This window comes from Pararge aegeria, chromosome 6 (assembly GCF_905163445.1).
Source record: "Pararge aegeria chromosome 6, ilParAegt1.1, whole genome shotgun sequence".
Classification (NCBI taxonomy): Eukaryota; Metazoa; Arthropoda; class Insecta; order Lepidoptera; family Nymphalidae; genus Pararge; species Pararge aegeria.
This window is the reverse complement of record NC_053185.1, coordinates 15338958-15411046: the sequence shown is the minus strand read 5'-3', so window position 1 is coordinate 15411046 and position 72089 is coordinate 15338958. Positions and strand designations below refer to the sequence as shown.

The following is a 72089-nucleotide window of genomic DNA, read 5'->3' as shown; positions in this document are numbered from 1 at the left end:
AAAAATTCTCAATTGCAATTGGATTATTATGATTATGGTTACGCTTAGAATTACGATTATGATTTCGATAATGATCATGATTCCAATTCTGATAAGTGGCCGTTCAAATATTACGTGAACAGTTTTATTACAACTTATATACCTCCCCTCCCTCTGTTAGCAAAGCCCTCCTCCCCTGCTTACGTAACAATTGGTATATATCCATTATTCTTTTAGATTATGCTGGTATTTTTTTAAAGAATATACCCTCCAAAATGCATGTTTCTAGGGCCAGTAGTTTAGGCTTTTTGTTGATTTTTCAGTCATTTTCCATTCCTTATTAACTAATTTCTTTGGGGGTAGAATTTCTTCATTTTATTTTAAGAGCCAAAGTACTAATTTGAATTGATATGACTTGATAAATCACAGACTTTCATACAAACTTTTACCCCCAATTTAAAACACTGTTTCTGTAGGTAAAAATGTTTAATATTTTAAAGATTTCTTATCTTTACTTATTAGTAAATCTACTTTGGTATCAAAATTGACATCAGATACAGTAACGAAATTAACTATTTGTGCGGCAAATTAAGGATTATTTAGCAATTGTTATTTGAGTTGATTGATTTTGAATAAATTTGTGTACGTCAGCATCGCCATTAGACACTAAATTGGAAAATACTGCACCTGGGATAAATGATAATTGTTTCGTGCTACATATTCATATTCGCCAGAACCCATAAGAACATAACTAGTAGTATTCTTTTTTCGACGAATCATTTCATTTTTATTTTTATTTATTTTCCTAGTCGTAGATAAAATCTTGAATGCAACTGTGAGGTATTATTTTTATATATATTTTCTCGGCAAGCTAAATAAAACTAATAAGATAATGCACTCTAGTTAAAATTACTCTTTATACATAAAAATTGCATAAATAGATATTTCTTTTCACATTCCAATAATAGTATCCGAGAGTTCTAGCTTTTGCTTAGCATCTACTTAACTTATCTCGGCAGTGTTTTCTAAGTACGCCTTCCAGTCGCGTGCGCAGGTCACAACGGTATGAGATCATGGCCTCTGAGAGCAGATACCGCGCACGCGCACCTTTCTTCTTGGTTGTTTTACTTTAATGTTTCAACGTCGAACCGGTATTCTAATTGCTTTTGCAACGGATTTGGTTAAGAAGAACATCTCTACTTAAACATTAGAACCACTATCACGTAATCCATACACGTAGGGCGCATTATAAGTTTCTGCAACTGGCCAATTACGTAAATGATATTAGAAAAGTATCGTATTACTATTAATCGTTTTTAGATTGAGTCTTGTGTGGTATAGGTTGCGTATAATCTTTTCAGTATGATTTTCAACGATTTTAAGCGTATTTTAACAGCTCAGCAGAGGCTCGCCACGTAATGGTAACTATTATTAAAAAAAATTAAAGATCTAAATAACTATGAATGTGAGCTTATTACGATAACAAAGTAAGTATGGCTTTTTATCTGCCTTCCGAGTCATTTAAAACCTCAGACTTAACGTTTGACGACTGATCTTACCTAAGAGCTAACCCACTATGCTGCCCCATTACTGGGCAGAGGACTTTAACAACATTTTCAAAGTGTTTAGAGACCATCGTGCATCGGCTTCGTTCGTTATTAGTAAAATCAGATAAATACTTTCAGACTTTGGGACCGTAGCCCGGAGGCACGAGCTCTTTTTAAAGAATTATCGAAAAGGCTTTTCCAGTCTACCCGTGATCCTAGAGCGGGCAGTGACCGTGGCCAACGAATTAGTCTGGCCATCCAAAGGGGCAATGCTGCTAGCATCTTAGGAACTGTGCCTCGCTGCGGTGGTTTCGAAGACTTTTCAATTTTATTTAGTTTTAATTAGTTTATTTTAGGCTATATTCATAAAACAAATGTGAAAGCTATCTCGTTAAATAAGGTGTAATAATTTACATATTTTAAATTCAAAATTATTTACTTTCCAAAATTGCTTTAACGCAATTTTGACAAGCAAGACAAGACAAGACATGGCCGCTAATTATGGGCTTCATAAGAAGGCTCAGAGTCACTCAGCGGGCGATGGAGAGAGCTATGCTAGGAGTATCTCTACGTGTCAAATCAGAAATGAGGAGAACCGTAGAAGAGCTAGAGTTTCCGACATAGCTCAGCGAGTCGCGAAGCTGAAGTGGCAATGGGCAGTGCACATAGCTCGGAGAACCGATGGACGTTTGGGTCTTAAGGTGCTGGAATGGCGACCCCGTATCGGTAAACGCAGCGTAGGTCTGCCCCCAACGAGGTCGACAGATGACATCAGGCGAGTCGCTGGGAGCCGCTGGAGGCAAGCGGCCCAGGACCGTGTATTGTGGAACTCCCTACAAAAAACCTATGTCCAGCAGTGGACGTCGATTGGTTGACATGACGATGATGATGATTATTGACAAGTAAATTATATTGAATTTTTTGAATTTCTTATAATCTGGTGTTACTAATAACCCGTAATGGAGCTGTGTGGTGGGTCAGCTCTTAGGCTCTTTCTTACTTGAGAGAAGATGCCTGCGCCCAGCAATGGGACATAAATACGCTGAGCATGATAACAGACTAGGCTACCCCCACCATAAAAGCTTTCATACACAAATATTGTTGACGCGACACAGATTCTAAACGATGATGAGAATAAACGGAGAATTCAGTGAAACTAAACAGGTTTAGGTTATAAAAATCGCCTTATACACATAATGGGCAATGTTTTAAATAAAAACAAAAATAAAACACCCTCATTTGAATATGCACTCATTCAAACGAACATGACAATGGACACAATTTAAAATAAATAACGCACTTATCTTAATAATGTAAGTCACGTATAATGAATTAACATATAAATGCGGCCACAAGATGCAGTTAGGCACAAGCTGGAATGGCGTGTTCAGTGGTTCATAGTAAATCTACTTTTATTGCCCTATTGTTAGGAATACCATATTAAAACATTCACACGGACTAAACAAACTGGACTACACTCGAACACTGAAGGTTCTCTCTCACAGACAATCCTTCGCAGCGATCGAGTGCACAAAGAATTTTTACGACTTCCCTGGCGAAGCAGCGACTGTCCCAGGCTCGATTCTCGGCAGGAGCAAATTGGGAATTTATAATTTCTGAATTTTCTCTGGTCCGGTCTGGTGAGAGGCTTCGGCCGCGTTTGGCGTTCCAGTACGATGTCTTTGAGAAACCGATTAGTTGCATGGGTTTAAAAAAACTGGCATACCGTTATTACCTGGATGACTTGGAGGGCCCAGGTTCGATTCCCAGCAGGAGCAGTTTGGGAATTCATAATTTCTGAATTTTCTCTGGTATATTCTGGTGGGAGGCTTCGGCCGTTGCTGTTTACAACCCTACCGACAAAGACGAGACGCTACACGACTTAGCGTTCCGATACGATGTCTTTGAGAAACCGATTAGAGGGACGGGCTTAATATAACTGCCATACCATTATTACAGGTTTGCCCGTTACCATCTTAGACTGCATCATCACTTACCCAGGTGAGATTGCAGTCAAGGGCTAACCTGTAGTGGAATAAAAGAATGTAATCGAGCTCCCAAAAGGGATCCGAATTCGACCCCCTGCACGCTCATCTTACTATTCAGAGTTTTGTGCGTCTTTAATTTAAGCATGTAAAATATAAATTGCTTTAACGGTGAAGGAAAACATCGTGAGGCAACCTGCATGCCTAAAAGTACACCATTAGGCTGCCAGTCCACCGGAGCGAAGCGAGGCAGCGGAGCAGAGAAACGGAGAAATATTAACCAATAGGATTGCACAAAATCTCCGCTGCTCTTAAGTGAACCAGACACAGTACGCAACTGCGCTCCGCATTAGTCCGTTTCTCGGTTCCGCTGCCTCGCTCCGCTCCGGTGGACTGGCAACCTTAAGTCTGGGTGGACTACCGCCTAAGCTCTTCTCATTTTGAGAGGAGACCCGTGCCCTGTATTGGGCCGGTAATGAGTTGATAATGACTCAGTAGTGAAAGAAAAGAAAGAAAGAAAGAAAAATCGTATTTATTGTCACACATTTGTGTAAAATGTTACATTTGTGTCATAAAATTGTTAAAGTATAAAAATAAAAATAAACGTGTGACAAAGGAGCTGGCTCAGTATAGCTGCATACTAAAACGCGCAGCACTGGTTTTCAGCCAGCCCCATAAACTACTGCTTTTAATAATGGGACAGAATATTTCGAGAATTTAGAAAGAATTGGTCTTGTTTATTTTCCATTAATTAATTAAATATCGCTTCCATACCTCATAATTTCGTGTTCAATGGTAATAACAATTATAACAATGCTTAATAGTGTGTAAATCATATTTAGAATTTATTAAAGTAATATATAGGTGCTGGAATGGCAGCCCCGTACTGGTAAGCGCAGCGTTGGTCGACCCCCAACGAGGTGGACAGACGACATTAAGCGCGTCGCAGGTAGCCGTTGGATCCAAGCGGCTCAGAATCGTGGAACTTGGAACTCCCTACAAAAGACCTATGTCCAGCAGTGGACGTCTATCGGTTGATGTGATGATGATGATGAAAGTAATATAAGGCTGGAGAGTTTTTATTCAACGTGTAACCGAATTGCAACACACTGTTGAAGGGTGCATAAAATATGACATAAGGAATCACCATGCAAAAATATTAAATCAAAAGAAGCATTTTTATATTTCCATATAAACTAATTCAAAACGTTCTGAGTAAACTCATAATAACCAAATTAAAGATAAAAGACCGACACGCGCATAGCACCTACGCTACGCGACACGTACCACATGAAAAATTTTAAGTCACTTGATTTAAAATTTGCCAAATTAGGGCTGTTTCAGATTTCTTTCAGTAAAATCTATGGCAGTGGTTTACTCAAGAACTTTTCACAGATAAGACTCAGAGACAGTAAATAATGTACCTACTTCTAAAGCCTAAAAATTATTGATCCCAGGAAGAAGTTGTGACACATAATATAACTGTAAACTAAGCAGTTAGGAATATGGGTGATATATAAGTGGCATAGCCCGCTAGTACCATATACTGCATAATCATCTACCACCAGAAGAGATAGAAGTTTAAGTCTAATTTGGACGCCAAAATAAATTTGTGCATAATATAAATTAACGTGTTTTACTTAATAAGTACATAACAATCAATGTTTATATATCTTGTATTTCTCGTAACTTGGCAATATAGATGCGTGTACAGCAAAGGAAGGTATCAGAAGTTAACGTCGTAACATATTAAATCAATGGTCACGTCTAATTAAAATAAGTTGATGATTGGCTTACTTTTGGACTTTTTTACGCATGCGATTAAGTTTTTTATAACAAATTACCAGATGAAATCCTTGAGATGTCTCTCAATAAGTTTATATAAATAAATAAATAAATAAATATACTACGACACATCACCATCTAGCCCCAAAGTAAGCGTAGCTTGTGTTATGGGTACTAAGATAGCTGTTGAAAATTTTTATGAATATAATACATATAAATACTTATAATATACAGATAGACACCCAGACACTGAAAAACAATCATGTTCATCACATAAACATTTTCCAGTTGTGGGAATCGAACCCACGGCCTAGGACTCAGAAAGCAGGGTCGATGCCCACTGCGCCAGTCGGCCGTCATATAAAACGTAAGCGTATAGAAAAATCATATTATAATATTAGGGATTACATGTATGATAAAAAAGCTTAGGTATGAATTGCTCGAACTTCAAAACTCAACATTAACTAGACTGTGAAATGGTGATAACAAAAAAAACATTCTAAGTTTGTTGTGGGCTCTACTCAGACCAGGGCGCGTTTGGAACCCTACTAGCTTTAGTTTTAAGTTAACGAATGCAGTTACCACCATCACTAACATTACCGTAACATGTTAAATGTGTGAACGCTTCATAAATGCAATAAGGTAATGTAATAAGTTCTACATGAAATAACATTTTTGAATTTGAATTTGTTATTATAAAATAATAAATAAATAAATATACTACGACAACGCACTTCGCCAACTGGCTGTCATTGTTGTTGTTGTCACTGGCTGGCATGTCACTATATTCAGTAAGAATTGTTTATTTGGTGTTATAAATATTGTGGTAAAGTTTAATATAAGCATTAACGCTTTTATATCCATTGCTATTTATGTACTCTTCATCACATCATCACCCAGTGGCTTGCATACGGGGCATGCACAGGGTATGCAGATGATATAAAATAAAGAAAATCTCCAGTAAGAGTTATACAAAACATAAGGATAGGCATTGCAAGAGTTCCAAAAAGCCTACCCTTAAGTATTCATAACTCGTACTGGGGATTTCTTCATTTTATGTCATCTGCATACCCTGTGCATAACCTCTACGCACGCCACTGTCATCACCTCAACGGATTGACGTCCACTGCTTGACATAAGTCTTTTGTAAGGAGTTAAAAAATACACGGTCCTGGGCCGCTTGTTCCAGCGGCTTCCAGTCATTCCATATACGAAATTATTAATCTAATTTACAGTTATGTTAATTAGATCGATTTAGGCTCAAATTATGGCATTACTGTACCCACCCACGGAGTAATTCAATTCTTACCGGATTCTCACACCCACGTTAAGACCGATTTCACACAATGATGGACCGACGTTATTGGCGGAACCGGCAGGCAAACGTGCCGCGAACAATACTTCCGCAGCGTATTAACGTCCCACTACTGGAAACAGGCCTCTTCTCTTATAGGATAGACAGTTTTAGAGCATAATCTATTTATTTATACTCTTTATTTGTACACCACTAAGAAAAACGAGACAAAAAAAAGAACAAACACATGAAGAATGAAGCAGGATACAAAAAGCTGCCTTATCGCTAAGTAGCGATCTCTGCCGTGCCAGACAACCTTAGGATTAGGAAAACTAAAAAGAAAACAAATAGGTGGGGTACACTATTTAGTAAATACATACGAATATCTACAATCTACATACTAATACATAAACCAAACTACACAAATAAAAAAATACTATTGATAAATATAAAAAATAAATATACTAATACATACCTTAATATATGTTTTATACTTACATATGAGTTTGAGTAGATATATAAATAATAATAGTCGTCTTTAGTGAGCGAGATAATGAGCCTTAACAGCATTTTTAAATATGCCCAATGACTTCGACTGTCTTTTGTTCAATAATCCCACTCCGTTGCTCCAATGCGGATTGGTGGGTAATGATGGACCGACATGCAAACAGTATTCGCATTTTAATTTGACCGGACGAAAGTAATACAAAATGGAAATAGTCTCGGAAATCTAACTTTGGACCAGGCAGATAAATTGTTTGAATGCGAAGAAGAGAAGGTGTGGTGGTCTCCACGTTACGAAACTAGATGGCGCCACAAGATACTACTTCGTGCTTACGATTTTTTTTGAGATATATGTTACAAATTTCAAAAATTAATGTTGTTCCTCAAACACAGCCCCAACTCAAAGGAAAATATCGCTATTGCTACGATAAGCTTTTTTTTAAATTAGTTATCTCTTGCGCGCCACCAAACAAATTCTTCGCTTTCTTTCTGCAGCCCAGCTACCAGTCTAGAACTCGTCTTCTAACATGGCATGCCACTGCCACTTTAATTTGGGCTATTGTAGTCACCATAGTTGCACCACAGATTTCATCATTGTGGTTATCCCAAAGACAGACTTAACCCTCTAGATAGATAATGAATGAATGAATGAATCAATGAGTGAAGAATGAATGCTCTTTTATTGTACACCACAGAGATACAGATACAATAGAACAATAAGGTGGAGGCTACAATTTGGCGGCCTTATCGTTATATACCGATCTCCAGGCAACCAAAGGCATTCGAGTTGTCTTTGCTGGCAGGTGGACGTTAATACGCTGAGTAGGATATTCCACTAGCAAGAGATTTTTCTCCTGTGGATATATAAGTTTTTTATTTACTAAAGTTCCGATATTCCAGTTTCTCATTATTAACAAGGAATCGTTAAAGCTCTAATTGGAGCTGAGCGTAGAAACTTAGCTCTTAATCCCTTTGGGGTATGAAAGATACTTGTGCTCAGTGAAAAGAAGTTAGTAGGCTGGAAATAATGATCATCGATTTTTTGCTGGATATACTTCGGTGAGTGTCCTCACGAACTTCACGATCTTGTTCCTCCGCCACCATTCGACCTCACAACGAGATGTCGTCAGCACAGGCATCAATGTTACTAAGTGGCAACATCAGTGGCGTGCACATCATAAATGCACAAAAGCACTGCCTACACAAAGTTTTGCATAAAACTAGCTTGATGTAGGGATTTTTATAAATTTTACGCCATCCAAGAAATATGGCCTACCCTGTTCTCCTAGGCTACAAAACAACGAAATCTGTGCTCACGTATAACTTGAGTGTCTTCGAGGCAAAATTCAATAGCATTTTCTAGACAATCTCACTCAAACCCAGATCGCCGACAATCGCAAGCCCATCTAATAATTACATGGTGAAACGGTCTTCAACGTAAGTGACGCAATCTTTTCGTCTATCTCAAATAAAAATACGCAGATTCATTTATTTTAGTACAAAAACTAAACTACAATATTTTAATAGGATCGTTCTGGAAGTTGGTATCCTAAAGAAATTTATTCCAAGATGGTTTTTAAATCACGGAATTCTTAGTTGCTAACTACTAGTTGAAGCAAATAAAGTTATTATTTAATTTATAATTATATTTCTTTTATACCCACATTTACCACATGTTGATATGGGGGGTATTTAAAGATTTTTTAAGCCAGTTAATAAAAACGACGAATTCTTACGAATGGATCGAATTGAGAACCTCTTACATTTTTAAAGACGGTAATAAAAGTAATTACCGATGAATTATCGCTTTTCTGTAAGTACAGTAACCTACGGCAGCTTTCAATTACCACATCCTCATTCTCACGCGCTACAAAACGGTAGCAGTTTTTGCGCTGAATTAATTAGAGTAATGGTAAAAACTCGTTAAATTGATCACTGACGTATGAAAACCCGCTGTTTGGTAACACAGAACGGGTACTTTGGTAATGAGATTACAAAGAACCGTACCCATTTAGAACGAACTACTGATAAAAATTGATATCTGTGTATCTTCTGAGAAACGTTCAGAAATCCTTTGTAGGCTTTCTAGCTTTTATAAAGTGATACCGAAGATAAAATAAGTAATATTCATCTTTGCACAATGTATTAAAACACATTTTATTACTCGTGTAGCAATACAATACAATACGCTGTACGGAAGACCGAGGAGACCGAGTTCAATCCCCAACACTCGTCTCTAACGTTTAGGAATTTTGGGCGATTCAATTTAAGCAATTAAAATATCACTATCAACGTGAGTTATCAGTTGTCAAAGGCGTGTGAACATCCAAAGATCCACCGCCGGCCCACAACAGAGTACGGGTCTGCTGGCACAATGAGAAGTGTTTAGTTAACCACGCTGGCCAAGTGCGGATTGTTGAGATCGTTATTTTTATTTTATTTTTTCTTTAATTGGAAAACCAACAGTTGTAGATACTAAATAGTTAACAAATTGGTTGACTTAAAACTAATAACAGGTTTCCACAGATAAGTCTTATATAAACAAGGGTACCTGATAGAACCCAGCAATAACGCAGCAAACTATAACAAAGTGTTAAGTTTACCTAGCATGCAACAGTTTATCTACTAAGTTTCGGCGTACACTGTTCATATTACCATAAAATAAGTCAATTTCGGGGTCATTGTAAACAGAATTAAGAAGGCGAGAGACACGGATTATAAAGTAATTAAATATAATCTTAGTTTTAGTTAAGGGTACGTGCAGAATCTTTTTATGCCTAGGTAATCGCGAGGGTACAAATAAATCTCTAAGTTATGGAGAACTCTCGGCACCAGGTTTCCTCACAATGTTTTCCTTCACCGTTCAAAGCAAGTGGCTATTTAATCCTGATTTTAAACATGTGTGTACTTATGTACACGCGTCAGAAGTTATACTTCTTTGGGCGTAACAAAAAAAAAATATCTTTGGCCCTAATCTACTACTCTAGAAAAAACTACACTAACAATAGAAAAAAGCTATTTAATACATTGAAAGTTTTATTATAACGCATTATTTAGTTAAATAAAGTTTATATAAATATCACAAAAAAAAATTCTACATAATTAATGAAATGGACATAATATACAATATACATAGTTACATTTGGAATAGTAAAAGACTCATTATCGGACAGCCAAGTTTCACTCAACATTAAAATTTGAGATTTCTGTTTTTACAATTGATTCAATTAAATCACCGAAATGAGTCCGCAGACTTTGACAATTGAAAGTGTACACTGTCAAAATGTATATAGCTAGCTAACTTCAGGGTGTCTGTTTTTTGTGACGGTTTGAGCGCGCAGCGTAAAAATATACTCTCATAATTTTTCCCTAACGCGCCAAAAGAAGTGTAACTTCAAAAGTTATTGTAATAAAAAAGGGCTACAGAAATTCAGACAAATATACACCAAACCGACAATACATTCTAAATATCTTAAATCTAGATTCTAGATGTTTGTAAGGGAATGCGCATTCAGCTTCCAGTATTATTCAGCAACGAAATTACTGCGGCAAAGGACTGGATGCAGAATTTCTTGGAATCTACTAATAAATTACACGTCGACATAACAGAAGGGCTAGCCCATTCTGGTTTCAGTAATGCAGGCAGGTAACACATACCTATGTATCTAATAAATTGGATAAAGTTTGCTGAATTGCATTTGTAGGCGCTATTGTGCGGAATTTCTTGATAGGTATATTGTCAAAATTAAGCTTCATTTGCTATATACTCCGCGAAAATTAGGGGAATCTGTATCGTGTAATTTATGATTTCTTCAAAGTTTATACACCAAACAGATCATCGACAATGTACCCACTACGCACTTTTTGCTCCGAAACCGGAGCATCCTCAGGAAATATTGACTTTACAATTAATAATTGTTAAGTAGACTTATTTTGTATTATTTTAACCACCTATATAGATCTTACATAAAATAGGTTGACTGCTCCACGTTGGATGAAATAACTAGTACAAAATAATAGTACTTATTAAATTTTTACGACCTCCCTGGCGCAACGGTGAGTGCTGTGAATTGAAGTGGGAGGTCCTGGGTTCGATTCCCGGCAGGAGCAATTTGGGAATTTAGCATTTCTTAATTTTCTCCGGTCTGGTCTAGTACGAGTAGCCGTGGCTAGTTACCACCCAACCGACAAAGACGTGCCGTGCCGCAAAGCGATTTAGTGTTCCGGTGCGATATCGCGTAGTTACCGATTAGGGAGTATGACTACCGTACTCCCTAACAGGTTAGCCCGCTACCATCTTAGACTGCAGTCAACGGTTAACCTGTAAAAAAACAATAAAAGAGACGTTGGGGTCTTAAGGTGCTGGAATGGCGACCCCGCACCGGTGCGGGGTCGCCATTCCAGCACAGCAAGCGAAGCGTTGGTCGACGCCCAACGAGGTGGATAGATCATCAAGCGCGCCGCAGGGAGCCGCTGGACGCAAGCGGCACAAATCCGTGGAATTTAGAACTCCCTACAAAAGATCCATGTCCAGCAGTGGACGTGTATCGATTGATATGATGATGATCACTAATTTCTAAGTTTCCTAAGTTATTGTGCCCTTTTATTAAATTTTTCTTTTATATCTTTATTAGTTTTCTGTTCCTTTGAATTATTTTTGATTAGCACTAAGAGATTTTGCAATAAATTGCTATGAGAACAAATTTTATTTTTTCAAAAGGTAATTAAGGTGCATAAGATTATCTCTACTGCCCCTTACAATATTAATATTGTGCCTTTACACTATTTTTATATAGATTTAAGTGCTGTAGTGATAATATGTATTTGTTTGCTGTCCGAAATAAATAAAATAAAATAAATTTAAGCAGCATCAAAATCATATTTGTTTGTACCTCCAAATGTCTCGCTCGTCCGAAGGTTGGCTGGTAGAAAATGCTTTATCTATAAGTCGACCTCTTGTGAACTTTTCTTTTGGTTGTGCAGTAAAGTAAATAAAGACACCGTACCTGAACGTTTAATCGCTTAGAAGCACTTCTTTTACTGGGGTGGTAAGTAGCCACCGCTAAAGCCCACCAAAAAAAACAATGCTGCTTTGCTGAAATTAGTATGGAGGTACTACTTACCCGGACGAGCTCTGTCACACAAAGTTCTGCTACTGCTATAGAACATACAACATCACTTCAATGAAACACCACAGGTGAAATTAGTCGACTGCAAAGCTGTCGTCATTAAAAAAGCAAAAACATTAAGAATGCATCCCGGACGATATCAAGTAAAGCCTCGTATTAACTTGTACCTATACGAATCGAGACATTACCGCCGCCACACCTTCTTGTAACCGACAAAACATGATTTCCACGTTTTTAAGTTATTTTTTTATTTAAATTTTATAATGCTATTTTAAACTAATTAAATATAAATCTTATAAACTAAGCAAGGCAGCGTCTACCCAGTGATGACGTACAGTAAAGGTGATTGTGCGGTTGTGCCAATCAGGTTACTAAATGATGACGTGATCTGCTCACGCAATGGCGTGCATAGAGGGTGCACAAGGTTGCATACCTTGTTGTTATAAAATGAAGAAAATCTCCAATACGAGCTTTAATAAACTTAAGTAGAGGCTTTGTAAGAGTTATAAAAAGCCTACCATTTAGTATATATAACTGTTAGTACCCATAACACAAGCTACGCTTATTTTGGGGCTAGCTGGCGATGTGTGTAATGTAAAAAAAAAAAACCCCAAACTTCCTATGTAAATCGTTCGTATACACTGCGGAACGTCATACGTGTAAACGAATGCGTGGCTTAATGCACCACATCTGTTGAAATTTACTGTTCCATTGTTTGTTTAGGGGAGACCAACTAAAACACATGGTTAATATCATAATATTATTTCAGTAAGACTTGTCTGGGAACGGGATTTTTGTGTTCCCGGTAATGCAGCCAATCAATCACCAATTCATCTTTGTCATAGCTCCGCAGGCATACAGAAGCTTGGTGCCCATAATAATGCCCAAATTGAAGTAATTTGGCGTAATAGGTCGGCATCTCGAATAGCGTTGGTCTTTTCATGTTTATTTATAAATAGATATTCATACGTACATATGTATAATCACATCCTGGGGTAGCTAGAAGAAATATCTATAGAGATATGCTTTCTTTGTACAGATCATGTATCAAATGCTCACATTCACAATTTATATTACATAAATAATAAATAAATAAATAATATGATTATGAATAAAGGCATCTCAGATAGCGTTGGTCGTTTGATGTTTATTTATAAATAAGTAATTATTTTGATTCAGAGTTAAATGGGAAGCGGGGGCTTTTGTTATTTTAAATCGATGCTATTTTTATTTAATACATTATTATTCACACACTTTTTTTTTTATTGTATCTTTATTGTATATAATATGATGGTGAGTGGAACACGATCGCTTATACAACATAGCAAAACTTCGCAAGGCATAAAAGGGACACATTTGTGTTCATCATTCTGAGGCGTAAGTGTTAAACATCATGTGCATTTTATCTAAACCGGCATCCAGATCCCTTCAGACCGGAACACAGCTATGCTGCTTGGCATTAGTACTTTCCAAGATGAACTCTGTCACAAAAAACTCTACTACCTACTCCTAAACATAGCAAGCTTTTAACATTTTGTAAATCATATAAATACAATTTCTATCGATTTCAAATTACAACATACGCATGTCAAAACACAGGCCGGTCTTCCAAATAAAGTAACACGAGTGTTATAAGAACCCCAAAAGTCAAGGTGCACATGTAAACAGAATAAATAAAAGTAACAAAGAATATTTATCGCTCCCGTTGAATCGATTGCATCGTCACTCCTCTTAATTGGATCCTACCGATTAAGGAATGTATCCTTGTAAACGGCCATTAATAAATTACGCCGTCAGAATACAAGGTGTTAAAGCTGTAAATATGAGGCAGGTAGAGGTTGAACAAAACACATAACTAAACACATGACAGAGGGTTCTCAAATTTGCCTCGTCATGGAATCAAAGATGTTTGAGCCTATTTCTACATAGTTTCAAATAAGAAAACTACTTTTGTCGAACATAACGCAAATTTTCTTATCAGAAAATGGCGCCTAGCAGCCACCATGTTGTTTTTTTTTTTAATTTTGTACATTTAGAAGATATTATGGTGGAATAAACACCCACATATGTAGGTAAATGCAACTCCGAAACCATTACACTCCTTTTTCGGGTAGTTGTGTAATATTGACTACGAGATACTGTCTTTAAGCGTATTAAATAACAGTATTGCTAATAATCGTAGCGTTAAGTTGAATAGCCTATTTTTTTTAAATGAAAACACAAAAAACCTTTCTCAAAAATTTAACTATCAAAAACAAAAAAAGATATTTTAATAATCCTTGCCATTCCAGAGATAAGCGCTACGCTAAAAAACTAAGTCATCACCTTTTTTTCTAGTCTATAGATTAAAAATATAATCATTTGTTAAAGCAATATTTCGTTATATAGATTTAAAAGATTTTAACATAGGTATAGCAATTCTTGTTTTTAACTGGGTCTATTTATAACTAACGCAGCAGAAGCCACTAAGGTTGAAATAAAAAAAGCAATATAACATATAGTCAAAAGTCTTTCGAATTGGTCGAATAGCCTGAGACCGCCAGTGGCTTTGATCAGGCCGCCAATTAAAATGCCTTCCTGACCCCAGACCCCACCTATCCCCGGATTAGTGGGAGATCATTAGCTTGGAAATTCGCAGAGTAGGTCCTTTCTGAATCTTTAATAAATTAGCGAACCTTAAATGAGATTTACTTATATGTACCTACCTCGCTGGTCTAGTCGTAAGCGTTTTCAAATACAAATCGTGAGGATCTAGGTTCGAATTCCGTGTCAAGCCAAAAATTGTGAATTATTTAATTTTTCCGCCACGAAATTTTTAGTAGCAGGTTGAAGTTAGTGCCGCGAAAACACTAAGCTGTCGTTTGCCAGTAACCATTAGCATGTAATAATAATAATCATTAAATCCTTTAAATATTAAATATTGGACTTTCCGCCAACAAATTATCAGTATCAGGAGGTAGGAAATTGGAGACCAACTGGTCAGCTGGTCAACGCTTTAAGATTTCGGGTGCCACTTATTTATATTAGAAAGTGTTAATAGTCATTAGAGTCGGAGAAAATTGGGATTATTCCACATAAAAATTCTCAGTAACCGGCCGGACTTATGATATCGTCGTTGTCGCAAATAAACTCGTAACATGTATCCCAGACACTGACTGTTTTAAACGTTCTAGGGCATTCATAAGAATACAATTGGCTACTTATATACGGCTAAACCGAGCTAGATGAACTTTTATTTAAAAATAGCAATAGCTTTAACAAAAGGGTACAGCTATTTGCATGAATGTGAATGAAAAACTTTCTAGTACTTGAACTGAAAACGTTTACAGGCATGTTTTTTTCGACGGACCGAGCGGATGGTTCACCTACTCGCCTATATATAGTGCAAAACGTTTCTTACAAAGTGCCGCCCTGTATCCATTAACCGGATGCGTAGGAGTTAAGCTTCCTGTGTCCGTAATTAGACCGGCAACCACGCTCTTCAGACTCCTCACAGTAATGCAAGCTGCATTATTGTGAGGAGCATAAATAAGCAAAAATGGCGGTAGTACTTCCCCGAACGAGCTCTGCCAAAAAAAGCTCTAGTATACTACTGGTAGGGATTGGAATCCTACCGGTTGATTGACCGTCAACTGGTACGCTTTAACGAGGATTCAATCATTGATGTAAGCTTTTCTTTTTTCTAAAATCAGCTCCATTCGGTTCCTTTGACGAAATTCTCTGCCTTTCAGATTTCTTCAAACGTTGTACTGACCCTTCTCAAAATCGCACCCCGTGTACGAGCATTCCATTAATACAGCAGCACCCTAAACTTGAGTCTTCGCCAGTAATCCCGCTTCGTTACAGAGAATAAACTTTTTATACCCGAAAGTTCCGAGATTAAATTACGCTCAAAGTTGCTGTCTAACCCATTTATTACGTCATCAAATTTCGCGAGCTCCGTTTTTTTTTATAAGAAAGTGCTAAATAAGACCTTCGGTTAGGCATTGTAGAGTCACCAAGGGTTTTAATTTTAAGAGACCCTTATTTTTATACTCTTAAAAAGTGGTGATTCGAAATGTTCTCGGTATCGTGGACATGAGTATCCATGTCATTTTAAATATAAACCATAAGATACATTTGATACATATTTACCATTCATTATCAAAAATTGGTTAACCTTTTCTTAAAAAATAATTTAATTAAAAATCCGCATCTATCTAAAATATTATTAAACGAACTTAGCTGTAAGTGAAGTTCAATCCAAATTAAATGAGTACGTTTCATTTGAAGATCTTACGAAGTAACTCCCGTCCCAGAGTACATGTTCTTATAAACAGATTTTTTTTTTTTTTTTTATATAATACCTACTCTAAATAATGAGGAATAACGCAGCCGACGTAGCTTATAATCAGTGGAGATATCTTTTGAAATAAGTGCGGAGTAGCCAGTACAATAAAGGTAAACCATGTGTCTAAAAATTTTTCTGAAGAATAAAAATAAATAAATATATTACGACAACATATACATCGCCACCTAGCCCCAAAGTAAGAGTAACTTGTGTTATGGTACTAAGATGACTGATAAATATTTCTTGTGAATAATATACATAAATACATTATTGTTATCACACAAATATTTTCCAGTTGTGGGAATCGAACCTACGGCCTTGGACTCGGAAAGAAGGGTCGCTGCCCACTGAGCCAGTCAGCCGTCAGAAAATGAAACGTACGAACACTTATAATTACCCAGAAAAAAAAATACCAAATATTAATAGTCAGACCGTTCTTAGTAGTAGTCTTCGGCAACTGTTCTATATTGTGGTAGGGCCCGCTTCAGCGGATGTACTTTGACCTTGCAGGATCTTTTGTATTCGAAAACTTTTGTTCTCCGGCGACTGTTACTTACTAAAACAACTTTACATGGAAGTTTTAACCACTATTTTTTTATGTTTTATGTTTAAAGTCTGAGAAACTGAGTCGTAGCCGACAGACCTCTTTCTCTCTCTCTGGTCGTTCCTTCACCACTGAAGATCGTAGTCCTGATGAGATCTCAACTTCGAGGGGGTAAACTGTCTCCATCGGCTTCTTTTGGAGGCCATTTTGGCAATTTGATAAAAGCGGCACGAATATGACTCTTTCAACTGGTCAGCCCATCTCGTTGGGGACCGGCCTCTGGGTCTTTTGCCTTCTGTTTAGCCGGTAACTATAATTTTTTAAGCCGACTAACCTACTTACACTATCATTATTAGTTCTTAATACATTTTCCTTTTCTTACATTAATCCTAATTTTTTAAGGTATAATGCAGAAACCCTAATTCCTTGGATACCTGTCCTATAATAAATTTTCATTAGCGTCGGCGTAGTTTATTCTTTTTCTCGTTGTCAAAACTGAGGGCCAATTAATTTGGTGGGAACTTTCGATTCGTCGCTAAAACTTCGGAATGTTGTGTTATGGACCTTGAGAACGCCCTCATCTGTCTGGTCAACGAATAGGTCCCGAACGAACCGAGTTAGAAATACTTTAAATTAGGTATTCTTGAAATCTTTTTAGTGAACCATCTATCGCGCGTTTATATGGTTTTCAATTTTTGAAATCGAGTTGAATTCGATAAGGTAGATAAATCACAAAAAGTTTAAAGATTGGTCTAATGAGATAGTCTTTACAAAATTCAATATTAACTTATTTAAAGTAGGCTTTTTGAGTTTGTAGTGACTCTACCACCGGATCGGAAGGCAGATTCTACCGAGAAGAGCCGCCAAGAAGCTCACCACATTTTACTCGATCTTACTATCAAAATCAATAGTAAGATCCAGTTACATTATATATAAATTAATTAAAACGAACTTGCTGTTGCGACTGGACTAGGTACTGGGGGGGGGGGGGGGGTTGCTTAGTCCAGCCACGGTTTTTAATCAGTCTAAGCGACTGGTTACCAAAGTCTTAATAAATGTCAAATTTTCCAAAATTATAATAGTGAATATAAAAACAAATACGTATATGGAATAAGAACATTATGGAAAAATAAAAATTCCTACAGTACCTAGTAACTGTAGAATTTTCACATTAATTGACAATGGCACTATAATACAGCTGACTTGATATGCTACCACAAAATACAATTTTAATTTTGCAATCTGTGAACGACAAAATATTTGATTGAAACGGTTTGAATCAGCAGTATAAAAACCTTTAGCCGCAAAGTTTTTTTTTTGTTTTTATTCTGGAGATTTAGTTACAATTTAGAAAGAGACACGCGGATACGCCTCCTTTAGCACCAAAAAGAATGCCGAGGTGAAATACGATCAGAAAAAAAGGAAGATGGTAAAGACAACAAAACTCTCGCTTAAAAATTCGAAAGTTAACACGAGGTGATAAAAAGTTGCTATAACCATCATGTAGGCGTTTTAGTTATAATTTTTTTGCTTACATTACTATTTAAAAATTACGCATAGAATGCATTTGCATAGAATGTCTGACTCTGCTTTTGACATAACTTTGAGTTAAGTAAGCGTTAAATATATATTATCCTTATAATCTGAATGTTTCAATAAAAGCATATTTTCGATAGGCTGAACCTATTTTAATTGTACTTTTACAGGCAGGTAGAGGTAGTAACTGTAGTAACCCGGTTTGCATGGACAATTTACATTTAAAAAAAAAGAGGACTTTACAAGAACACGCGTTTTAGGTACCTACGTACCTACTGCGAAAAACGGGAAAACAGAAATCAGAAGAAAAAATTGCAGTGTATATTACAAAAACACAAAATAAAAAATATATAAATTATAAATAGAGATAATAAAAATTCTAGATACTCACTTAAATCTTAAGAATAACAGAATAAACTGGAAATAGATTTGAATGATATTATGTAGGTTTAGAGCCCGAATAAATTACAAACGGAAGTAAAGTTTAATGAAGCAAAAATTATGCATACAGCAACGTTGATTTAGATTGTAGGTGCCTTACCTACGCTGGAACACCTGCACTTAGAATATCAGACTCATTTCAAAGTGTAATACAATCTAAAGCCCGGATAATTTCGAACTTTCAGAGTTTACATTCGAATTGCTACATCCAAGATGTAGCAATTCGAATGTAATTCACCCTTTCACTAAATAATTAAGAAACATTTTTGATATTAATTATAGAGCTAACATTATCACATGTTATAATGTTAGCTCTATAATTAACGTTCGTTTGAGTATCGTCGCAAGTTTACCTGACTGTCCGCAGGTATCTAAAAGATATATATGGAAGAGAATGGTGGACTCTTTTAGTTTTAGTAGAGCTTTTTGTGACTGAGCTAGTCTTAGGCAGTACCTACTACCGCCATGCTTATTTCCGGTCTGAAGGGCGTGGTTGCCGGTATAACTACATGGGGGACTGAGACACCTATGCCTTAGGTTGAAGCCTTGAAGCAAAGACAAATGGCGGCGTCAAACGACTCATCATGATCACTGTTATGGCGGGCACAAAATCGTCAGTTACTAGGTTATTATAGCAGAGATTCTATGTCCTTCTAGAAGCCTCCATCATTTGGTCTAATTATTACAATATAACACGAAATTCCATACATTTGCCAAAGATAGATTTCAGCTCATTCAAGATTAATAAAACATACATACTTCTTCGCACCCATAACACAAGCTCCGCTTAATTTGGGACTGGGTCGTAGTATATTAATTTATACATACAAACGATTAAAAAAAATTCCAGCACAAAGATAAAAAAAAACAATATTAACGTTTAAATAAATCTATATTATTATTAAAAACTTAAAAATTCTTAAACTAGACATTCATCCTACATAACTGAAGCACTGTACAATATTAATTACGCAGGAAAGTCAATCAACTAATTATGTATTATACTTATCATGACAAAAATGTCGTAAATAGTGGAAGATAAATTAAAATATATTATTTTACTAGGGTTTAATATAACACTTTAATATAATATTATTTAAGTCAATGGTCTCATAGCTTCGACGATGATTAAACTGAGAGTAGATAAGTGTATATATTTTATATAATTATAATATATGCATACATTTGTTTACTCTTTGGCAGTCCAGTAGGGCTAGCTCGATGCTATGCGCGTGACGTGAAAATTATGTCTACAAATGATCTCCCCTCTCTAAACAGTAATACGATAAACGGGTAGAGATAATGATATATTGGCACGCATGCTAGCCCTTCAGGTCTTTGCAGAGGAAAGTATGATCTAGTGGAAACTAGAATTCCTTACACTCTTAGTAATATTAAAAGTAATAATTAAAAAAAGTTATTACAATTTGACAGTTAAAGCAAGATCAGATGGCTTACTACCTTTCCTTAAAGAAGTATTTTAATCCTTATTTTTTTAGGATGTCAAGTGATACCAAATAAATTGTTAATTTGAAAAAAAGCACTTCTTTACGCGATGGTTTTAACCCAAATACTCAACTTAATAAGAAGTATTTAAGCATAGCTCCTTCTATAATAGAAAAGTATAATAAACAAAAACATTCCAAGGCATAATATTGAGATGGCAAGTACCTGTAAAAGAAAATTAGGCATTGTCAATGCATTTTCTCTATCTAAAAATAAATTAACAGGTCCATAACAACTAAGTTATATTAAATTTAAAAATCGCCGATATCTAGGTAACAATGCTCTAGTATTTAAATATCATCTTCATCAAGATTAAATAGTATATGACTTCGACTTTATCTTTCCAGTAATCAAAACTTTTACAGCATCGTATCAACACATTACCCGCCTACTACACGGGTCTCTCGGTGAGAAGAGTTTAGGCCGTAGTCCACCACGCTGGCCCAGTGCGGATTGGTGGACTCAACACGCCTTTGAGAACATTATGGAGAACTCTCAGGCATGCAGGATTCCTAACGATGTTTTTCCTTCACCGTTGAAGCAAGTGATATTTTAATTGCTTAAAATGCACATAACATAGAAAAGTTACAGTTGCGTGTTGGGATTCGAACTTGTTTTTACTTAATTACTAGCTGTTGCCTATGTTCTTCATCCGCGTATTACCGTATTTTACATATCCCGCGGGAACCGTTAGTTCTAACTATTTTATACCGCCATCTGTTAGAATCTTATCGAACTAAAAGATAATTATGACTATCAAATCAAATCAAATCAAATCAAATCGTTTATTTGCAGATTGGTATTACATTGTTGGTAGGTACACAAAACAAAGGGACAAACAATCCGCCTTAGATGGCATGCAAAAAATATATATGATCGTACAATAATTATACAATAATAATACTATCTTAAATCAATCGATATTATTAAAATAAGAATAAAATTTAAGAGTGATATCAAAAGTACAAATATTATTATTCATGTCAAATTATAATCACTGTAAATGTCAAACCTATAATATTGTGTCTGTTAAATATTCTTGGATGGTATAATAACATTTCCCAATAAGTAATTTTTTATCCACAAGATTCATGCTTCTGTTGGCCAGCGACGCTGGCAATTTGTTGTATATTTTAGGCGCCATAATGAAAATACTATTCCCAAATAACGCTGTGGAATGTGGCTTATACAATAATTTATTTTTCCTGCGTTCGCTATCACTATATGTAAACAAGTGATTGTTTTTTTTGATAAATATCAGAACTTCATAAATATACAAACAAGGACAAGTTAGTATTTTCATTTTCTCAAAATACGGTTTACACGTATCTGTGGGACGCAAGTGACATATAGCTCTTAGACACTTCTTTTGACATTTAAATATTCGCTCTCTATCAGACGAATTACCCCAAAATATTATACCATATCTTAAACTTGCTGTGACATACGCATTGTATGCAATTATAACCGCTGTCTGATTAACCACTTTCGACAGCATATATAATGCAAACGAAAATCTGTTTAATTTTAAACACAAATTCTCAATATGATTCTTCCAATTAAGGCTATCATCAATTTGCAAGCCTAAAAATTTTGTGTTTGTTGTTACCTCAATTTTTTTACCTAAATACTTAATGTCTAGTGCCATACTATTACCTTTATTCATGAATGTCATAATTTTTGTTTTGTCAAGATTAATAATTAAATTGTTAAATGTCAGCCAATTAATAATATTACATATTGTATCATTTATATCATTTTCAAATTCTATTTTATTCTCACCCACAAAGATCACTGTGATATCGTCAGCAAATAAAACCATCTTATGATCGGTTACCCTGGGAAAATCATTAATATATACTATAAACAGCAGTGGACCCAATATACTACCCTGCGGAACTCCAGTTATTACAGTTTTTGACTCTGATAAATATGCAGTTTCAGTTTTATTGTACCCGACTAAACTTGTAATCTGCGTCATTTGCTGCCTACCTGTCAGATATGAATTGATCAATGCCAGTGCGTTCCCTCTAATGCCGTATACACTAAGTTTATCTATTAATATGTTATGGTCAACGTAGTCAAATGCCTTAGTAAGGTCCATGAACAACGCGCATACGAGCTTCTTTTTATCCCTATTAACCATAACCTCCTTAAGAAGGTTATAAATAGCCAAATTGATCGATTTATTCTTTCTAAAACCTATTTGAACATCGGAGAGTACACCATTTTTTTCGAAATAATCATTTAAGCAATTATAAATATATTTTTCTAATATTTTGGAAAAAATTGGAACTAAAGATACGGGTCGATAACAGTCCATATCCTCTGTATCGTATTTTTTAAATAACGGTTTCACTATAGACACTTTAAGTTTTTCCGGATAAACACCATGCTCTACACATAAATTAGTGATGTAACTTAGCACTGGCGATATTAACTCTGACACATATTTAACTACTTTAGTATTAATCTCATCATACCCACAGCTATTTGTATTCTTTAATAGCTTAATAATGTTTTGTATCTGCTTGGGTGATGAAGGTTTCAAAAAAATTGAGTTATATTTATTCCAAACAATATTAATTTTTTTATTTGTTTTAATATTTTTTCGATTGAGAATAAAAAACAACTACTATCAAATAAAAAACAAATAATTCGCAATTAAGTCATATTGCAATTATAAATTGGGATGTAAACTATCCTATTTCTTAAGTTGGAACAAAACACACATTTAAAAAAATTTAGTTAAAATCAATTTAGTTTCGAAGTTCATCCGGAACGAACATCGTGACACTAGAATTACATACAGTAGATATCGTCTACCTTTCTTTTTTACCAGTACCATGTGGTTGTCTGCAATCTTACCTGATAGTAAGTGATAATGCAGACTGAGACGGCACCTGTTAGGGGTCAGACATACAGTTATATGAAATCCTTACCCCTACTCGGTTTCTACCCGGCATCGTAACATACCGCTTATTGCGACACATCTTTGCCGGTAGGAACCCCAAATAATTCAGCAATTATGAATTTCCAAACAGCCCCCGCCAGGGATGAAACGGGACTGCGATAGGGTGGTTGCCGAAATCGATCAATTGGGGAAACCTTGGATAAATCTTTCAAGGTCAGACTAATAAAAGCGAAACCCTAATTTTATTATGAACTGTGAAGTAAAGGCTCACCTTATTTTGCCATTGCCGATTTCTTACACACTGGTCATAAGGCATTGTTGAAAATGTGACTGAGTTGTAGAGGGGAACCCAAATATCGGGCAGCAACCAGTATAAGAAATCATCCACAGATTTGCGTAGCCGGTACGATGGACGATTGACAAGGTCGCGCATCTGGAATGGAATGAACACATTAGTAAAATCGAAATAGTTTAGATCACTAACTTCTAAACTAAAATTAATACAAACAAATCTCAGAAGCAACAAAATTAAAAATATACTCTTTTATGAAAATTAAGCTTAATTTGCTACACTCCGCGCAATTTTCCCCCTACGCACCTTACGCTTCATAACCGGAGCATCATCAGGAGATGTTGACTGTACAATGAATAATTGTTACCACAGAAATTACAACCACCACTTAACTCCTTGAGTTTCTCCTGCTTTTCGCGGAGTATAGCAAATTAAGCTTAATTTTCATAATATACAATGGAATTCCGCAAAGTAAAGCCTGTTTCTATCCATATCCTCTATCACATTTTTAGGGTTATAAAAATATTATGCCTTCCTTGCTGCTATTGCAGCGCACTTTACAAGGCAAAAGTTTTTATGTTTTCTTTCATTGATAATCATCACCATCATTATCAACTCATTACATGTGACATAGGAACCCAAAACCAAATAAGAAGGATTTAGGCCTTTGAGAACATTAAGAAAAACTCTCAAGCATTCAGGTTTCCTCACGATGTTTTCCTTCACCGTTAAACCATGTAAATTTTAATTGCTTATCTTAAAAAAACATCCACAATATTAAATAGATACTATTTACTCGATAATTTTAATGGGAATATAGCAAAAATATGTCGGCAGTGAATAAACAAAACTGTGTTGCTTTTATATCATCGACCGCTAGCGACCGATCCTTCCCCAACTCGCCTGAATCCTGGAAGCGCACAACTTTGTTTATTCACCGCTGCCAAATAACAAACCAAAACATTTACATCTTAATATTGCTGGTGAGTTCAATGTATACTCCATACCTCGATATAATTGTACATGGCTAAATCACTGACTGCGAAAGCATCACGCCATCTTGCATTGGAAAACTCTTCCAGTACGCTAGCAACATCATCATCATATTTCTGGAAGAGATTGTCTAATACTGTGCAGTCTTCGAAGCCAGCATTCATCCCTTGACCGTAGAAAGGAACAACGGCATGTGCTGCATCGCCAATAAGAAGGGCCTTATCACAGACGTGGTATGGGCGGCACTATAACAGACAAAGTTAAAAGAAAGTGTTTCAGGTCTATAAGAATGCTTACTTAAATTAAGTAAATCAGAGTCTTCTTTTTATGAATGCATTGCTTAATATTATAGTATTCTAGCATCTTGTTGTAATTTAAAATGAAACTTGTTTTGCTGTGATTTTGAACATCATGACGATTTTACTGACAATAATTGCGTGTGTTACAGATCATGTAAAAATGTCATTTAATTCAAAAAATGTTGCACTTTAGCTGAGTTTAAAGCAAAGTATAAATCTTTTAAACAAAATATATATTGTATACTAACCTTAACAGCCACCAATGCGGATGGTGACCCACCAAAGAAATCTTCAATCAACTTCTTCTCTCCTATAAGCGGTATTGAATCTTGAAAATATTTCTTGAAAAAGTCCAAGAGTTTCCCTTCGGAATTAATTTCCTTGAAATTTTTAAATGGCATAAAGAGTGTTACGGTCCACGAACAGTCTTGATTTGGAAGTGCAATCATCATAAAATTTCCTCTGGGCCAAATATGCAAATAATTTGGTGGCATCTGAAACTAAATTTAAAATATCGAAACATTATTAATTAGCTATTTATAAAACTAAATTGTGCGAAAATATGAAAAAATGAACTTGAAATAATACTGTCATAGAAATAGATTTAAAGACGAACATTTCGAAAACAATTATTTCAGTTCTCACTTTCACGAACAATCATAAATCATAACAAATTATTAACTTTCAGATATTATGTATAATTCATCATTATGACATCATTTATCATCAATCATATATCAAAGTGGACACTGAAACTGACTAGCTAGCCGTTACTAAAGTCAATATAATATTGTATTTAAATATCAGCCTACGAAAATAATTTCAGTTGTATCTTAGTATTCGTGAAGTCACCAAACCACTAGCCGCTTTCTGGTGCTAACATGCAATTCATAAGAAGATATCTTACATGTGTTATTTTTTATTCAATAATAATAAAAACCGAAACTAAAGATTTAGTGGCAACTATAAAATATGAAACGATAGAAGTAAATAAAAATTCAAAAATTAATTGTATTGTTGAATTAACGAAAAAAAATATTCAGTGCGGGGCATTAGTGACCTTAGTGGATACAGCTAATGTCACAGATCCCCTGATTAAATTATTAAGTAATAACGGATGCTACTCTTTTATTTTACGATCAGCGCATACCCACTCGCGGCTTCAACAATCAGAAGTGTACATTATTTCTAGTTCAGATATTGGCGAGTTTACATCAAGTCTACATAAACTAGCTACCGAAGTCAGTTGGAATCCAAAAGCCAGATTTTTCTTAACTGTAGACAAGTTAGAGAAAGAACAACTTTTTGAAATATTTGAAATACTTTTAACGTTTAATATATTTGACGTTATATTCATTAAAGAGGATAAAAGCGAAGTTATAAAAGTATACAGCTATTATCCGTATGATAACCAAAAATGTGGTCAAGTAACCGGTGATACAATAAAAGAAGAAGAGTGCAATTTAGTTGGCACTATTTATTTTAACTACGCAACTTTAGAGCATAAGTTTAAAAACTGCTCTATAACCGTTGGTGCCAGTGAAGACATACTAAATTTTATTTTCAAAACGAACAAAGAATTTTCATATTTAGGAAAAAATGCACAAGGTATCGAACAATATATGCTAAACAATATAGCTAAATTGGAAAACTTAAGAATTGAATTTATATTCGGTGGACCAGAAATACGTAATGGAGTAATTTTACCAAACCATACTGTCACCGGCGTATTGGGCTATTTACGAAACAATACTGTTAGTATAGTGGGAGGTGGTATTTTATTGATAAGAAATCGAGCTGAATTATTTGATTACATTTGGGGCTATAATTATGCAAGTATATATTTATTTACACCAGCATTTGGCGAAGAAAATTGGAGAAAAGTTTATGAAGAGTTCAGTTTTACAACGTGGATACTCATAGTTTTGTCATTTTTCTTTACTGTAGCCGTAGTTGCAACTGCACGCAAATATTTATTGGGTAAGAAGGACGACAAGTTTTTATTAGTGATTAAAATATGGGGATATATTTACGGGCATACAGACTTAGGTTTATATCAAGATAAAAAGATGCGTGTTATTATCATAATTTGGGTACTGTTTACATTTTTTATCTCAAGTTTTTACAATACAGCATTTTATAGTTTACTAACAAGGCTGCACGTGGATAAGTTGCGAGAAAAACCGGATAACCTGGAGTCTTTTCCCTTAAAACCTTGTGTGACAGATACTTCCCGAACGTTTTTTAAATTTAATTTTAACGAGACTTTGTCTGGAAAAAGAAGTAAAAATTGTCGATATACAAAATTGGCCTTGGACTCTGTGGCAAACAGCAATAACTTATATACTTTTGCAATGGATTCCAGTTATAAATTAAGAGAATACAGATATATAGATAAAGAAGGCAAACATAAACTGCAGAGAACACAGTATTCAAATAATTTGATTTACGCTTTGTACACAAAACGGGGATTTCCTCTTCTCCAAAAATTCCATAGGTATGCTGCATACCATTTTGAGTCTGGTATTTTACAAAAGCATTTAATTGAGATATATCATAGCAATAAAATATTCCACCAACAACACAAATCTAAGTATAGAACTTCTCGCCTTAACGACTATAAGGTTCACTTTTTTATTTTGTTTCTTGGTTACTTTATTTCAATCGTTTGTTTTGTTATAGAAACTAATAGAGCATAAAAAACTCAGTTAAAAATGTACTAACGTAATGCAATAAAAGAATTGAAATATAAAAACACCAGTAAATAATTTATATATACACTGTCCTGAAAATATTTCATTTATGTTTTGGAAATTAGTGAAGTTCTGAATCTAAGCCAATCTTGTGTATACGGTATAATGATATGAAGGTATGTACCTACTGGGTGTAAAACGATTAAAGAATACTTACGTTAAAATTACGTTATAAAAATACATAAGTTTGGTTTATATATGGTTTTATGTTTTGAAATCATAAAACCATATATAAATCTTATATAACCATATTGATGGTTTAATGATTTCAAATATTGTACTTATATCGCAAGAAATTGGAATACTTACCCCACCATCTTTATCGGCAGGTATGCAAAGCTCCAAATACCCATGCTCTATGTATTGCTGGCTAAAGTTAAATAGTGGTTGTTTCATCATTTCCTTACGAACAGTTGAAAATGCGCCATCAGCACCAATAATCAAATCTGCATTCACTTGAAGCGACTCTTTTGTGTCCATTCTGAAAAAATATATATTTATTTTATTTACTTATTTTGACTCTTTATTTATACACTACTAAAAAGTTAGGAAAATAAAGGGCGAATAGAGATAAACACAAAGACTAGAGAGTAGAACACAAAAGGCGGCCTTATCGCGTAGTATAGTGTGAATTTAATATTGATACTTGAAACGTAGAAATTCCTGTCGCCAAAGTTCATTTACATCGCTCTTAAATGCTTGCGTTAAGCTCCATCTTTGTGGTTTTTTATATAAGTAACATTTTAATTAAAAGTAAGTTTAAAAAATGAACTTGTATCTTGTAAATATATATTTTATTGCTTATTTATATCTAGTCTAAATCTATGTAAGATTTAGACTAGACACCTTTTAATAATGTTGCAGGGTAATAGAAGATCAGGAATTTAATCAAATCCATGGAATTATGTTAACACAAACCTAGTTATATGTCAAAATACTGCGATAATTTTAGTTATAAGTAATTTAAAATTGAAGGTAGAGAATTTGTATGCACAGACTCAAATCGCACTTACTTCATAAATGTTAATGATCCATCCTTGAAGTTTGACTTGACCAGCTTGTGATTGAAATACCTCTCGACATTGTCCAAATTTTCTGATTCTGCAAATTTTTGTGAATTACTCAATTATCGAGAAAAATGTGTTAGCTAAACTTATATGCGTTGTCCGCTGACCTAGTTATATTACGTGAAAATATGACTTCGTAATAACATATACTCCCAATAATACTTTATCAACATAATTTAATACATGTATTATATAAATAATGGAAAATATTTAAATGTTTGTTTTATCTTGTAGTGTGTCTGCTATAACCAAATAAAGTACGAACCTTTTAACAAAATGCTGTTTAGATAATTTCTACCCACGGAATAAATGCACTGAAACAAAAAAAATATCAGTAATGTTATGCGTATATACAGTCATCCGTAGACGCTGCGTTGTTACACACCTACGAGGTGTATTTGGACATAGGTCTTTTGTAGGTAAAATACCTATGTCCACCAGCGAACGTCCATTGGTTGATATGATGATAATGTAGTCATTATCATTAGCCTTTTAATGTCCCACAAGGATAACCGGCTTCCTCGCTCATGTGAAAGAGGTATTAGTGCTTTTTAGTAGTAGTACCTAGAGCTCGTCCAGGGAAGAACAAAGCATCATTTTTGCAATGCTGTGTTCCGTTGCTGGTGTAATTACAGGCACATTAGAATTATCTCCTACGGCTCAGGTTGCTGAACTCAGGGTGTCACGTTCTGCATGTCCTGCTCCGCGTCGCTCTGTTTATATGCGATATATTTTCCAATCAATCTCACCTAGTGCTAAGTGATGATGCAGTCTAAGATGGTAGCGGGCTAGCCTGTTAGGGAGTATGGTAGTCATACCACTAATCAGTTTCTACACGATATCGCACAAAACACTTAATCTCTTAGCGGTACGTCTTTGTCGCTAGGGTGGTAACTAGCCATGACCATAGCCTCCTACCAGACTAGACGATGAGAAGGTTCAAAAATTATTAGTTCTGAAATTGCCCATGCCGGGAATTAATAATCAATATCAAAGCTTAGTAAATAGTTAAGTAGTGATAAGCAGTGGCGTGCACTTCATACATGCACAAAAGCACTGCATACCCTAAAATGTTTGTATGACTCATAAATGCGATGGATTGTTCCATTTTATGGCACCTTCCTTCTTTATGCATCCCTGGTCCAAAACCCTGTGCACGCCACTGGTGATAAGATTTAATAAATCGGTAATAAAAAAATTAGTTGGCCGTCACGGGACGCGATAACTTAAATTTTAAGGGTAGAACTTATAATTAAAACAGAAATATTGAGTAACGAGAATAAATATAGTAGTTACTTAAATAATAAATTAATTTTCTTATTCCTTTTATGGTGATAATAAAATAAAAACCCGGCTAAATTTGTTGCAGGCTCCTTATAATTTCAGGCGCGTTTTTAAACCTCGTAGCTTCAGTTCTGAGTTAGGAATATATTTATCACCATTCCCTTACAATTATGGAAAAATAATGTATAAACATGTTGAATCAGACTTCATATCTATTGTAATCCTAAACTTAGGTAAGCTTATTGAAGCCATAATTCAAAATATATTATTAGCATAGACTATGTAGCTAGATAAGTAATAATCAAACCTGATTAGTTCTGGGATCGTAAGGCATCGCATATGTTGTACCATCAGGACGATGGATCATCCTGGCTCTCATGGGAATCCCATGCTGGTTGATCATAAGATCTTCAAGACCAACGTCCTTCAACGCTCGTCTACCACGTATCGACAGTGCCAAATTGATCGACCGACCCCTGGCAAGGGGAGTGTTTCTAATATCTGAAATTAAAAAAATAAGTTAAGGTGTATACTATGAAAAATTAAGCCTAATTTGTTATACTCCACGCTAGATTAAATTTCCTTTAACCACTCAAAAAACTTGTTTCTTTATTTCGAAGCAACAAAAGTCGGTGTAAGGTTTCGCGTAATTTCCCTTTATTTTTCTCGGGTTCCATCCCGCAGTTCCATTCCATTGTGGAATTTAAAATTTCTGAATTATCTCCCGTCAGGTTTGGCGAGAGAATTTTCCTGTAGCCAATTGAAAATCGTGAGCCATAATATATGTGTGTTGGAAACGAAACGGGATAAAAGAAAGTCTGCGCGTTGTAGCTAGCTAGTAGAGTAGAGCTATTTGTGATAGAGCTTACTGGGCAAGCAGCATTGCTGTGAAGGGCATTGTTGCCGGTGTAATTACAGTCACAAAAGAAGCGAAGAAGCGGAGAAGGGGGCCGAGTTCGAATCCCAAACACGCACCTCTAACTTTCCAAATAATAATAATAATAATCTTCCCCAGTTAACAGATGCAATAAGACATAGGCTTTGTGCTTATAATTACAAAATTGCAAAGTACATAATAATTAATATCTAGTCTATCTAATAATAGTAGTTTTGTGAGTATGTGAATGTGTGTATGCATGTGTATGTGTACGCTAGGTATTTTATTCTTGTATAGAAAGTAAATTTTCAGTCTTATCATAATCTAAATCTAGGAGCCACTTATTTATTTCTTATTTACAATGATGATGGGAAGATAGTGAGCCAATGGAAAGAACCTTATTGCATTTATTGTACAAAAAAGTACCCAGGAAAAAAAAATTGTTAGAGAAAGTTGTGCTACGCATAGGAATATCACATTTAACCTTTTTCCGACGTTTCGAATATCACATACTACATTTTTCCGACGTTGAAATGTATGTGCGTTTTAAGTAATTAAAATATCACTTGCTTCAACGGTGAAGGAAAACATCATGAGGAAACCTTCATGCCAGAGAGTTCTCCATAAAGTTCTCAAAGGTGTATGGAGTGCATCAATCCGTACTGGGCTAGCGTGGTGGACTACGGCCTTTTCATTGTAGGAGGTGACCTGTGCCCTAATCTGCCTCAAGTTGATTGACACAGGGCGGCACTTTGTAGCCAGTGGCGTGCACTGGGTTTCTTAACAGGGTATGCATACACCAGGAAAATTTTATAAACCGGCACAAATTCTCCTCCTATGCAGTGCTTTTGTGCATGTATGGAGTGCACGCCACTTGCTTGCCCTGCGTAGTGTTACTCTGTTCATAGGCGATGATTTTATATTTACTATCAGGTGGTTCATCGGCTTGGACCTTCAATTATTATTAGTATAAATAAACGAAAATAAATTATTTGATATTAAGTAGGTATTCCCCTGATCATTTTACGCACCCGAATTTGCCAAGTTTATACCTACTCACATACTTACTCAGGTTAGCACACTGTTTTTTTTATAGTACTAGCAAGGATTTTATAATTAACTTACCATCACGGTACTCATATAGGCTTACTCGGTGTCCTCTTTTAGCTAGGTAAAGTGCCTCAAGAGATCCAACCTGAAATAAGTTTTTTATAAAACTTTTAAAAAACAAGTTCAAAAATCGAACCCTTTGACAATCAGAATTAAAAATTATTGCAATATTTATTTAAGTATACAACGTGTAAATGAAAATGGAAATATGACTTCACAGGCTTTAGTGGTACATTGTTTACTGTATCTGAGACTTATCTGTGGAACCGGAACTTCAATAATTTTAGAATAAACTACTGCCATAGATCTAGTCTAGGTCTATGCTAGTGAAAGAAATCCGATACAGCACTAAAATCACAAGTAAAATTAAAATCAAGTGTCTCCTCTCACTTAATTAGGGACGATTCGCGTAGCGTAGGTACTATGCGTGTGTCGGTCTTTTATATTTAATAGGGTTGTTATAAGTAAGCACTTAAAACGTTTGGAATTCGTATATATTGAAAAATAAATATGCTTCTTTTAATTTTCTTTTGACGGCCGATTGGCGCAGTTTAAAGCGACCCTGCTTTCTGAGCCCAAGAACGTGGGTTCGATTCCCACTACTGGAAAATGTTTGTGTGATGAGTACGAATGTTTTTCAGTGTATGGTTGTATTATATTCATAAAAATATTCAACAGCTATCCTAGTACCCATAACACAAGCTACGCTTACTTTGGGGCTAGATGGCGATGTGTGTATTGTCGTAGTATATTTATTATTATTTATTAATTTAATATTTTTACAGTGTTATTCGTAATTAGGTTACACGCTGTATACAATAAAATAAAAAATGTCTCCTTGTAGGTATGGTTTTGCATTCCCCCAAACCCGTCATACAACTACGCTGTAGAGATGAGATTGTGTGGTTGCACTGGAGCATTTAAACGTCATTATCTCGGATGATTAGAGCTCATTAATTAATTAAGTATTGATAAGTTACTATCATAATGTTGCATACAATTGCGTCATGTTTACTAAATGCCCCAAAATTGATGACCTCGGTGACGAAGTCGCGATCCGGTTAATATGTTCAATGGATATTTATTGATAAAATAATACTATACTATACATGTTTATCAAAATAGTATTTAAGAATTCGGTGTTTTAAGAAACACCATAAAGCATGTGTGAGCGACGCGATGCGGTAGCGTTATCAATTAAGGTACTAATATTCCGCTTATTATAAAATTTCCGGGCCAAGCCTCTAACTTGACAGACAGACTTAGAAAATCGGGACTTTTGTCTCAAAATTTTTAGTCTCAGACCTTGTTTAATATTGGTATGATGATGCACTTCAGCGAATTTAATTTAAGTCTGACAACTAGTTTTTTAGTATACATAGTTAAGGGTTTTAGTTAAACAGCTATGTGATACAAATAGACAACCGATATGATAGAAATTCGTGACTTTACTACAATAGTTGTTTACCTAAAAATATATTAAAGAGTGCAATCAAAGAAATCAAAGAATTTAGATTTCACACGTAATACTTATGTAGTTATTATTGTTATGGAGGTCAGGACAACAAAACATTTAAGGTCATCATCATACCGAACTTGCAATAACTGCTGAATTAAAAAGATACCCGATATGGCAAGTCCTATCCGTGTCCTTAAAGCACTCTACACACTGAAGCCGCCGCCATGTCGACGAAAGCCTATGTAGTTCAGTGAAGCTAATGTCGCGGAGGACAACCTACGTTACTTGCTCTTCGTGCTTGTATACTAACGAATTGTAACTATGTTTAACAAGGATCCGACGTGATCCTCAGTTAGCTAGATATATGTAGCCAGAGTCCGTGTTGATGAAACTATAGTATTTATATCAATCATTTTAATATATAGTTTTTTTTTTCCAATATTTTGTTTAGTATTTTATATGGGCGTAACAGAAAAGCAACCGTCAGAGAGGAATGAGGTGAGATTGTCAAGCGAGTCACAACGCATAAGGGAAATAGCATAACATTAAGACTATGAAAATGAATGAGCCTCAGAAATTGAAATAAATAACAAAAATAAACGAATTCCACTACATTTACTTCAATTGTGTTTTTTTTTCTTTGTATGTGGTGTACAATAAAGAGTAATTTGATATTTTGATTATGAAAACAAGCAACTCTGAAGCCTTTTTTTTTAATGAGCCGCTCGGTTAAGTCATTAAGCCGACAGCTTTGGTGTGTTCAGAGATTAAGATCAGTCGAATGTCTTAAAATAAATGTTAAAACTGGTTATTTTGGAATAACGGGTCATCTAAAAATAAAACTGGCGAGTTCGAGTCAGACCCATACACCTTGATTCCGTACCTCGGAAGGAAACAATTAAATAGTTGTTAATTAAAGTTATTCGACTGCCGCAAATACTTTAAACAAAACTGATAAGCTTGGAAACACCCATGTATAAATACCATTGCAAAAAATATCTACTGATTTTTAAGAAACAAACTCTTTATTGTTTTTTTTACCCTCATAGGTAATAATTAATATTTATATTATCCTAAGGGATTCCCTTTCGATTGTTCATTAAGGAATCCGGTTAAAAAAAAGACCCCGTCTCCCAAAAAAATACTGAATTTTATGTCAAACCTACTTCGACAAAGCTTAAAATCGATGCATAGCTTTTTTGTAACCGCTTACAGAAGGATTATGTGTTTAACACTCGATGTGTGTATGTATGTTCCACTTTATTTAGCCTCATCTAGGTTACTAGTTTTAATCATTCTGGTCTGCTGGCTTCGGCTGAGCAACCTAAATGTTCGTGGCTATGTGACGTAATAATAGATCCAATATGTCGGATATGACAGACATAAATAGAAAATGAAAAAAATAGGTATATTATAAATTCAAAAATTCAAAATTCATTTATTTCAAGTAGGCCTAATACAAGCACTTTTGAAACGTCAAGTCTGTCTGTTTGTAGTGATTCTACCACCTACTTACTTCTATAATAAACTAAATACCAAATAGGTATTATAATAATAAAAGTGTACAAAATTATAGCATTTGGAAATGCCTACATAAGGCCTATGTCGAGCATGGGATGTCCGGTGATGATCAAAGAAGACTTAAGTAGGTACGAGTACAACGATTTCTTTGAGGTGCTTAGGCCGACATTCGTGATTCCATATCATAGAAATTAAAAAAAAAAAAAATTAATTAATGCTTTGAAGATAATAGTTTAATATGGCATAACGTTGCAATAGTTAAGCAATATTTTACCTATAAAAGACAGCACCTTTTAAATGTCAGAGGGTGAAAAAACACAAAAGATCGATAACACTAAATTGCACAGATTGTGGTGACATAGAGGTGTTGTTTTTTTATATATAGATGGAGTGTGAACGGAAGTTGTATAAATAATAAATAAATATATTACGACAATGCACACATCGCCATCTAGCCCCAAAGTAAGCGTAGCTTGTGTTATGGGTACTAAGATAACTGAACTGAAAAACATTCATGCTCATCACACGAACATTTTCCAGTTGTGGGAATCGAACTCATGGCCTTGGACTCAGAAAGCAGGATCGCTGCAAACTGCGCCAATCGGCCGTCAAATGGCCGTCGGTATGTGTGAAATGTAAAAAGTTGATGTTGAAAAGAACAACTGCTGAGTTTCTTGCTTGCTTCTTCTCGGTAGAATCTGCCTTCCAAGCCAGTTAAAGAGTCACTACAAACAGACAGACTTGGCGTTTCTTATATCAGACCTACTTGAAATAAATGAATTATGAATTTTGAGTTTTGAGTTTTGAATTTGCAACGGCCTCGCCTTCTTAAAATTAATTTCAATGTGAGTATGTTCAACAGTATATTAGCCTCCCCGCTGACAAAATAGGCGAGATCGCTCACCAAATTGTGCTACCGCTCGCCGATCGCTCACCAAATACCTATTAAGTGTACGGAATATTTATTATGCTGCTATAGGGTCGACATTGTCAATATTATGACAAAACTCTCAAGTCAATAAAGAGAAAACACCAGCGATTCCGATGTTATGCCACATTTAATTATAAGGTTCTAAATGTTCCGCTTAGCTTACTTAGCTACTTCAAAATGGGTTTGATCCAATTCGTTTAACTACTTCTATTTTTTAACCGAATTATTTGAATGCGAAATTGTTATTATTGTAGAAGTACCAACGAATGACAAAATAAAGCAGCGCAAGTATACTTATAAATTTATTTTTATTGATGGCCCGATATTTATAAAATTGAAGTCTGACACTTATTTTTAACCTGGCCTTTAAAATTTGGATTTTTGAAAATAATGTAAACATTATTTAACAGAATATTTATTCATGTTCTATAAATATAGAACATGCCAAAATCAAAGTCAAAGTCAAAAATATCTTTATTCAAGCTGGCCCATAGGTGGCACTTTTGATGCGTACATAAGAATTACACGGTAGTGAGATGATGGCGATAACCACATTCGTAAACTTAAAACTAAAGCTACGAGGATTCCAAACGCGTTCCGGTCCAAGAAGAAGCCCACAACAAACTTAGCCGGGTGTTTTCTTTTTTGTTATCACCATCTCACAATGTCATTTAAAATTAATAGAAGAGCAACGTGGTTAGAGCAATAATTCACACCCAAGCTTTTTTATCGATTACGTAGTCCTTTATACTAAAATAGTACTTTTCTACTTATATAAGTAGAAAAGTCCTATATGCTTACGTTTAATACAAACTTTGAACTTTTTAAGAGACATCTCCAGATGTCAATGGGTAGTTTATTGTAGAATTGTATGCAATTTCCTTTGAACGAATTATGAATCTTATGTAACCTAGTATATTGCACTGTAAGTTTATTCTTACTTCTAATGTTTAAATTATTGCAGTCACATTTTTTCTTAAACTTAGAAATGTTTTTATGAACGTACATTAAATTTGTACTGACTATACACTGAGATTATTTTAAATGAATAAATATTCTGTTCAATAATCCAATCTTCCTATAAACATACCTACTTAGATTTATCTGATTAATCTATTTCATCAGTTTGTTTGTGACAAGCAGCAAGGTTTATTATATTATTAAGATAAAATACCCACTTCGTCCTGCATTTTACAAAAAATTTAATTGAATAGAATACGAAATATAATTACCGATAGAGTGTCGGCATGTAGATAATTTATTTTCATATGCTGTGTTTACTTTTAAGAAAACATTACACTTAAATAGAATAGTTAAAATTTTAAAAACGGTTGTATTAGTGTAAGTGTTTGTAAGTAAACCTAATAAATAAAAAAAAAATACTTAAATACATAGGTACTTTTTTCTTATTAAGAGAACCAAATAAAAATGGTAAATATAATTTTTAATACCGCCTTATTTACCTTCGATAACCACAATTCGTCCGTTCCCCCAGTTAATATAATACGTTTGGTATTTTCACTTACAACTTTTACTTTAGGTACCTACCTAAACACAATTATTTGTAGAGGTCAGATGTTACCTAGTGTAGGTATAGGCACTCAGTTGTTCGTTAATTATTTTTTCAGTAATAAATTGCACTTAGTACTCTCTCTATTATTCTTGACTCAATTTATATAAAAACAGCGAAAAAATTTTCATAAAAATATTCATCAGTCATCTTAGTACCCATAACCTAAGCAACGTTCACTTTGGGGCTTAATGGCAATATGAGAATTGTGCTAATATATATATATATATATGTATATATTTTTAATATTATTTTACTATGGAAATATAAATGTATAAAAATTATAGGAACTGTAGCAAAAAATCAACACCCGAAGAAATCGAAAATATCTATTAGTTCGTTATCTAGTTCGTTTGTAGAGACCTAACCACTCTTAGTACTCTTTTTTTTTTCAAAGTTAAACTATTTATATCAAAAAAAAAATTATTCTAAAATTTACTTTACACCCCAAAGTATTGAAAAGATTATGTACACACAATAGGAGAAAATCAAATGTAAAATATACAGTTTCAGTAATGAAAAAAATGCACTCACAAGTCCACCGCCAACGATAGCGACGTTCAACTTCTTTTTTGCATCTCCTAGCTGATTCGACATACTCGTGGTGTTCAATTCCTGCTGCTATAAATAGGAAACGATTTTTGTATGTTTATCACATGTAGCTCTTCTGGATACAAATTCTACGTCAAATCCTTCCGATGTATCAAGTAAACTGAACAAGATCAACGCGTCTTCCAAGGTACCTAGTGCCCTACCTTATAAGTACTACGCACACGATCACCGAGAGTCGACAGGCCTGCTTTACTCCGCAATTTAGCTATAAACTAAACTGGCGGGTCCCAACGTCGGTGCTAATTAGTTCGATTGCCGATTACTCACAGTGGCACGCGTGTGTATAAGTTCCGTATTTGTGTTAATCGGTTCTCAGAGGTTTGCTTACATTTAATTTGAACACTTTTTTATAAGTTAACACTAAAACTATAAATTTTGTTTTTACGGTACGACAGGCGAGCAACTTGCAACGCGTTTCGATAAGTAATGTCTGGAGTTCCGTGCGGGACAGCGGGAAATATTCCTTCGCGCGTTGTCAGTAGATATAGCCGTAATATGGCTATACTTATTATATTTTATCTTTCTTGTCTTTTTATAACAGACTTTTTATAGTTTAAGTGTTAAGAATAATTAAAAAATATTTAACTACTTTAAGCACTAATTTAGTATTGGGAGAAAGGATTACTGTGATTATCTTCTTCTTTTTCTTAAACTTAAGAGGTCTACCTCTTTATAAGTCCGTAACCCAACCTTTCGGTTTATTTGTCCCCATAATAGTAATATGTGTATATTTTATGTATTTAACAACAATAGTTTTCTTACCGCACGCCAAGTACTAATGATTTTAATCCGAAGAAATTAGGTGAAGGTGTCAATGTAGAGGAGTTACTACAGTTTCAGGATGGTTAAAAAAAGTAATGTTTTAAAGGGCTTAGCAGCAAAGCCGATCTTGAGAAAATGTTGCGTATATATAGCTTGAATTCTAGAGAAAACCATTGGATAATTTAAAGCCCGGGTAAATAAACTGTTGATACCGGGATTCTTTAAAAACCTAAACAAACGCGGAAAAAGCCGCAGGTAAAAGCTAGTGATTTATATAGGCAAAATTTTGCTTCTTTGCCTAACATTATTGCAATTTTCTTAAGGATCACCAATTTAATGTCAAAATCCGTCCAGTACTTTCAAGGTTAATTCGGTACATACAAACAAAAAAACAAATCTTTATAATGTAAGTATATAAGGATAAATATTGGCAAGATCTAGGAGAGGTCTCTTCATTTTTTGAAAACTTATTATACTCTATTTCTTAAGTGGGTTCCGTCCCGAAAAATTTCAAAATATCATACCTAACTAAAATAAGGAAGCATGTAGGTACACGGTTTTCATTTTAGCAGTTTAATTTCCACATATATCAAACATAAAGTGCTAAAATCAAAACCCTTCATTGAATCTCATTTCCCGTAATAAGTATCTGTGTATGTAACATTCTAAGATAATGTAACAAAAACTTGATATTGTTTACCTTGCCATCTATTCATTGATAGGTATTTTTTAATGTTGTGCAAGAAGTATTGTATTACGGCGTATTAAGGTTAACGGTATAGAATTACCTACTACAACTATACCTACGACCATTCAGCTAATTAAATTATTATTTACAACCAAAAAGGCTTTGATAGCCTAGTGGGTAAGACTTTGGCTTCGCTTTCGAGTGTACCGTGTTCCATCCCTGGCATACCTCTAATTTTCGAAGTTATGTGCGTTTTAAGCAATTAAATATCACGAGGCATCCTAATATCAGATGTTGGTGGTAAGTGATGCAGTCTAGGATGGTAGCGAGCTAGCCTGTTAGATCGGTTTCTGCGCGAAATCGTACCGGAACGCTATATCGCCTGGCCAAAGGTCTTGTCGGATGGTAACCAGCCCACCAGCCCACCAGCCCAGAACAGAACAGAATAAATTCGGAAATTATAAATTCCCAAATTGCTCCCGCCGTTGATGGAACCCGTGACCTCCCAGTTAGACAACAGCTTTCACCGCGGCGGAGGTTGACAAAGTTTGCCATAAACTTTACTTATTGTTGCCTTGACAGCGTATACTTAAATCTTCTAAGTTACGCTATCTCAATAGGTCGACGACAAGTTGGTTGTAAGCGCGAACTTTAGTAAGCCATTAAAAAAAAAAGATACAAAATGATGTGTAGAGACGTGACGTCACAATTTTGAATTCAGCGTTTCACCTGTCATGGCGGACCACTAGATTTTGCGGTTTCATTTATTGATAATAAATACCAATCTCACTTCGATTATATAAAAATATCGTTTTTAATAATACATTAATTATATATATCATTAGATAAACACAATATTTTAGCGATTCTTTGATACTGTCATTATGCCTGTTGTAAACTAATAACCCGCCCATTAACCCTAATAAAACAATTACGAATCAATAAGTCTTCAATTAAGTTCGGTTGGCTTGGACTATACACTATTGTTGGATTCCTTTGATTGATGTTCTATTTTTAACCGACATCCAATTATCTATACCTAGTCAAACGAACCCAACGAACTACAGATTCATATCAATGTCATGTCAATTAATATTTCTTTATTTAAAAAGGGTCGACGCTAAAAAAGTGTAATCTATGGAGATGGCACTTTATGGAGATACTACTTTAAACAATTGAATCCACAGGTAAAAAAAGTAAGTAGTCTATAGTAATTTTATAAAGTGAAATCTATGTATGTGTGTAGTGGATAAACACAAAAACAACTGACTGATTTAAAAAAAATATTTTGCCTATAGAAAGCTTCATTCTCAGTTACAATATCATTTCAGCCTGAAAGAATAGTCCAACTTGTAATGCACGCCAGAAGAAAAAGTGTCAGAGCTGCTTTATCCGCGTGCGCTGACTACATGGTCCGTTACACGTAAATACTATGCACTACTTTCTGTATTTTTTTTCTTCGCCATCGGTTGCCTGGAAGAAATCGCTATGAAGCGATTATGCCTCCAAATTGTATACGTTTTTTGTTATACTTTTCTTTTTTATGTGCTTTTGTGGTGTACATCTTAAGTATATTAATTCATTCATTCATTCATTCACTATAATTGAATAGATGCAGGTAAGATAAGCAATATATAAAATACAAATTTGTTTTTCTCTTTACGTGTTAGTGTTTAGTGTCTTTAGCTCTGCCGCTAAAAGATCTTCTACTACTGAGATACTGCTTAGGGTTACTTTGCCAAGAGATAACTGAAAAGGACATAATGGCACCTTTTCATGTAAGTAGATTTAGTTCAGAGATCTGTGTACAAAGAAACGGCTCCAGTTAATTACCTATTTTAACTTGCAGTTTCCGCGTTAGTCGCATTCCACGTGATGCTGCATCAACGCACAAGAGCTACCTGTCTCGGCGTATAAATAAATACGCAAAAAATTAGCATGCATTTCGTTACTAATATGTGACAGACAAAATTGTTACCTAATTTTATAATTATAGGGTATTGGTAATTTTCTAATTCTTTGAAATCTATATCTTCAAAATACTTACTAAAAACGCTTAACACACTGAAATTAAGAAAAAATATGACTGAAGAAAAAACTTTACGCACTTTTTGCAGAGCATTACACTGGGGCACCTACATAAAATTAGTCCTATTCGGTTAAAAGTACCATTCGGTTAAAGTTCGGTACCTTTTTTGGTGCGTCCAGTGCACTGACAAACTTCTGAGAAATGTAAGAACAAAACCTTTTTTACTTGTAGTATCCAATTATTTTTTTAATTAAACCGATAAACACGCAAAGGTAAAACCTCTTGCGGCTGTAATATTTAGGTAATGCCTGAATGCCTCCGTTTAATAAAAATGACGTTCCTGGCATGCCTGAATCAACGTAAACTAATCGAAATTAAATTGTCTATTTACAATGGAAATAATAATTGTATGAATTATTTATTACTTAATTATCATAATATAGAACTTTACAATGTGATTAACTGATTGCAGTTCGATTGTTTAAGAGCCTAATTATATTTTAATAGAAAATAATAATAAAATGAATACATAACGTAATTTATTTCCCAGAAGAAGTTCCAATTTTACCACGAACTACAACAATAATAATCAGTGGGATATTATTTATTGCCTCGAATAAATAAAATCTAAATTTGAAATTTAAAAATACCCAACTTTGACTTTCGGGAAATACGATGCCACACCGCTACATACACACACACACACACACACGCGCAAACACACACCCGCACACACGCAAACACACACGCGCACACACATACAGATACGTCAAACTTCTAAAACCTTCCTTTTCTTCATAAAGATAAACTATTCAGAGAACCAATGCCATTTACGAGACCATGATAGGTTATATTTTTTAAAGGCATTTTAACTCAAAATCGATGTAAATAAACTTGGCGCGAGGTGTCAGGTCGCAAATGAATACAAAAAGGGTTTTTCGCAACTGCTCGATACGCTCAGATCAGAAAACCGTTGTCTCCACCCCTCCCCTTCCCGCGGGTATCGTACGAGGCGACTAAGGGAATATAACGGAGAATGAGCAGCAGCGTCCTCTGTACTACTACTAATTGCCATCTGCAATCACCGACCCGTGTGCGAAGGTGGTTATATATTTATATAAATATGAAAGAACGGATGTTTGTTACTCAATCACGCAGAAACGGCTGAGCGGATTGGGATGAAACTTTGCATGCATGTAGCTTTGACATGCGAAAGAGGGGAAATTTTTGAATTGAATTTTTACGAGCAGGTAGCGGGCAGACAGCTTTGAAATTTGTTATGTTATGGAAAAGACATGTGAAGATCTCTCAAATAGTTCCCGTGGTAGGATTTAAAATTATTAACGAGAAGCTTTAGACCCAATTCTGTGACACAAGTCCATGCAGACAAAGTTGCGGGCAGAAGCTAGTCTAATAAAAAAATGATAGTCACTTACTGAGAATAGTACATTTAAAACAATAAATGGGCAAACCCTCCCATTTTGAGAGGTCTTTAGTCCAGCAGTGGGCTGTTATAGACTAATGATGTTTGATGATGTATTTGATTACTCCTTGAAATCCGAGAAGAAAGCAGAAATTCTAAGCAAAAGTGGGTCACGGATACTGTTCACGAAATAAAAGAGGTAGAGAATATTATTAAATTATATTTTTTCTTTAATGCTTAAAAGTAAACGATCTGAGATACAGTAATACACATTAGAAACTCATATTCGAGGGCATTGACGTTAAATCCTCTGAAGGACTTTGGCTCGAACTAAATGAACTCAAGGTCTCGCGTGTCTCCTCTTTGATCTTCAAATGCTCGGTGCTCGAAGGGGGCCGGGGAGGGAGCGACCGGTCCTTGTCTCTGTGCTCTTTAGATTTGTCTTTGCTGCTGTGCTTGTGCTTGTGCTTATGTTTGTGCTTTTTCTTGTCCTTTTTCTTCTTCTTAGCCTGTAAATTTGTGATAGTATTAGAAATGTAAAGGTGTGTTTCTTTTCAGACAGGATTGCTCAACTGCAAAACCGATACTATTCGAAAATGAATATTTAGAATTAAATCTGACCAGGAAAATAAAAACCGGCGCTATTTTGCGGATACGAATGGAACTATTTTTTTCTAAATTTTTACTGTGACAAATGTATTGGAAATTCCATGTTAGTAGTAGGAATGTATAGGTGTGTGTTTCTTTACTTTTTCCTTTTAAATAAGATTGAACAGCGGCGTATCAAAACTATTCAACCTCGCCATATTGCGGATACAGATGGAACATTTTTTTTTATACTGATACAGAAATTCCTCTTTACGTACTGTTTTAGTTTATAATTGGGCGGGGCAACAACGTATTTCCGAGAATCCGTCAGAGATTTTTGCGCATAGAAGGTTCTAGGCCTCGCCATTAAAGTGGCATAAGAAGGCCGTCGGCTCCGAGAGCGAAGTGAAGTGACATCTAATCGATACTTTAGTAGAACAAGTGACCTAGTAAGCTACCATTCTGGACTACAATTGACCTGCGATTGGAAGTGGTTTCTGGAACCTTGTACTAAAGAACTGATTAAAGCCATCAGGTCTTATTCCAAATCTTCGAAGACACATACAGCGAGCATCAATAGCAAAATTTGTGGAAGACAACAATCGTTAGTACAGGATATTAAGCTTTGAAACTAGAAGCCTAAAGTTCATTTTACTTTAATTTTATAATATAAAAACTCCACTTCCTAGTATTTATACTTATAACACATTTGATACGATAATATTCTCACCTTAGGAGCTCCCAGGTCATCTTTATCGTGCCTGAACATGCCGGGTTCGAAGCCCACGGGGCCTAATGACCCCGAGATGCCGGGCAGGGCAACTGCATTATCGGACACAAACTCGCGTTTTGAATAATCCTGCGAAAAAACATCAATGTTGAGTATAATAAAATTACTTTATGTGATGATCACCGTCCGATTACCGGCCCAATACATGGCAAGGCAACATAGCTCGAAGAACCGATGGACGTTGGGGTCTTAAGGTGCTGGAATGGCGACCCCGTACCGGTAAACGCAACGTAGGTCGGCCCCAAACGCGGTGGACAGATGACATCAGGCGAGACGCTGGGAGCCGCTGGAGACAAGCGGCCCAGGACCGTGTATTGTGGAACTCCCTACAAAAGACCTATATCCAGCAGTGGACGTCGATTGGTTGAAATGATGATGATGGTGACATGGCGAGGGTCTTCTCTCAGAATGAGAAGAGTTTAGGCCTTAGTACAGCACGCTGGCTAAATGCGGATTGTCAGACTTCACACGCCCTTTAGAACATTACGCAGCGTGGTAACTAGTCACAGATATTTATAATAAGTAAGGTAAAGCAGTTTGAAAATTTAATGTATGTTCATAAAAATATTTCAAAATTAAGGAAAAAATGGGACTCCAATAGTTTGAACATTAGAAGTAAGAACGAACTTGCAGCGCCATATACTAGGTTACATAAAATTAATAATTCCTTTAAAAGAAATTTGTCTCTTAAAAAGTTCAAAGTTCAAAGTTAAAGGTAAGCTTATAGAAAAGTCATATTATATAAAGGACTGTGTAGTTGGTAAAAATGCATGGGTGTGAATTATGTTCTAACCAGGTTGCTCTTCTAATAATTTAAATGGCAATGTGAGATGAATAAAGATATTTTTGACTTTGACTTTTTAATAATTGACAGACCGAGCAGACGGCCATCTGATGGTACGAGGAAAACCGTTGCCTATAAACGGAGCAAAACTTCACAGAACATACAAGTCACGTCCTGTAATTACACAGCAATAATAATTTTCACTATTTAATACTAGAGCCAATTATGGAAAGAAAAGCATACTGTGTGACGGAGTGCTGTTGTGCAAAATTTTTTCTTTTAAATAATATGGTACATTTGTGAAGCACTTTGAGATTTTGTATCTACTAATTTTAAAAGATTTATTTATTATTTATTTATTTAATTAATTACATATTAAATAAATAAATAAATATTGTACACACAGCAACTACAAAATACAAATTTGTAAAAACTTCACAAGTTATTTATAGGTTATAGTTATTAGGTAGTTACATTTACATTGAAAAATACCTATGCGTAATTGTAAAACAATCCAATTGTTCATTGACTACTGAACTAGTATAAACTGTGTTTCAGTAGCCAGCCTTCCTCAATTATACCGGAAAAATTACAGAACGAGCAAATAGTGAGAAATTTTAACAAAAGGACATTTAAAATAAAATTTATAATTATAGACCGACTAACGGCCATCATACCGGAACACAGCAATGATAAGAACTAAGAAGCGCGGTAGTACTTCCCCGAACGAGCTGTCACAAAAAGCTTATACTAGCTCTACACTATAATACTTACACTACTGTACACTCTGATTGGCAAATCGTGGACAGTTGTGACATCAACATTATTGTCTTCCTCTTTAATACTCGATATCGGAACAGGTAGATTATCCTCCCTAGGCAGTTCGGGTTTCGGCACCGTTTCCATAAGACCTATGTCAACTTCACACTTCACAGGTATCTATGAACAGTACAAAATGGATTTGAAAATATATACATTTTAACAGAAATAGAATAATTAGATATAATGTCTCCCTCAGAATGAGAAGGGATTAGGATGTAGTCCACAACACTGGCCGAGTACGCCTTGGTATACTTCAAATGCTCTTGGGAACATTATGTAGAACTCTTAGCATCCAGGTTTCCTCGCGATGTTTTCCTTCGCCGTTAAAGCATATGATATATAATTTCTGAGGAAAAAAGGTAAAGGTTCGTGACGGAGATCAAACTCGGCCTACCGGAAAGCAAAGTCGAAGCTTTACCCACTAGGCCAATGTTTTTTTTGTAACCCATATGAAAGAAGAAAATTAAATACCGCGATTACAAACTTTACTAATCAGTTTAGGTAACTGGTTAGGTAACTCTAAACTTTAAGAAAAATATAAAACTTAAATAAAAGGAATATTAGAACGAACTTACACCAACACTAAGTTCTTGTAACGCGTGAAAGTACCTTAGGTACCAACCAAAATGTTTATCATACAAGGAACCACCTGTAGGTATATTGCTAAGATAGATATGCGTATAAAAACCCTTTTTAGGTTATTATTTTATAACACAGAGGTTATTACATAAAATTTGCTGTATAGCTTTGTTAGGTACTTATTATTTTTCGCTACATTTATTGTAATTTAAAAAAAACTATTCATCTTTCAGGTGTACCTTAAAGGAAATAATTTGTTCATAATCCAAGGCCCCAAGTCTGATATTGCTACTATGACTCAGTGGTCAATTAAAAAGAACTAATAATGGATAAAAGTTTTTAATTGAATTATGTATTACTAAAATGTTATATAGAATAAACATCGCAAATGTAACAAACGTTTAGATATATATGTATATATATAGCTTAATACAAAAAATATCAAGACGACAATGTGAAAGAAAAATTCTCTTCGAGAAAGAGCTATTTAGAGTATTGAGTTTTTTTTACAGTAGAAACCAATGAAAATCGCACCCAGGCTATCTTGATTTATACATGCAATACCAACGTGGGAGTTAATAGCTACTTTTTTGATTTCACCTCCCGGCTTGTCTTGCATAATAAATTACAAAAACTAAAAGCTGACGTACAGTAAAGTAAAAAAGATTGAGAAAAACATGATAACCAATTAAATATATATTGATAATCGATGCACTGTAACACCGTTTTTTAAGCATAATAAACTTATTTAGATAAGATGTTGTAATATAGGCACAGTATGCGAATAATGAATACGCACGTGTTAGGAAATAGGGAATTATAGCACTTTATCTATGATAAACCCGATGATTATATTAAATATATCAACAAATCATAGTTTGTATACTCATTGATAGTGTATTGAAAATAGAATAATGGCCTTTAGTAGATTGTCAAAGAAAAATATAGGATCTATGGCGGGAGACGCGAGTTTGACAAGATAGATTGGCGGGAAAGAAAAGTTAGCACGGATTTAGATTAATGAAATGAGAAAAGGAGATTTTACGTAAAGTATTGTGGACGTTACAAATTGGGAATAGATGATTTATAATGGAAACGATATACTTAACTAAATGTTGTTATGGCGGAACAAGAGTCGTATATACTGGTGATGGTGTTGATATAAGTTGTGGGTACTATGGTCGTACCTGATGTTGCATCAGATAAGTATATCTCATCCTTTGGATTATTTAGATATCATATATGGAGCCCTAGCAATATTTTACACAGACAGTTTATGTAGCAGAGGTTGCTGTATACAAACAACTTGTTCCAAAAGTCCTGATGTTATAAGTGATCATAATAGTTATGTTTGACCTGTCTTATATGTCTTGTATCAAAGGGCCTAGCGTTATAACATATGACAATGTTGTAATTGTGTTTATAAGTCTTGTTTTAATTGATTGAATAAAAGAGCAACGGTAGAGTTTCTTGCCACTGGTTTTTCTCTGCCGAAGACAGCATTCCGAACTGGTAGTAGAGTCATTTGAAGGTAACAAGTAATATGAATTATAGAGAAGCTTAATATACAGTATTAGAGTCAGTCCAGTTGTTTTATTTCACTCCTTGGGAAGTCAGGTTTATAGAGTACAGACCCACAACACTGCTCTAAAGCAGGTTTGTGGGCTTTAAAGATGTCTTTTATAAAATGAATACTTTAATAGTAAGGAAGAATAGTAGTCATTAGAATAAATAATTACTGCTAAGAAACTAGGTATTTAGCTTCAATAATACTGTTAATTAATGAAAGATCTAAGTGCCATCCTGAACATTGTGGGTATTGAAGTTAATATCTGAATACCTTGGCCTTCCATTCTTTATATTTTTTTAGCACACGCATAGTCTGCGTACATTATGCAATTCACACACGCAAATACATTAACTCACAAGTGCGCACCGACGGAAAGACGCACGCACGAACGCACGCATGCGTTTTTATAGTTTATACTTATTAATAATTGCTCACTAACCACCCCCTGTAACACGGGTTGTCCTAGCACAGACTGTGAGAAATAATTTTATGTAAGTTGTATTATATCGTATATCTACTCTTTAAATCCTCTAAAAATATTTTGAAACAGTTAACTTAAAAATAAAAATAGTAAAGTGATCGAAGAAAAACATATTCCAGTGAATTTTAATAATTACTCTATACATTATGTTAATTATTACTACAATAAATAATTCTTTCATTTATACTTAGTTTATTAGTTATATACTTAGTAATAAATGATATTAGGTTACTAGAACTGGCGGTTTTAATGTTAGCAGTTAGCTAAATATTTCAGAATCATATTATGGGAGTAGATAAAGTTTTGTATGCAACAGTTGTGATTAATATAAATGTGATTGATATTTAGGTATTGAAACACTCCTGCGATAAACCCACATTCGTGTTTTGACACCCTTTACTATACAATAGTTTCACCAATAACATTGTTTTTAAAGTAAATTTAAAAGCATAAACTTATTATTATTATAGAACTTTTAACAAACTCTTAGCACTTAATAGGATATGCAAAGGAGACGTCCTATAAAGTGCTGCCCAAAGTCTATCAACCTGAGACGTAGGTGATAAACCTCATTTACTTGTATATATATGTGTAGTTATAAAATAATACATATGTAGTTATCACTTTTCAATAATCTATACTAATAATGAAACTGAAGAGTTTGTTTTTTGTTTAACGCTGTAAACTCCTTAACTGCGAGTTAGATTTCATAAATCTTTTTTGCATGATATGTAGCTCAATTATTGAGAAAGGTTAGGCTATTAACATCACGGTACTTGGGACCCGAGTAAGGTAGGGATGAACGCAAAACTAAATCACAGTAAAAACGTGGGCGGTATTGTATATATTGCGTATGAAAGATTATAAAGGAAACATTTACTTATCAGACGGTACATGAAGTCGCGAGGAAATCCTAGTGAAAAAAATATAACTGGACATTGAACATTGAAATCCTTGATCCCTGATCAGGGATCAGCCTATCGGTTATCCCAACACACCTCTATTTTTTTGTGACTCCAACTGCAACAGATAACCTCCTTAGGTTATCATTTTTAAAGTTTTTTAACGTTTTAATCAGCTATGTCAAATTCAAAGGCAATCATTTTATTTAATACTGTGTCCGCCACGCAGTTTACTCGCATTGAAGTGGACAAGTAAAAAAAAATATTACCTTCTTTAATAAACGATCTGGTAACTGACCAAAAAATATATATTTCCAATCGGAAATCACACTTCCTTTCTCTCTTTTGTAGAGAGCACGCGTCATCTCTCAGAATAAGAACGGTTTAAGCCGTAGTCCAACATGCTGGCCAAGTGCGATTGGGAGAAATCCCTCACCTTTGAGGACGTTATGGAGAACTCTAAGGCATGTGTAACTAACTCTCATTGTTACTTCATAAAAACGATAGAAGATATACTATCAATCCTACTTATATTATAAATGCGAAAGTTCGTATGGATTGATGGATGGATGTTTGTTACTCTTCCACGCAAAACTGCTAAACCAATTTGACTGAATTTTGGAATTGAGATAGATTATACCCTGGATTAACACATAAGCTGCTTTTTATCCCGAGAAAATGTACGGCTCCCGCAGGATTCATGAAAAACAAAGAAAACCGCGTAAAAAGCCGCGGGCAACAGCTGGAGAATATGAGTGATGACGAATATGAGAGAATATAATAATAGAATAATGTTTTAAGCGCCACAAGTCTAACTATCTATTACATTACATCATACAGGTCTCCTAACGATGGTTTCCTTCACCGTTAAAGCAAGTGACATGACCATTTGCTTAAATTAAAAATGCACAGGACTCCGAAAATTTAGAGATGCGTGCCCTAGATCGATTTCTGTCCCGGAAAGGAATCTGAAGCCCTAGCCGCCAAATTATTTTTTGTTCATTTTTACCCATACCTTTTATTTAAAAAACGTGTAATATGCATGTTGTTAGTGCTCTTAAATAAATAAATAAATAAATAAATAAATAAATAAATAAATAAATAAATACCTCATCAATCTCTTGCTTAATAACAGGCTTGGATTCCATTTCCCGATCGCGGTCCCGCCTTTCTCTGTCCCTCTCCATTCTCTCTCTTTCCCTCTCTAGCCTCTCTCTTTCCTTGTTGTGCATCTGTTTCATCATAGCTTGTATCTCTGGCAGGGGGACGCAAAGTGGCCGTTTCAGACCATATAATGTGTAATACAAATCTACGAGATCGCATCTCAATCTTGCATCGTTTGATAGTTGGCTGTTTATTTGGTTCCAAAGTCTGTGAACGAAATACTTAGTAATTTTGATGATTGTAATTACGTTTATTAGTTAGTTAGAGCCGCTTGCGTGTAACTTTGAAGTAATTAAGTATTAAATATGCACGGTGACATCCTCGTACAACAGTACAGTGCACCAGAGAGCTAGTTAATATTTGCAATGGCTTCTATTGGTAAAAAGTATTAAGAAAATTAAATTAATATGTAAGTATTAAGAAGATATCCTATATCAAGTGTCAGCGGCGCAGAGCGACGGTGGTAAAAATTCAATCAATTGGGATCGTTTCATACGGAAAAGAATTTTGGAACAGGTACTTAATTTTAACGTTTGCTTTAAATTTTTTTGTTACTGTTAATTGGTTTATTTTGAATACTGCTTAATGTCTCTTATAACCTAAAACTCTCAACAATCCTCTTACCTATGGACAACAGCTTCGGTATCCAGTCGATGTCTTTGGGCGCGTTCGAAAGGTGGCATCGTGACAAGTAAACGAGCCAACCCGTGTCGTACACCTGGATCGGGATCATTCTCCACCGCCGTCAATAGTGACGACAAGTCTTCCGGTTTGCCGTCTACACGCACGAAGTCAACTAGGCATTCGAAAGCTGCCAGTCTTATGTCTAGAAACAGGTTTAGAGCTATTGTTCGGCCAAGCCTTGGTACGAAGCTTGTTCCAGACGTATGATTAACGTTTGTTTCGAATGCTACAAATTGATCTATATATCTTGTATATAAATAAATAAAAAAACGTTACTCACCAATATACTGTCCATACTGAGCATACGCTCTAAACACAGTCGGAATACTCGGCAAATGTCCACATTGCTGTAACCTGCGTATAGCGCGCAAACAGCTGACCGACACAGTGTTCTTATAACACGGGAGAACTTTCTCCAAGTTTAAAACGCGCGTTATCTCTTCGAGAACTAATTTTGTGTCCGCCGACAGAGAATCTGCTGTTATTGGCGCACCCTGGGTATAAATAAATTAAGATAATATATTTACACGTATGATAACATCAAGTAAGTCGCAACTCTACAGTCCCTCTGATTGGCTGTTGCCGTTAATATTGAATTCTGCGCATCGGAACGCACGAAGTTTGAGAAGTCAGTTTACTTTGGACTATTATCATTACTTCACCAGATTGACGTCCACGGCTGGACATAGGTACTTTTTACGATGTTCCAATATCCCGCCCATTGCCACTTCAGCTTCCCGACTCGTTGAGCTATGTCAGTAATGCCTGTTTTCACTAAACCTAGGAATCGCCTAAACCGAATGCCTTTAATTCTTCGAACGATTGATTCTTCGGGCGATATCTATAGAAAAAAACGTTACACCAACTCTTAGGTGATAACTTTTGGACGAAGATAGATGTTGGCCTCAAAATATCCTTAGATAACGCGTTACTTGTGTATTCGTCGTTAGTGAAAACGGGTATAACTAATTCTTCTGCGGATCTTTTAATTTCTGATTTGATGACGTCTGAAATAAAATTATCTGAGTGCTGCCCGCTGAGTGTTTCTGAACCTCTTTCTGAGGCCCATAGTAAGCGACTGTGTTTCTGATTCGGACTATATTAGAAATAAAAATACTCACAGGCTGTAAAACAGCTATAACTGGTGTGATAGTGGCAGCCAATGCGTCCACAAGTGACGCCTTGTAATAGTTGTCCGAGAAATGGTTCTTTGAATTGTCATTGTACTTGAACAGGTCTAGAAGGAATCTGACAACTTCTGGCGGACATATACCGTGTATATTCCTCAATCCTGTACAAAAAAAGTCAAAAACTCGTTATTGAAAACGCATATATATTATATTGTGGCATGTGGTAACGGCAAATCAGAATACAGTTGACTAAACTCTTACATTTCTTAGTTGTGCGTTTTTAATTAAAGCTATTAAATATCACTTGTTATAACGATAAAGGAATCATCACGAGGAAACCGGCATTCCTACGCGAAATCGGTTGGATGGTAACTAGCCACGGCCAAAGCCAGACTAGAGAAGATTTATAAATTATAAATTCCCAAATTGCCTCTCACCGTTGCGCCAGGGGGGTCGTCAAAGTATGATGAAGTAAATTGAGGAATCCTTACCAGCCATTGCCACTGGAATGGTTTTCTGCAAGAAGTAATGTTGGAGATTGTCGAAGTTATTCTGTTTTATAATATGCGGCGCTGCAAACGAGCCGAACATTTTGCGGAATATCGTCAACATGGCCGGCGGGCCTGCCCATGAACTTATCATGGCGTTTGCCACCTACGAATACAATGATGAATGGTTTTTAATAAACTGAACATAATTTCAGGGACGAAGTTAAGTTTATGTAAAGATTATCCACTAAGCCTCCGCCTTTTTACACGCTTTATATTAGCTTCACCTGTATGTATATAACCGACCCCTTTAAGCTCGATTTTGTCGCACTTTGAACGGTCAGATTCCTTTCAAACTTTGTAGACATATCGAGGACCGATGACAATACACTAATCTGAGAAGATTATTCCAATTTTCACTATAAAATAAGATTTTTTACTAATCACTACAGCGCCATCTAGAGCAAAATGTAAAAAACCTATGGCGTTCGCGTACCTAACACCTCCACAGAAAACATTAAGCTACTAGATGGTAGAGGGCGTTAGCTGTTACTTTTTTAATTTGTAAAATAAGATTTTTGTTCATTTATATAATTTTCAGCTATAGACACTAAGGCAGGTATGATGTTCATTTTAATTTCCAACCATTATCTTTAACTTCTCTCTTTGATCTCTATTTATCTCTTTGATGGTGAATGGGTTACGGATTAATTTTGCTCTAATAAAAATAATAGGTCAAGAAAAACTAAAAAAAACTTATATATTTCCCATACGAAACTTGTAGGCAGATCATTTAACTATCTGGTTTATTTGAAGTTATATAAATACTGTATAACTTAAAATAAACCAGATAACGCTTCATCCTAGTATTGCTAATGCCTAACGACAAAAAAATATTATATACATTTTTTTTATGGTTTATACTTTCAAATATTCCAATTTTAGTACTTAGGAGTCTAAATAAACCGTATAAGAAAAAATATTCTTTTGCTAAAATTTACTTTACTTTAATTGCAAATAACTTCATATGTTTATTGCTAATTCAAATATGTTTATTAGTTGTTCCGTAAATTACCTACAACTCTATCTCGTGACATCATTACAACGCACATACAACCCCAATCGATTTTATTTCTTCATATTATAAACTATGCGATCTCTAAAATGGGTCCGAGAGAGTCATTGAGAGATAAATAAAATAATGACATTCTATAGCCAATACATATTTGAAAATTTAATGTATGTTCACAAAAATATATCAAAATTTAAAAGAAAATGTGACTGCAATAATTTGAACGTTAGAAGCAAAAATAAACTTGCAGTGCAGTACACTAGACTACACAAAATAAGCAAATAATTTAAAGGAAATTGTATACAATTTTACAATAAATTACCGGCTGATATCTTGGGGATGTCACTAAAAAAATTCAAAGTTTATATTAAGCGAAAGCTTATAGAAAAGTCCTATTGTAGTATAAAGGATTACGTAAACGATAAAAACCTTGGGTGTGAACAATTGTTCTAACCAGGTTGCTTCTTAAATATTTTCTAATGAAAATGTGAGATGGTGATAACAAAAAGAACCCCCGGCTAAGTTGTTGTAGGCTTCTTCTTAGACCAGGGCGCGTTTGGAACCCTCGTAGCTTTAGTTTTAAGTTTACTATTGTAGTTATCACCATCACTACTCACTGCTATGTACACATTTTGTATATAATCAACGCATCAAAAGTGCCATCTATGTGTATATTTGAATAAAGAAATATTTGACTTTGACTTTATGATAATACCTTTGTCAAACAGTGGGCTGCTCTGCATCTAATCTTGTAATACGTTTGCTCATTCTCTATGGTATCAGTCAAGGCCTTTCTCGTAGCGGGTTCGGGATAGTTATGAAGGGCGTCTATAGCCTCGCTCTGAGCTGTGACGTCACGCTCGTGACGTAATTGATATTGCCATTGGTAGTCCGGCTGGGATATCACGGTACTCCGTAGTAACGACATTTCTGGGTCCAAACGTATCCATAGCACAGGAGAGTCACTGAGGTAAGAATTAATTGATCAGTTCAAGAAATAAAAAAATGCTTAAAAAGCTACAATAAGATATTCAACAGCCGTACGACACACTTCGGCTCTTTTTTATTTATACGCACTGCTGATATTTGAAATTATTTTCAAGAGGAAACCGAAAAACAATATAAACAAATCATTCACTCACTCCATAGCAGAAAGGTCCATATCCACTTCCTCTCCAGTACACAAAGGTATCTTTTTCTTCTTATTTCTCCTACTTTTGCTGTGGCACGTGATATCGGCTTTTACCACGGTGTTCTCAATTTGCAACGTATGTTTGAATGTCCCATCCAACTCCTGAAGTTGCACCAATAGAGGCCCCACATATTTCCTGATCCCCCGCTCGTGAACAGAGTCTTGACGTATTTCTAGTTCTATTGTATTTCTGTAAAACGCATGACATTTTAGGAGTTTTCCTGGCTGCTTTAACGTATCAACTAGCAGTGATTGCCTAGTGGGTGAGTTCAGAGCAGATTTAGATCCCGGGCCGCACCTCTGTCTTTCGGAGGTATGTGCATTTTTAATTTAGGCAATTAAAATATCAACTTGCTTAAACGGCGAAGGAAAACATAAAAGTTCAAAGTTTGTATTAAACGTAAGCTTATAGAAAAGTCCTATTATAGTATAAAGGACAACGGTAGCGATAAAAGAGCTTGGGTGTGAATTATTGCTTTAACCATTGTAAATGACAATATGAGACGGTGATAACAAAAAAGAACACCTGGCACCCGGAACAGTTTGTTGTGGGCTTCTTCTTAAACTACGGCACGTTAAACCTCGTAGCTTTAGTTTTAAGTTTACGAATATGGTTTTCGCCATCATATCACTACCGCGTACACATTTTTCTTGTTATTAACGCATCATAAGTGCCAACTAAAAAAATATATTTATGACTTTTTTTTACTTTATTGTGCATGACTAGATACGAACCGAAAATATTACCAAACATTTCTAACGTTTTTGGAAGTAACATTTTCATTTATTTGTTAAACTCTAAATTACGATTTCTTACGAGATCAAATTACTTCCGACAATCTCATTTGTAATGTACAACAAGATTGCTCCCGACGTTTGTTTGTTAGTTACAATGTATATTTTGAAGTACCGTACTAGTTTTAAAAAATGAAAATTTACCAACCTCTTCCTATTGAAGACAGACGTCAGTTGAAATTTAGCATGCCCTCCAGTCCGGACCCATTGATCAACGAACACAGCCATATCCTTCCCAGTAACAGTGAATATCGCTTTCACAAACAAATTGGTGGACAACAACAGCTGGCCCCAGAAACCGCTACCGATCTTTGTGTTAGCCGCATTAGTGGCTAACGACAGCTGTTTGTTGAACACTTGCAGTAGTAGCTCTTGGCCTATCCTCTGTTCCAACATTCGGAGTACAAGATGGGATTTCTTTCGCATTACCTGGTGAAAAGGATTTATATCTCATGAGCACTTGTTTATTCACAAAATGAAGTTGATTGATTGCTTAGTCAGGGCGTGAAGGAATTGCAAACAAACACACTTTCGCATTTAGAATATTAGTAAAGATTAACTATTATTAATGAATCGAAGTAATTTTTTCCCACAAAGCTGAAATTAACCTCGGTACTTCTACGACGGACTTCACCTTCCGGTTTAATACTGCGCTGAAACTGTTTATGGGATTTATATCGGAATATCTCGAATAAGCTATTCAATTGGTCATATGGTAGCCTTTAGGGAAAGCAATTTCACGTTCCGGTACGATCCAACAGAGTTCCCTTTCGGGAGCACCGATTTCGGTGCCCGGAACGCACCTTTAACTTTTCAACTATGTGCGATTTTAATTTATGCAATATAACTTGCTTTAACTGTGAAGATCGTGAGGAAACATACACGAGTAAGAGTTCCCATAATGATCCCACAGGCTGCCTACGAGAGATTGCTTGCAACAATAAGATCTCCTTTTATTAACTACATGTTTATTATTATAAGTGTTGCTTCTCTTTTTTCTTAAAAGGTTCTTCAAGTCAACTAATCCGGATTTGCATGCTTTGTACTCATCGAGAAGGCAGAATCGTATACACATGCTAAATAGTAATATAGTTTATATTAGAGTCAGCCAGTACACTTCATATATGCATAAAAGCACTGCCTACCCTAACATTTTTGTATGTCTCATAAATTGTTTATTGTTTATTGTTATTAGGTACACAAAACAGGTTATAACTAAAAGTAGATCTAAATATAAGTAATAACAAGTTTTGTTCTAAGCTACAACCCAAAGTATGTGTACACAACTTGGAATTAAATTAAGCAGAGAGTAAAGATAAAATTAAAGTTGAAACAAAAAAGAAACACTTAAATAATAATATATATTAGGGTGGCGCAAAAAAAACGACTATTTTTTTTTTTTGAGTCTCGGATGAAATAATGTTAGTTTTTAATGTTTTAAGAGCCCTCTCCAAAGGACAGCTCAAAAAAAAATTTTTAAGAGGTCACTCCAAATTTTTTTAAATTTCGAAAATCGTCGAAAATCGAATTTTTTTTTTTGTTTTTAATTTTTTTTCTCGTTACGGTATAATTGTATAGACCAAAAAAAAATAAGTTTCTGAAAGTTTCAGTTAAAAATTTTAATTTTGAAAGGTCGCTCATAATTTTTTTTAATTTATTAGTTCATTAAAATACTGTAAAAATGTTGTAGTTGATTAAATAAAGTGATAAAATTAGAAAAAAATTGTGTTTTTTTTGTTATCCTTGATTTTTAGTTCATCTCGTGGTGTATTTTTATAGATTATTGTACTAAATAAAGGAAAAAAAATGGCCGGAATTTTAATTTTAATATTAAAAGGTCACTCGAAAAAATCTAAAGTCATTTACTAATAAATTAAAAAAAATTATGAGCGACCTTTCAAAATTAAAATTATTAACTGAAACTTTCAGAAACTTATTTTTTTTTGGTCTATAAAATTATACCGTAACGAGAAAAAAAATTTAAAAAAAAAAAAAATCGATTTTCGACGTTTTTCGAAATTTAAAAAAATTTGGAGTGACCTCTTAAAAATTTTTTTTTGAGCTGTCCTTTGGAGAGGGCTCTTAAAACATCAAAAACTAACATTTTTTCATCCGAGACTCAAAAAAAAAAAATAGTCGTTTTTTTTGCGCCACCCTAATATATATATTATTTCCCTAAAGATTATGTGGAATAGTGCTTAATAATTTGATTTTTAAAAATATTTATCCTTTTGTTAAGAATGTCAATATTATGATTACTTGATGATCAATCATTATAAAGGCGGCACATGCGAACGATGGGATTGTAAAAGGAAGTATTGTTCTTGTAGACACTCAGGGAAAATGGTTTAAAATATTTTAATAAAGTAAAAGGATTTTTCCATTTCATGCTATATTCCTTCTTTATGCAAACCCTGGCCAATAACCTTGTGCACGCCACTGGAGTCAGCTGTTGATTGTCAGTTTTGCAATCAAAAATTAAAAAAAAATCCGTACTTCTCAAGCTTATTGACCTACAGCCTAGACCCGTGCCCGGTAGTGACCTGGTATTCAATTTATAACAAGGATGATTTCAAATAAGAAATGAAATATAATGGGAATCGAATCTTACCTCAACATACCTCGGTGACATAGTATGTACATTCCTAACGGGAAAATAGTAAACGTCCTTGAGTTCAACTCGAGCTCCGCTAGCGGGAGGCTGCCATGGGTCAAGTACCATTCCACCATACTGCTCTTCGTAACCTACTACCTAGAAACATTTATGAAATTGAGGTAAGCATTTACAAAAATTCATTGATGTAAATATCAGTAAAAACTAGTTATTTGTGTTTTGATTCTTAGTTTGACTGCACGCATCGAAAGCCTCACATCATAAGGTCTTATTAAATTACGTGACTTAACTGTCTCGACGTTACGCCACGATTATCAATAAGAGGCTGGGTCACACGTCAATCATCAAAAGGTGATACGGCCCACCAATACGGAAATAATTAGCCCACCAACCCGCATTGGAGCAGGGTGGTGGGTATATGCCCTAAAACCGTATCTCCTGTGAGATACGAGGCACAGAGCAGTGGGACACTAACAGGCTGCGGATGATGATGGTAATAAAAGTTAAAAACTCTGCTTACCTCTTGCAATTCCTGGTGTACCCAATACCTATACTCGTTGTTTCCAAAACATTTCTTCGAATATAATCCACACAAATACTCGGGTATTCCTTTGGCCAACCACAAGTCTGACCAATTCTGCATAGTTATGAAACAGCCAAAGAATTGTTCGGCCACTGCTTGGGCCATGGCCTTCCTGCTTACGTACGTTTGATCGATTATAGCAATGGAATGGAGTAGATGGGTACTTAGTATCGACATCGTTGTATATGCGGTTGAGTCGTCTTCTGTCTAAAAATAATATTTTTTTTTTTCAGTACCAATTATGTAGTAATTGTAACTCGGAAAAGATAAGTAAGATATTTTACAAACATTCCGTCAAACTGCAGAACAGTTTGTTGACGGGATCTGCATGGCTAGCATGTGCAAGAGACAAATATCTCCAAAGGGAAAGGATACAATTTTCTTTTCCTACAGCTTTATCAACTCTCAGAGCACTGGCGCACAAGTGGACATAATTTCCAAATAATATATCTATAATAATAAACGGGGGTAAATTCTGCTATTCCATGTTCCTTTGCTTTAGCAGGTGGATAGGTTAATTATATCTCCTATATATCGGGGATATAATCGGGGGATGGGCTTCGTCAGCATTGGTCTGCAACTTGTCTAGGAGAAGGAAGATTCCAAAATTAAACCCGGAATGGTTACTCCGTTAGGCGCGGATGGGTCCAACCTGTCTAAACGGCCATCTCCTGCAGCCGACCTGGTTCTACATGTATCGACTTATCGTTCCTGTGGATCAAACAGCTAGGCCGAGTTGGTGGTGTAGGTCCTGGGCAACCCTACATCTCCTCAAAATCGTCCCCGGCGATGCACTGTCTGTGAAAGAAGTGTCGCTTAGACGGTTTTTGAACCGTTTCTCAAGACGTAGAGGCCATTGATTGATTGATTCATTGATTGATTCATTGATTCATTGATTGATTGATTGAATCGGGGGATATCAATTTTGTCTCCTGCATGTGCACCTGATGGCTAGTCCAGCAGCATTTTTCTTAGTACTCACTTCATCCACAAATACTTGTTTATAGCAAGGGTAGGGATATCTGGTAGAGAGTGTCTCTTCGTAAAACTCGAACGCCTCGTGTAGATACCGCACCGTATTCTTGAGTATTTGCATGAGATGCGGCAAACAATAATGCGTCACTTCGTTCATGTGTGGGTCGACGTATGTTTCAAACGGTCTGAAAATTTCATAAATTTCTGAATGGTCCAAAAATACAGGGTTAAATGAAAATACAAGAAAGGTTTCGGCCTTGTAGTTCATAACATAACAACTAACAACTTTTGTTTTACGACTTATCTAAATTTATTATTAATTTATTTCATAAAAAAAACAAACATGTTATTTCTCTGACACTTAACCTCCACTATAATAACATTGCAGTAACCAACCCAATATTAGAAAAATCAGTTTAGAATAATTAAATAAGTTATATTACCCAATAGCCACAGCAATGTTCGGAGCACACGCTGGAGTGTTTACCACGTAATGGAACGTCTTCCGTCTGTGATCAGGTGTATACACCACATCAAGCATCTCCCCACAAGATACTGCTGTGAGGGCCTCGTCCACTGTAAACTCCAGTTTCCATGTACAAGGTTCAGCAAAACTGTCCACACAAGGAAACCATAACCTGGCTGAATGGCCATATGTGAACATGTGGGCGGATTTCTAAAAAGGAAATCCAATATAAAAAAACTATCTGTTGCGTTTATATTGGGATTAAAAAAAACCTCTACAAACCTTTATTTTCCTGGGATAAAATGTATCCTCAAATTATTTCTATACAAAATTTCAGCAAGATACATAGTAAGTACATAGTTTTAAATAACAAATTTCACAGATAACTTTACCTGCTTATTATTCTTCTAATCCCTTATTAGAAAAGAGGCCAATGGCAAAACGTAATTTCTTAAATTCTTACAAAATATATGTAAAAAAAATTGCGAAGCTTCACTCTAACTGATGTTAATAGATCAATTATTAATTAAATAGAAATATTTACCTCAACCAAAGTCCCCTCGCCCTCAGGCACAACAAAATGCATACCACCCTGAGGCGACTCCAGTGAAAATTCAATGCCTATCCTAAGCCCCCTCCCTTCTCCCACCAAGTGAGCAGCATCATCCGGCACTTGTATGTGAAGCTCGCCAGAGTTGTGGTCTGGATCAATTTTTTGTGCAGCAGATAAGTGATACTGGGAGAACACTTCCAGGGATCTCCTACAAATAGATTTTTATTTTAAATTAATTATTAAAGGAATTCAACATGTTGCCTTGCCTCCCAGATCATAATAATACATTAGTCCTCGTCCTTAACCACTAAACATGATATGAAGATTACCAAACAGCATGAAAGCAGCCAGATAGTAATCCCATTTATTTGTTTATTTATTATTTATGTACCATAAATAGTTAATGAGAACATATGATACATGAAGTGTACAAAGGATAGCTTATCTCTATAAGAGATCTCTTCTTGCTACCCCTGGAAGTGAGAAAGATGATTTTATTGTTCTTATAATCAGCTGAGAGAAAATAGGGTGTTACTAAAAAAAAGCATTTATTCTCTGAATGATTGGGCAATAAGCAGATTTGCAGAATTCACCAGATTGGGTTTATATGGGTATTATGGGTTTATATGCCTTTAAAAAAAACTTTATTATTATTATTATTATTAATTTGGAGTTAGGTGCTCCATTGAGAAACTTTTCGAAGATGTCAACAAGACAGTTCTTCAGTTTATTTTACTAGATTTATTTAAAACTTATTATTGCAGATACCTCATTAAAAACCCAAATACAATACAAAACATATAATAAAGTGTTTATGTGTAGAAATAGCCCAGAGAGGTAAAAGAGTAAAGGAAGCAATACAATGCAGTAAATGTTAAGTTTCTTTACTCACGTGTTGGGATCACTCTGGCATATATCCAAGAAGGGGTCAAAATATTGAAAGTTTGCTTCATACTGGTCATTTAGACAGACACGATAAATGCGACACTGCTTAGCATTGAGCCTGATGTAACGCAAGTTATCTGTTAGTGGTACTATTGTCAGTTCCACGAATCCCTTAAAACAAACATAATGCATTAAAATTAATTTTTATCAGAATACATTTTGAATAGTGGATAGAAGCAAGCATTAAGTACTTCACAGAAGTCTGTGATATGCAATGAACAACTTACAACAATTGTTAAGTGATTTACTTGGTACCTTTGCTAAAACCTAAGAGAAGTCAATAGTCGAAGAATAAGCAGGGCGGAGCCCAGTAATATAACATAAAATGTAATAAGTCAAGACAAAAGCTAGATTTTACGAAAATTATATTATAGTAATAGGGTAATCTTACTTACAATGACACTTCTCCTCTCAAAACTAATGCCAGTTAAACTGAGAATTTGATGGGCTGTAAACATAAAATAAAAACATGATTACTCGGTATCAAATTGATATTAAAAGATCGCAATGTAAGTTATACTTATAATTTGAATGGGCGACAATTGTCGCCTGTCCTCTCCTTCTTCATTGTTTCAAATGAGACATTTTATTTAGCTCCTTTAATCATTTAATCGATTTAAAACCAAAATGTAAATCAACTCAATTCTTGTTTATGGAACCAAAATGTATCAAATCACCTACAAATTAAAAACAAATCTCCAGTATCTGTGTCAAATCTATGACAAATCTACTTCCACAGCACAGCCCAGTATAAGCCCAGTAAATAAATGAAATTTTACTGGACAAAGAGAATATAATCACGTTTTAAAACTGGATTTACATTATAGCTCAACCAATGTAAGGCTAGCCACACATACGCAATAAAATGGTTGTCAACATAAGTTTGTCAATTTAGCTTTTGCCCACGAATTATTCCTCGTTTATTGATGTTTTTACAGAATTCTGTAGGAATACTAATATTATCTATCTTTAGGATAAAGGAGCTGTATCTAACCTTTTTGGTAAATGTTGTGAAGATCGATTTCGCTGCTAAGCTTTTTATATGTAACAATTTTCTTTTTAAGTATGTAGAAACAGTGTGCTTTTCAGGATTTAAAATATCCTACTTCCATCTTCAGGATGCAAGCTACCAATGTGCCTTTCAAAAAGATCAGTGAAGATTAAGCCAAACTTAAAAAACAAACTAACACACTTTCGGAATTAACATGATCGATCGCAAATGACCATTCAGAGGACCTGCTACGGTTTAGTATATAAGTAATATTATTATAGATAGTAACTAGTTATTTTTTTGACTAGATATTATTCTTTACCTACCTAGACGTTGATGGACAGTGGTAATAATTTTAAATGGTTGCTGGTATGACTTCTGTGTGATAATTTTTTTAGTCTGTGAAGTTCATTTCGTATGTCAAAATAAATAGGAAAGAAGTCGGAGATTACGATTTTAAATTTATAGCTTTACGATTATTGTGCCCTAAATTATGTATTCTACGCGAATGTTTCATATGAAAAATAGCCCTTAAAACAGTTTTCATGTTTACTTTTGAACCTACCAATCAATATGTGGGACTCGCCTTATTTAACTGGTTTGGTTCTGTATATATTTTCTTTTCAAATTATCGCGATTAATTCTCGCACTTCCAATATTTGGAAATTGGACGTTGAAGGAGGACAAATCGTTGACGGTAACTCGTTGCCACAGGTTAGTACTTTGTGTTATATTTCTATGTTTTATATAATCAGAGCAATGAATAGTATGTATTCAATATTGTTGTACAAATTGTCACAATTCCACTTTACATTTTTATTCAATAAACTTGTTAGCCTTGAATGGAAGAAGTTTCTTATGGAATTAAATGCCCTGCAATATGCTTAGAATTCTAATTCTTTCTAACAAGTTTTACTTTCACTTTCATATTAAACTAGTAAAAATTAAAATTTTGTTAAGTACTTTAGTTATATGTTTATCTTATTTTTAAAATTGTGTATGGTCAGGATCGCTCAGTAAAACAAAATTTGAACTCTACTAAATCAACTGGGCGTAAAGCTACATTGTTTATGCTCCTTTTTCAATGAATGGGCTAAAAATAAAAATTAGCCCAAAGATTTCTAAAAATACTAACCAAAATACTAAAAATAACTGTAAGATGTGTGGCCTAGTAAATATTTAAATGGGTCTATAATTGTGCCTATAAAGGTTAATTAAGAACAATAATGTGATGAAAAAAACAAGTAATCTTACCTGCAATCGTTAGTAAAAAGGTTTAACAGTTATAGAACCAATATAAAAGTAGGGGTTTCCTGTACATTACAAAATTATCCAACATATTGAAATAAAAGTATAAACTTTGGACTGCAGTGTCCCTTGGAGTCCCCTTATTGTAAAACACGAAGAAGAACCTCTTCTGAGGTCTTGCTAAAATTATATTGTAATGGTGAAGTGGTTGAAGTGGTTTGGTCCATACTCTTACCTAAAACAAATACTATAAACTCTGTTCTGTTGTTAGTAAAACTAAATTAAAATTTTCTCATGGCACCATTATGATGTATGTACACCTCTCTCTCCTTTACAGACTGAAAAGTAAAGAAGTTTGTTCCTATTTTGCTACCTCAGAGAGAGAAGTAGAGATGTTGATACAATGTACACTGAAAAAAAATTAACTAATAACTAATATAACCTAACTTTTACAGGATGCTAATGATAAAACCAAGAATGGTGAGGAAGATACAGTGTTTAACATAGTTTCATCAACTGTCTACTATGGCAACACTTGGACTAAGCATGGCTTTGACATGTTTTGTACTGATTGCCAGGTGTATGAAAAGCAGAGGTAAAATTAAATTTGTTCTAGTTCCATTTTATAGTATTCATGACTCTCAGAACATAAATATCGCACTGAGGCATGTTAAATAATAATATTACTATAGATTAAGTAAGGTTAATATTCATTTTACAACACCACTTCCATAATTCTTTCATGCAAGAACATGCATGATGGCAGATACATTTTACACTACCTATATGTTTATACCTAAAACATTCTAATATACCCAATAGTTGTTGATAAGTTAGATGGCATTGGTTGCATACAAGTTAATGATGGACTTAAAAATTTGTAACATTCGTATTATTACACTGTTTGAAAATTGGGAGCAGTGGTAGGCTACCACTAGTGGTTAACACACCTCCCATTTGGGGGCATATTTAATTTGAACAGTAAAACATCACTTGCGTCAATGGTAAAGGAATATATTGTGAGGAAACCATGGCAGAATTCTCCAAAAAGTTCTCTAAGGTGTGTGAAGTCTACCAATCCACACTGGTGGACTATAGTCTACACAATTCTCGTTCCGAGAGGAGACCAATGCTTTGTAATGGGCTGGTAATGGTTTGATATTGATGGTGATGATGACTATGAAAATAATGCTCTAGGGCTAGTGGAGAAAACAATGGCAACTCTGAAACAAGGGAAGCAAATGGCAGCGATATTGATGATGAGTACTTGGACTGTGGCAAATCTGTCAATTTTACATACTATGACAACCTTGTGGGAGTACAAAGGCGTCACAGACATCCTAATGTACCGGAACCTCAGGTAATTTTTTTTTAATTTGAAAACAGATCAGGTTATTTTTCATATGGTTATTTATGGGCCTGAGAGTGGAGACAGGAGAAGGTTTATCTCTTTTTTGTTTTATTTGTTGTCAACCAAGCAAGCAGAATTGTGAGGCAAGTAATTCAATATTAAACATTCTTACTGTAGTCGCATAATGCTACTATTTTGATTAGATGAATTTGAGCTAATTTTTATGTGAAATTCCTAAAGTGTTTGAACATAGGAGACAAATTTGAAACTAAGATGGATGGATTAAATACTACCCAAACTTAATTAAACAATACAGACAATAATAACATACAGTGGTTTGTATATAAACCATACAAGGTTTAGTTATCTAGTAATAGTTTTTCACACGGTCGAGCTATTTTTTAATTATTATAAAATATAATTGCAGGTTGCCCTTATATTCACAAAAAAGAAATCATTTAAGAATGGTGTGACAGAACTGGACATAATTGCGTTAGAGAAACGCTTGAAGAAAGCGAAAAGGGAGAAACCAAAGTCAGTGCAACTATACAACCAAATTGGTAACTTTTGGAGGATCAAGGGTGATACTAGACTGTCAATTGAGTGCTTCCGACGGGCACTTGCAGTGTCACCATATAACTCTGAAGTAAGTTAATAATAGGGTAAGAAATAATTACTTATTACCATGAAACTAAGTCGCTAAAACTGCAACTTTGTTGGAGGGACCAAGTTCGATTCAGCACACACCTAATTACTTTTCGACGTTATATGCGTTCAAAAGAAAAAAATATAACCTGCTTTAACGGTAAAGGAAAACATCGTGAGGAAACCTTCACGTTCGAATCTGAGAGTTCTCCATAATGTTCTCAAACGCGTGAGAATTCCACCATCGCAAAACGCATTCAGCACGGTGGTAAACTGAAATTATCTCATTGTGAGAGTAGACTTCTTAGGCCTATTTTGTTTATATACAGGATCCCGGTAGATTGGTCCCGCGTTATAGGAAAACACGTTGTGGAAGTATTCCTTTATAACTCAAATAAAGGAATACTTCCACAAAAATATTATACATATTATTACAAAAATATTCATTTAAGTCAACTCGTTAAAGGTGGTTTTAACCGAATATTAAGAAAAAGTCTTAAATACTTTGGTTTTACATCTCAAAAGATGTTGTTATCACATATTTTCGAATCTTTTGTTAGTTTTGGTAATTGGCTGATTTGAATAAACTTTCAATCAATACTTTACATTTACAATGGCATTTCTGTTATAACTACGCTATTCAGCTTTGCATAGTATTTACTTAGGTACTATTATTGTTTTTAAGCCAACCAATCCTCTGGGTATGATGAGCAAGCCAACGAGAAACGTAATACGATAAGAATATTATATGTATATGTACATATTATTATTTCTAATTAAAGCAATTTGAACTATCCCATCATACCCCGTGTCACTGATTGTATCCCAACATACTAAATATGTCCAATCGGAAAACCATGGAAACCAAGCATAATTAGATAAATAACTTGAAAAAAAAATGTATATAAAGCAAAAAGATCCACACTGTTTTAACATCAGTTAGATAAAGTACACTTTAAAATTACCCAATGTAAAATACAAATATGCTAGCGGTTGCCTCCAAATCTGATGCACTGTCCAGGATGCCAGCTAGCAATATTAAACATTAGAAGTAAGAATAAAATTACAATGCAATATACTAGGTTACATAAAATTCATAATTCGTTTAAAGGAAATTGCATAAAATGCTACAATAAACTACCCATTGACATCTTGGAGATGTCTCTTAAAAAGTTCAAAGTTTGTATTAAACGTAAGCTTATAGAGAAGTCCTATTATAGTATAAAGGACTACGTAATCGATAAAAAAGCTCGGGTGTGAATTATTGCTCTAACCAGGTTGCTCTTCTAATAATTTTTAATGACTATGTGAGATGTTGAAAACAAAAAAAAAACACCCGGCTAGGTTTGTTGTGGGCTTCTTCTTAGACCAGGACGCGTTTGGAACTCTCGTAGCTTTTGTTTTAAGTGTACGAATATGGTCATCGCCATCATCTCATTACCGTGTAATACTCATGTAATGTACGCATCAAAAGTACCACCTAGGGCCTACTTTAATAAAGATATTTTTGACTTTGATTTTGATTATATACCATGACATATGGCACATAATATTGCTAGCTGTCATCCTGAACAGTGCATCGAATTTGGAGGCCACCAACTTTAGTAACTTTATTGCAAATCTAACATTCTGTCCATTCAAAGAATCCTAAGAACGTTTGCTAATGCTCCCTGGTTTACACGCAACACTGAGATCCATCATTACTTAGGTGTGGCAACAGTAATCGATGAAATTTAATAAATAAATAAATAAATATACTACTACGTCTGAAGCGAGCAGAAGTTCTCGATACTGTACAGACTTGAGGACACTAGCCCTCATAACTGCAAAGTCAATAAGAATTGCAAAAAATCTACTTACAGTCTATCGACTGATTGTAGATGTCAATATAGAAAAAATATATTTGTACAGTTTTTATGCTGAACATAAGTAACGAAGAAACAAAAACACATAAATTCACACTTTCGTATTATAATAATAGTATGGATATTATCAGGTGCTGCTAAACTTAGCGCGGGTCCTATTCACGCTTCAATACCTCGACGACGCGATCTTTCTGACGCGACGCTCGCTGGAAGTGCAGCCGCCAGATCGCAGCGCGTGGCAGCAGTACTTCACACTCGGCGAGATATTCAAAGCGTATGGACACTATCAGGTAATTTTAAACGCAGATAACTATCTCGACGACGTGGCGTTTGTCGTGGCGCTCCACATAAGTGCAGACACTGGTTAAGATTGTGTGACAACAGGGAAGTACTTTACGCTCGGCAAGATATTCAAGGTGTATGTTCTCAATGACGCGGCGCTTGCTGGGAGTCCAGTCTTCAGACCGCAGCGCGTGGCAGCAGTACTTCACACTCAGCGATATATTTAAAGCGTATGGACACTATCAGGTACTTTAAATCGCAGTTAATTAATTCGACGTCGCGATCATTTTGTCGCGACGCTCGCTGTGTGTGCACACGAGAGAGCACACGTGTGTGTGCACATGAGAAGAAATTCAAGGACACGGATCATTTCGAAGATGCGATCTTTTTGTCGCGGCGCACAGTGATCTTTCTAACGTTGTTATAATGATTGCAAACAATTTTTTTTTATTGATATCAAATAATCCATACGGTTTATATAATAAAAATGCATATAATTATGTGATTGGCATATTTATGTCACAGAATGTATATATAAATATGCCAATCTTTTGAAATTCCGATTTTGATCTTCTCGCAGGAAGCGGCGGTGCACCTCAAACACGCACTAGACTTGCGACCAGACTTCGAGCCCGCGCTGGCCGCGTTGAAAGACATGGAGAACACACCCGAGGCCTCTGTGCACGTGTACACGCTAGTTATCATCGTTTTCTTGGTAAGTTCAAATAAAAGGTACTTCTGAAGTCTATACTTCACTGTAATAGGTAAAAGCCAAACAGTGTTTCGGAGATATAAATACGTTTTTATGATTTAATATTAAACCATCTGAAACACTAAATTTTTTCTCACATTGAATAAAGTAGATACTAATCTTCGTTATATTTGAATGTTCGAATCATTCGAGTTGCGGAGGCTTATTTCGCCCCCTTATATCTGATTTTGGGGTACTAAGAAGCTTATATGTAACTCTTCTACCTTCCCATTTTATTAAGTAATACAAAGTGTAACCGAATTACTGTTGAAGGGTGCATAAGTATATTTCATAAGGAATCACCTTATATAAATATTAAATCAAAAGAAGTAGATTTATTTTTCCATACAAACTAAATTCTAAGCGACAACCCTATTGAAGATAAAAGACCGACACACGCATGATACCTACTTTAAGGGACAGGAGTCACTCGATTTTAATTTTACATGTGATGCTAGGGCTGTACCTGAAACATTCAGTAAAAACTGTGGCAGTGCTTTACTCAAAACCTGTTAGCGTTTCGGCTTCACAGTTAAGTCTCAGAGACAGTTAATAAAGCATGTGAAGTATTATTTTGGTTTTCATTCACACGAAACGTGCGTAGAGGGTACACTGCCGAAGATCTTTTTGGTGTGAAGTATAAGGATCGAAGAAATTATAAATTACACTATACTGATTCTCCCGCTTTTCGCGGAGTATAGCGTATTAAGCCTAATTTCCATAATATACCATGGATTTCTGCAAAGTAACGCCTGCTTATATCCAATAAAATATGTGCGTTTTAAGCAATTAAAATATAACTTGAAAAACATCGCGAGGGAACGCCGATAATTTTTGTGGTAATGGGTTTATACGATGATAATAACGAAGGTTTTTTTTGTAACATTACGCACAGGTGATGGGCGTCCTGTTAGTGATACTGTCGTCGGTCGACTGCGGCAGCGACGCGGACGATCACAAAACGCAACAGCGTCACTTCAACCGCGCGATGGCAATGCGTTCGTTGCGCGGAGTTGCGTTACCGGGCTCCCGGGGACGTAAGAAAGGCGGCGCGTAAACCCCAACGGTAATACACACGGCCCTGAGTTTACAACCTCTGCAAGTAGGAAGCAGGCGTTTTTCCATCATTATTATTGATAAAGACGTTAGGGCGGACGCGTAACGGCCAGAATACACCGAAGACAGCAGCGCAGAGCATTTTAATATTTTATTATTTACCCAATGTAAATTCAAACGTAATTAGTGGTAACAAGATACAAATTGTAATTTGTATCTTGTTACCACTCGATCGACTCGATCTCTAAACATTGAAATATGTATCTTATTACTACTGCTTACGTTTGAATTTACGTTGATGGTTCTACCCTGTCGTCCCGGAGTATGGTAGCTTTAACTGACAAGACGGCATGACAAGAGATTTAGGAATGATCAATCAATAAATAATCCATAATGACATAATCTTAAAGTTGAAATTTAAATGGACTCTGCCGATTGCGTTAACTAACTTCCATGAACGTGTTCAAATAGCAAGAATAGTTGCTACGACGCGAAACTGGAGCGGGACGTATCACGATGCCAGGATTTTATTTTTATCTTCCAGGTTAAAATACAATTTAAAAAAGTATATACAACGTGTAACGAAATAACGAAATAATAACGATGACGCATAAGTATATTTAATAAGGAATCACCCTGTAAAGATATTAAATCAGAAGAAGCATATTTATTTTTCCATTAAAACGAATTCAAAATATTCTGCTTCCTTATTACCCTATTAAAGATAAAAGACCGGCACGCGCATAGTACCTAGGCTACGCGACGCTTACATAATAAGGTGACATGATTTCAATTTTGCATGTGTTGTTATGGCTGTATCCGATTTTATCCAGTAAAAACTAAGGCAGTGGTACTCAAAAACTCTGTAGGTTTTAGGTTTCACAGATAAGTCTCTGAGTACATAATTTGCCTCTAAAGCAGTAAGTGAAGTATTATTTCGATGTTCATTTACACATTGTATACTACATACCTTGAACCTCGTGATACGTTTTTTGCTATTGCTAACAAAAGTAAGTCTTCGTCTTCAAAATTAAGATACATGTTCCTCCATTGAGGACCCGAGAATAACTCTGGGAAGTCGGGTCAGTAAATAAGCGTATCGCTCTAAATCGCGTGCCGCGTCCTTTACCAAGTTTAATCAGATATTCATAGTTACAAACATTCCCGGGTACCAGTGTCATTGAAATGTCGACGTTAATGTTATGTTGTTATGGTCTGCTGTCCGTTAAAGTCCCTTTAAGTGCCGTCCCGCCGGTACTTTGCCCTATTTCATGACGTACAAGAAACAAAAAGTTTACTTTTTTACTACTGCTAAAAGTTTAGTAGCTATCGTGAGTGGTAACTATTAAAAAAAAGATACAATTCTGGCATGCATGTTTTGTGTTGTTTCGAACACGCTCGGTGTCCTTAGGCATGAGCGATGTAGTGGGCTCAGCGCTGGTCGCAGGTGACGTTAGCGTCACCTAATTACTTAGAATTAAAATATGTACAAGGCCCTAATAATACCTTTTAAACAAATTACAATAGGGCTTCATCATTACTTATTTTCTCTTTTATAC

General features: G+C 35.1%; 3 protein-coding genes across 4 annotated transcripts; 1 reads left to right on the top strand and 2 right to left on the bottom strand.

Moving 5' to 3' along the window:
- Positions 1-19947: 19947 nt before the first annotated feature.
- LOC120624596 (kynurenine 3-monooxygenase) lies at positions 19948-38682 on the bottom strand. Of its 2 annotated transcripts, none has more exons than XM_039891237.1 (11): positions 38406-38682; positions 38185-38271; positions 32185-32254; positions 30490-30683; positions 29164-29212; positions 28845-28932; positions 28141-28312; positions 25327-25578; positions 24794-25024; positions 23766-23927; positions 19948-20745 (listed from the first exon to the last, which is right to left on the bottom strand). In XM_039891237.1, the coding sequence occupies exons 2-11, from the start codon at positions 38245-38247 to the stop codon at positions 20668-20670; spliced, it is 1359 nt and encodes a 452-aa protein (XP_039747171.1). In that variant the 5' UTR covers positions 38248-38271; positions 38406-38682; the 3' UTR covers positions 19948-20667. The 2 variants fall into 2 exon arrangements, with proteins under 2 accessions (XP_039747171.1, XP_039747172.1); XM_039891238.1 differs by having other exon boundaries at positions 38530-38682.
- Positions 38683-43368: 4686 nt separating this feature from the next.
- LOC120624447 (transcription initiation factor TFIID subunit 2) lies at positions 43369-62909 on the bottom strand. Its single transcript, XM_039890993.1, has 19 exons — positions 62866-62909; positions 62737-62791; positions 62289-62452; positions 61388-61604; positions 60821-61053; positions 60385-60562; positions 59340-59609; positions 58817-58957; positions 56354-56634; positions 55361-55600; positions 54934-55183; positions 53150-53312; positions 52650-52819; positions 51809-52022; positions 51469-51670; positions 50790-51051; positions 46101-46265; positions 44483-44611; positions 43369-43673 (listed from the first exon to the last, which is right to left on the bottom strand). Exons 1-19 carry the CDS (start codon positions 62907-62909, stop codon positions 43437-43439), a joined length of 3615 nt encoding a protein of 1204 aa, XP_039746927.1. The 3' UTR covers positions 43369-43436.
- An 866-nt stretch (positions 62910-63775) lies between these two features.
- On the top strand, positions 63776-71104 carry LOC120624465. The gene is made up of 7 exons (XM_039891027.1): positions 63776-64046; positions 65036-65175; positions 65778-65940; positions 66359-66577; positions 68573-68731; positions 69304-69438; positions 70370-71104. Exons 1-7 carry the CDS (start codon positions 63906-63908, stop codon positions 70529-70531), a joined length of 1119 nt encoding a protein of 372 aa, XP_039746961.1. The 5' UTR covers positions 63776-63905; the 3' UTR covers positions 70532-71104.
- The last annotated feature ends 985 nt before the right edge of the window (positions 71105-72089 follow it).

Bases quoted from the DNA above. Each gene is read 5' to 3' on its own strand.
- LOC120624596 (XM_039891237.1), bottom strand. From the start codon at position 38,247: ATGTCGAATCAGCTAGGAGATGCAAAAAAGAAGTTGAACGTCGCTATC. The intron at 28,313-28,844 runs GTAAGTGCGATT...ATATTTTTTCAG, and splicing joins GGATCATTAACATTTATGAA to AATGGACACAAAAGAGTCGC. The intron at 25,579-28,140 runs GTAAGTATTCCA...TTTTAAATTTAG, and splicing joins CTGCCGATAAAGATGGTGGG to TTTCAGATGCCACCAAATTA.
- LOC120624447 (XM_039890993.1), bottom strand. From the start codon at position 62,909: ATGAAGAAGGAGAGGACAGGCGACAATTGTCGCCCATTCAAATT. The intron at 62,453-62,736 runs GTAAGTAAGATT...GTTTGTTTTAAG, and splicing joins TTGAGAGGAGAAGTGTCATT to GGATTCGTGGAACTGACAAT. The intron at 53,313-54,933 runs GTATTATCATAA...TTGTATTCGTAG, and splicing joins CAGCCCACTGTTTGACAAAG to GTGGCAAACGCCATGATAAG.
- LOC120624465 (XM_039891027.1), top strand. From the start codon at position 63,906: ATGTGGGACTCGCCTTATTTAACTGGTTTGGTTCTGTATATATTTTCT. The intron at 65,941-66,358 runs GTAATTTTTTTT...ATATAATTGCAG, and splicing joins CTAATGTACCGGAACCTCAG to GTTGCCCTTATATTCACAAA. The intron at 68,732-69,303 runs GTAATTTTAAAC...ATCTTCTCGCAG, and splicing joins AAGCGTATGGACACTATCAG to GAAGCGGCGGTGCACCTCAA.